Genomic DNA, 72089 nt, shown 5'->3' on the forward strand with positions numbered 1-72089 from the left:
ACAGTTAGCACAGTTCTCTATGAGTTTGACTCCCTGCTAACCTAAGTGTGGTTACTCTGTCTGACTGAACCAGGTCTTAGCCACGTGTTGGAGGTGTGATACTGTAAATACACCCTGACTCACTCTGTAGATGTTCATCAGTGGAAAGAGGCGGAGTGTGAGTGCCTCATGCCTTTTATAGTGAGATACCACCCTTGGGTGTCCTGCATGCTCATATCCTGTTCTCTGTGTTCATTAACTTCCTGTCTGTGCCTGTCTGTATATCATTATCTGCACGTCTGCATGTCATGACAGGTAGAATCACGTTTAAGATTTATTTTTGCAATGGCTACATGAGTTTAGCGATCAGCCATTTTAGAAGGGAAGAAGAAAGAGAGAGAAACATTTATCACACAATGACAAGTGCATCCACTTAGTTGTTATAGAGGTTTGGATCGATAGTATATACCAGACCACAATCTCAGTGGCGTAATAAAGCATTCTGCTGCATGCATAATCTTTTGTGAGGGAAAGAAAGCTTGTATTATATACATCTTCTGATTCACAGAGGATAGCTCAGAAAGTTTTATGAGAGACGAAAGGATACAGCAGACATCAAGGTTGGAATTTTACAGTTTTGTGGTGGATTTTGTGGCGGACGAGAGCAGAACATTTGGAAAGAGGCCAAAAATCAGATTCCAGCTGGTGGGAAATTAGTTTGGAGCTATCCCTTCACCGTTTCATGGTGAGCTGTTGTCAGGTTGGGTTTCCCACTGATGCATGTTGGGAATTCCATTTGCATTCATTACCATGTCAAGAATACTCATTAACTATGACACTTGCTGGAATTACGTTTCCACTCCCGTTCTTGCACTACATCAGCAGGAGGTTAGGCCGGTCCAAATCACACTTGGAAATAAGTGGCGGCCAGCTGTCAGCCCTCACTCTGCTCATGAGTTTGAGGTGGGTGCAATACTCAAAGCCTGCCTGCAGCAACACTGCTTCGGGTTCTCACCAATGCCAGTGAGACCCTACATTGGTGAGAGTGAGACATGGGAGGCAATGGGCTCTGGTGGAGTTATTGACGGGTGGAGGAAAGAGGCAAGGTGGACAATGGGCAATGGTGGGTTGGAGAGTGGGGGAGATGATGGCAGCCAGAGATGGGACAAGCTGGAGTCCCACAAGAAAGTCTAGAACACAGACATAGAAGGGAGTGGATGGAAATTGAACTGTATGAATTGGAGGGGATGCTTGCTGACTCCAGTCTTTGTCGCAGAAGGGCTATGGGTTACACAGAGACTCATGGATGTGGGTGAGGGGAAAGGCTTGCATATAAAGGGCAGGTTTCAGAGAGACCCGTGGAATGGGGGGGGGAGGGAAAAGTTGCACATGAGGGATTGCAGAGAGATTCATGGAAGGGAGACTGTGCTGTCATCCGTAAAGAAGGAATGGAAGAGCACATTGAAAGCCAGTCATTCTCCCTAGACTGGGGCCAGGAGGTCAGGGTGAGAGATTAATGAGAGTCTGGGGCTTTTCCGACCGTCACAGGGCTATGCATGGTAAGCACATTGTACCTCCATTCCAGGGCGGGGCAAGGGCTGTGTGCTCAGTGGGGATAAGGCACAGCTCGGTGTAAAGGTTGTGATCATGGTCTTCCAATGGGTGGCTATGGACTCGTCTGGCTTGGTACTTTGTTGCAGATAGTATGGGGGAGGCATTTCTGGCCTGTGGTGGGTTCAGATGGGAGGGTTGGAATGTCGATCGCAATGACAGTGTTATTGGGGGAGGCTGGAGAATAACTGGAGGGCGAAGTATTCGCACACGGCGAGATTCCAAAAGGATTAGAGGGAACTCAACACTGACTGTGGGAGCGTTAAAGCTGGTCTCAAAATAAAAATGCGTAGCCACCATTTTGAAAGCTCAAAGTTATTGCGCAGTTTGAAATTGTAACTGGAAAAGAATATTGTGGTGGAGCGGGTGGGGGGGTGGGGGGGTGGGGGGGGTGCTGAGTCAGTGTGGTAGCAGCCCAAGGCTGGGCTGAGGGACCCATTTCAGGGGGCACCCTCAAACTGCTTGGAGCCTCAACATTGAAATCGAGTCAGAGCTGCAAGAAAAGAGGAATACTTGCTTGAGTAGGTGCAATTGGAGCCATTGCCTCTTGTTTTGCTTTAACGAGAGACTGCAGGGGCTTATTGGCTTCCATTTGAGCTTTAGCAGAGAGATATGTGAGATGGAAAATGCAAGCGACTGTTAAGGAAACATAGCTTCTGCATATTTGCCAGATCATCAACAAAATCCCCTCATGTGCTTTCTCCAATTGGCATGGATCATGGCCCAAAAAGCATCCAGCCATTGCTGAAGTGCAAGTTGAGCTCGATCAGCAGAACAGATCATAGAGATCAGGAGTGCCTTTGGTAAAGTGGCACATTTTATGAATGTGTCTGAACCTCTTCCAGACTCGGTGGGATTGAGAGGTTTTGGCATCGTGGTCACCAAGGTTTGTTGAGTGTGTGCCTCAGCTGCAAGGCTGTATCAGTGAAAAGCTGTAGCTCAGATGCAGCTCTAGAGCATGACATTGACTTTCTGTCTGTGAGTTGAGGGTATACTATATTTGCCCAATGTTCATTAATCTCTTGCATTGATCTGTCCCCAGGGAGGGGGATGCTTGAATAACGGGGCCGGTGCTCAGTGACGGCAGTGATGCGATTGAAGATGAGGTGAAGTTCATGGCTTTGTCCATCTTTGAGGGGAGGTCCAGACTGAAGCCCATGGTCCCAGCAATGGAAGCAACTCACATGACCAAGGGACTACTGAAGAAGACTTTCCTATCTGGAGGTGAACAAAAAACAATGCCATGCACACCTGTACTTCTTGAGAGATGTGGGGGAGAATCTAACGCCCCACTGACTGTGAGTACATGCCCTGTGTGGCTCCGAAGGTCACCGTTCTGCTCAATTTATTTTATCTGGACACTGCTCCAGGGCCTACACTGCATTTCACAGTCCTCAAGGAGACCTGGCACATGTCAAGGAAGTGAAAAATTGCCTCTACATAAGGCTCATCATTATGTGAAGTTCCCACTCAAACTAGTCAGGCTGCTGGATTTCTGCGGTTATAATAATAATCCTTATTATCACAAGTAGGCTTACATTCACACTGCAATGAAGTTACTGTGAAAATCCCTCGTCGCCACATTCTGGCGCCTTTTCGGGTAGACGGAGGGAGAATTCAGACTGTCCAAATTATCAAATGGCACCTCTTTCGGGACTTGTGGGAGGAAACCGGAGCACCCGGAGGAAACCCACGGGGAGAACGTGCAGATTCTGCACAGACAGTAACTCAAGTCGGGAATCAAGCCTGGGACCCTGGCGCTGTGAAGCCATAGTGTTAACCACTTTGCGACCGCCACGTTTCCCTAGAGTATAGGGTGCAGTCGATTACACACATGCTGCTTTGGGAACTCCGTGGCAGCAGCCCTTGACGTTCATTAACAGGAAAAGGTTGCACTCCCTGAATGTTAAACTAGTGTACCATCATCAGAAATATGTCATACACATTTGTGGGAGGTACCCTGGGAGATCCCATGATGCACACATCCTGTCTCCCAGGCGCCTCATATATTTGAAGGTCCTCAACGATTATAGTGAGGGCTGCTTGGGGATAAGGTGTTCCCACTCAAATGGCTCATGACACACATGCATTGTCCTCTGAGTCACTCAGAGGAGAGATACTACCTGGCGAATGAAATGAAAATCGCTTATTGTCACGAGTAGACTTCAATGAAGTTACTGTGAAAAGCCCCTAGTCGCCACATTCCGGCGCCTGTCCGGGGAGGCTGGTACGGGAATCGAACCGTGCTGCTGGCCTGCTTGGTCTGCTTTAAAAGCCAGCGATTTAGCTCAGTGAGCTAAACCAGCACAGTAGGTGTGATACATCATTGAACAGACCATTGGCATCTTGAAGATGCACTTCTCATGCAGATGAATTTCTCAGGTAGGGTCTGCAAAGGGTGCCCCTGCATCATCAAGGTCTGTTATGCCCTTCACAACCCAACGGCAAACTGAGACATGGAAGAGGCTGAGAAGAGCAATGAAGGGCAAGAAGGGCAGGAATCTGAATTTGGAGTTGAGGGTCAGCTACCATTTGGAGATACCACCGAAGAAGCACAATGTGGAGGATGTGCCAATGCAACAATGATAGCCACAAGATTCCAGAAGGAGCAAGGTTCAGGCAACAGGAGATGGCCACATTCCTTCTATCTCTTAGTGCCATCCCAGTGCACAGAAAGGTTTTTACAACCAGTAACATTGAGAACAAGTTCAGCATTCGAACTTACACCTTCAACCCTCATAATTCACCAGGCCCCAATCATTGGAAAGGTCAGTGACAAACCCTGTATCTGTATGCTCTGGGAAGTGAAAATCAGCAGAACAGTGCAAATGCTGCATCAAAGGACTTGATAGAGTGGTGGCCACAATTATGAGAAACATTTAGTGGACACTGAGATGCGTGCATGGTTGGAGTAGCCGTCATGACTGCAAGCCTTGTGCTTTGGCACTACCAATGAAGACAGCCATCTCATTTGGAGAAACAATTACAGCTAACCACAGGGGCTGGTTTAGCACAGGGCTAAATCGCTGGCTTTGAAAACAGACCAAGGCAAGCCAGCAGGACGGTTCAATTCCCATACCTGCATCCCCGAACAGGCGCTGGAATGTGGCGACTAGGAGCTTTTCACAGTAACTTCATTTGAAACCTACTTGTGACATTGTAATAAGCAATTTTCATTTCATTTTTCATTTCATTTCATTAACCATCCAAGGCTTAGTGAGGACTCTAACTCCATGTCTTCTTTCAATGGCTCCTCAGCTTCCTTGTCTGAGGTGGTCTGGAGCTGGGGGTTATGTTGGGTCTGGAGGTCTGTCTGGACCTGCTGGTGCCTGTCAGAGAATAAAGATAGATTTTGTTCATTGCATGTCAATCATCATGAATTTTAGGATGTGATCAACTCATGGAAGGCTCACCCGTACTTGCATTCTGGGAGATGCCAATCTCCCCTTCTCCACAGGGGCGATCTGCATCCTCACCCGCCAATGCGGTGGCATTCTCCTCAAATGTGGTCAGGTCCAGGATGTCAGCCCTTCCTCCTTCTCTCTGTGATCTCTCCACCTTCTGTGGGCATACTTGGCCTGCAATGGAAGATGATGTAAAGAAGTGGGGAGAGATTGGGAAGCTTGCGTGCCTCCAGTGTGTGCTGAGCATTCCCAGACAGGATGAAGATGGACTTTATGCAGCATGATAGATGAGATGCTGGTGATGTTAAATACTGATGAGAGAATCACTTGTGATGCTTCCCTTGTTATGTTGTGTGAGATGCCTCAACAGTAAAACCCTTTGTGTGCGTGATGCCATTATGATAATATGATCCCGGAGTGAACTGAAGGTTGACTTACCCTGGCGGAGCAGATGAGATCATTCATCCTCTTCCCGCACCATATGGTGTTTCTCATGCCTGGTCCTCCAACCCCCTTTACAATCGACTCCTCGGCCAGCAGGGTAAGTTTGTAGGCCTCCTTGTGTCACCCTAGGCTAGAGGCCACCCTACTGTTGGTGGACTCCATTGATGAGGCTGGTTTAGGGGCTGGTTTAGCTCACTCGGCTAAACCGCTGGCTTTTAAAGCAGACCAAGCAGGCCAGCAGCACGGTTCGATTCCCGTACTAGCCTTCCCGGACAGGCGCCGGAATGTGGCGACTAGGGGCTTTTCACAGTAACTTAATTGAAGCCTACTCGTGATAATAAGCGATTTTCATTTCATTTCATTCATGAGGGCCTCCATCGAGTCATTACTAAACTTTGGCGCTGATTTTCTCTTTGAGGCAGCCATATGGCGATGTTTTCTTCACAAAGCTGGGCTAGAGAGAATGAATATATTTGTTCAGATGGCATTTAAATATGGCACCCGGACCTTCCACCCCAGTAGATGCTGGCAGTGGATGAATCAATTGCCGGCTTGTCACGTGATTCAGAGAGAAACTCACCTATGTATACTTATTCAGCTTCCAAGCATGAAATTGAACTGCCCAGCGGGAAATGCGACGCAAAACCCGCATATTGTTTCAAAACAGACAGTTCTGCACATTGTCTCATTTAATATTTTGTGACTCCACAATATCGTCCTGATCACTTGCCGAAAACTGATTTCATAACGAACAGAATTGGTTGACAATGTATTTTGGGGTTGTGCTAGCGCATTGAATTTCAATCTTGTAATAGATAAATTCAGTACTTTCTTGGAGATCAATAAAATAATCTAAAATCGCAAAGGAAGACTATTAATTTCCAAACTAAAAAGGAAAATCATGGTATAGAAATGATAAGAATCGTGTCTGTAATTAGTCTGCTGGCAATACACTTACTGGTTCAGTAGATCTGCTTCTCCATCAGGGTCGCTAACATTTGGATGGAGGAACCCAAGCATACACACATCTGAAATATTCCAGGACTCGTGCTCTGGATGGACACCTCCATTGTTGATGCATGGCTATGCACTTCCGCCAGATGTTTTCTTACCTCACATTGCAGATGTAGCAGTTGCCAAGTTGCTAAAAACTCCAGAGGGACATCATCAACCAAGGGTTCAGCATGGACCTGGACTCTTACAGTCCTCTATCAGCAACTTCAGTTACCACATCCTCCATCAGCGGCTCAGATTCACATGTGATGGGCTTACCAGCTTGCGATCCTGAATCTAATGACAAGCACTTACACGCTGATGTGAGAGTATTCGTGATAGTGGAAGGTTTGGAGGAATGATGTGGCACTGCATCGACTGAGAATCCTTGCTCCTCTTAAGAGGTGGCTGACTGCCCCCCTCGAGTGCTGACTCTGCATCCACTAGTCTTGCTTGTCCTTTTCCAGTTCCTTGTCCATTTTTCCTGCAAGCAGAAAGTGGAATACTGTTACTCCCCCAATGAAGACTAACATAACACTTAATCAAGTGGCAGCATTTTGGCCTGTGATGGGAGCTCACGAATATCTCCTCCATGCAGCTGCACTCGAGGTATCGTGTGGGTCAACAAAGAAAGACAAAGTCCTTTCACCAAGATGTAGCCCTATGCTGTTGATTTATGTCCTTTGCCACCGATTAGGTGCTCACTCCCTCCCCAGTAAGTGAACCCTTTTGCATTGTCACATCCAAGCCCCAAAGAGGAATATCACGGTATGCAAAGCATCCATTGGAAGGTCATGAGAGGCTTCTAACCCATTTCAGACACTGGACACATGTTCAGGAGAGTGACCCAATGACTAATACCCCTCGTGCATAATCTCCATCCAGGCTTGCTTGGCCTGATGGACTGGGCTGTTCTCTCCTTGCCATCCTTCAGGAGGACGGTGTGTGGGCTGTTTCCATGCAAGCTGCAGCAAAACCTTCACGGAGGCACTGTTAATAATAATCTTTATTGTCACAAATAAGTAGGTTTACATTAACACTGCAATGAAGTCTACACACTCTGGGCCTGTTCGGGTACACTGAGGGAGAACTCAGAATGTCCAATTCACCGAACAGCAAACTTAGAACCACCGTTGGGACCTGCGACCCAAGTACAAACTCCATAGTTTATTTTTATCTTGTGGATTATCTATAGATATTAATATATTGCCCTATTTTCAATGATCTCTGTTTGTACTATCCATTTGAAAATTATAATTCCTGCACTTTCATGTTGCCAAAGATGTTGCCACATCAAAATAATTGCTCCCGTGGTTATAATCATCATGGTTTTTAGAAAGCAAATTGCTGTTGTTAATTTGGTCACAACCCAAGCAAAAACAAATCAGAGAAGTGGCTGCTTGTACATGTTAAAGAGCACTTACTATCAAGGGCTCCCTTAGCCTCCAATGCTTTATTCCAAAAGAATAGCAACATATATTTTCTATCTATCATCATATTTCATTCTTGTATAGTTACAAGAATAGTTACACAATTCCTATAATTGCGACCTATAAGACTCGATCAGTTTTAGAGTAGTTTTTGGTGATCAGTGACGACTGAAAAAAATCAAAGGATTTCTGACTCTTAATTTGTTTACTTTGGGGCTGCAAAACCTACGATTACTGAATACTGAAGACAGACATGGAGGCTTAGATCTTTGTCTAATGAAAGACAAAACCTTACGTTAACAGCAATCAATGCAAAGGACAATGGCTTTGTTTGTTAAAGATATATATGTAGAGCAGAATTTTAATATTGAGGTGTGCTAAGAGCAGGGGGGGGGCAATGATAATGCATAAGAAACCTGGAAACGTATTCCGTGTAAAATCTGTCTGTGGTTTTATAAGGCAATCACTTTATTAAAATTGTATTTCTGGGTTTCCTGTCCAATCATAAGCAGCAGTAGGTGTAAACCTTAGGGTGCAATCTCAACACCAGCGTTTTAACATAAATCTAAAGCTGCCTGGCATAGTAGCACAGCGGTTAGCATTGTTGCTTCACAGCACCAGGGTCCCAGGTTCGATTCCCGCTTGGGTGACTGTCTGCATGGAGTCTGCACGTTCTCCCTGTGTCTGCATGGATTTCCTCCGGGTTCTCCGGTTTCCTCCCACAAGTCCGAAAGACGTGCTTGTTAGTTGAATTGGACATTCTGAATCCTCCCCCAATGTAGCCGAACAGGCGCCAGAATGTGGCGACTAGGGGCTTTCCACAGTAACTTCATTGCAGTGTTAATGTAAGCCTACTTGTGACAATAATAAAAGAGTAGTATTATGGTTATGATTATTAGGAGCAGCAAAGAGATACTCTCCCCCAGCAATTACAGGAACAAACCTTCGGAAACCAGAGCCGGGATTCTACCCTACCCGGCGGGGCGGGGGGTCCTGGCGTGTCGGAGTGGCATGAACCACTCCGGCGTCGGGCAGCCCCAAGGGTGCAGAAGTCTCCGCACCATTAGGGGCCTGGCCCTCACATTGAGGGGCTAGGCCCGCGCCGGAGTGGTTCTGGCGCACCGCCGGCTGGCATGAACAGCCTTTGGCGCCACGCCAGCCGGGGCCGAAAGGACTTCGCTGGCCAGCGTAGGTCCGCGCATGCGCCAGAGCGTCAGCGGCTACTGACGTCATCTCGCCGCATGTGCAGGGGAGGGGGTCTCTTCCGCCTCCACCATGGTGAAGCCCATGGCGAAGGCGGAAGAAAAAGAGTGCCCCCACGGCACAGCCCCGCCCGCCGATCGGTGGGCCCCGATCGCGGGCCAGGCCACCGTGGTGGCATCCCCCCCCCCCCCCCGCCCCCCCGGCGTCAGATTGCTCCACGCCCCCCCAGGACCCCAGCGCCTGCCCGCGCCGCCAATCCCGCCGGTCAGGTAGGTGTTTTGATTCCTGCCAGCGGGAGATGCTTGACAGCGGCGGGACTTTGGCCCATCGCGGCCCAGAGAATCGGCGGGGGGTGGGCCCGCTGACCAGCGCGGCGCGATTCCCGTCCCCGCCGCATCTCCGGTGGTGGAGAATTAGGGACACGGCGGGGGCGGGATTGACGCTGGCCCCCAGCGATTCTCCGACCCGGCGGGGGGTCGGAGAATCCCACCCCAGGTGTTAAGGACAGTGGAGAGAGAAACTGAACTTCTTTATCCTCTCCCCAGCTATGCATAAACAGGTGTTTTTGAATCATTTTTAAAATCGGCTCTGCGTGTTTCCCGATACCCTCAGTTTGTGTGATCTAATTTAATAATAACTCGCAGCAAACTTGTGTTACGATTAACTCAGAAAGTAAGTTTATTCTCATTCAAAGCAGGAGGGCGGGGATGTGCAGTGTTCGCAATCTCACACACACACGCATCCACATATAATGAGTGTGCAGAGGGGGAGGTAGAAAAATGGAAAATTTACAATCATGGGCAATAGTTTTTGGTTGGAGACAGCAAGACAAAAATCCTTGGGACAAGTTACGATATTGCATGATAGAGTGATGACTCTGACTAATAGGTATCTTTCACGTGAAAACAAACTTTATTTAACCACATTAACATCAAAGAAATAGCTTTACAGTTATCAGTTAAACAGTTCTTCAATAAAAAGCAAAACTTGAACTTACTATCTATACCTGAGACTAATTCCAATTAAGCAACCCAATACAGTTCGAATGCCACTTATAAATAAAATTAACAAAGCAGGTTACTTGCTTTGCTGTGTAAACACTTATAGAGAGAGGCACTTTCAAGAGCAAATCCAGTACACTGCTGTCTTGTCAGCCTCAAAGTGTGTGTCAAACTGCTGTTTGACTTGACCGGGCACGATTCTCCGCAAATGCGGCAAGTCGTAAAGGCTGCCGTGAAACTGGCCGTATTTCACGGCAGCCTCCGCACCCCCTCCCGGGACCCGATTCTCCCCCCCGGGCGGGGCTAGCAGCGGGGCCCTGTGAACCACGGCATCGCGGCCTTAGCGACCATCGCTAAGTCCGCGCGGCAAGCGTCACGCCGGCTGACGCGCACGATGATGTCAGCCTCGCATGCATGGATTGGGAGGCTCCAACCCGCGCATGCGCGGGGCCGTCATCTCCCTCGACCGCCCCGTGGTCTGATCCTGCGGGGCGGCGGAGGGAGAAAGAGTGCGTCCGTTACGGACTCACTGCCCGCGATCGGTGGGCACCGATCGCGGGCTCATGCCCCCCTTGGCACGGCCGTGGTACTGCCGTGCCAATCGGGGCCCTGGATGCCCAGAACGAGCATGTTGCGGCCGTTTTTACGACGGCAGCAAGCAGGTGTGTTTGCTGCCGTAAAAACGGCCATAAAGGCCTGGAAACGCGGCCCATCGGCCTGGATAGAATCGCTGTTCGCCGTAAAAAATGGCGAGCAGCGATTCGTGTTGTGGGGCGGCCGTGGGGGGGGGGGGAATTCTCCGACCCGTCGTGGGCAGCGGAGAATCGCGCCCGAGGTTTTAGAACAGACTGTAAAAGTACAGACAGACCTGGCTCCTCACATTAATTATATCATCTGTATCCCACTAAGTTCCATGACCTGCTTAGCTAGGATTAAATACAACCCCTCATAAACTATCTACACTGCTGGGAACCATCCAAAATATAAAGAATGTTCCATTAGCCCTTTATTTCTAACCAAGTATGTGGTTGGAATGAATAATTACCTCTTTTACGGCACCTTAATTACAGATTTAGCAGACTCAATCCCTTTTAAGTTGGGGTTTTCAATAACATTACTGCCACAAATATGAAATATATATCTATTTCTACATTCATCATAATGCTTAAAGACTTTTAAAATCAAATTGTCTTTGAAAAGGTGAAAGATGGTGGTTGGCTGCTTGGTCAGCCAAGGGATCTCCTGGAGTTCTTTCCGGTTGATATTAAATCAGCAGTCTGAGCTGTGAGGTTAGATATATTAAAATAATCCAAAAGGCTAGAAGCATGGATTTATATGATGTGGCCTATTAATGACTTAATTGAATCCTTGCAAGCAGTTTCTGTGTTTCGGGCCAAATGCCATTATTTCCCTGAGGAGTGAAATGATGGCTGTTAATACTTCTCCAGGTATAACAAATTTCAAGGTCTCTGTCTTTATTATTGCCCCGGCTGGGGGAAGTCAGTCTGTCTGTTTGTCTTGTTTCATGATTATAATGTGGCCTTAAAATGGTATAGAACAGAACAGTACAGCACAGAACAGGCCCTTCGGCCCTCGATGTTGTGCCGAGCAATGATCACCCTACTCAAACCCACGTATCCACCCTATACTTGTAACCCAACAACCCCCCCTTAACCTTACTTTTAAGGACACTACGGGCAATTTAGCATGGCCAATCCACCTAACCCGCACATCTTCGGACTGTGGGAGGAAACCGGAGCACCCGGAGGAAACCCACGCACACATGGGGAGGACGTGCAGACTCCGCACAGACAGTGACCCAGCCAGGAACCGAACCTGGGACCCTGGAGCTGTGAAGCATTTATGCTAACCACCATGCTACCGTGCTGCCCTGTGAGATTCCACAAGGATGAGAATGGAATTCTTTTGTTCTAGTAATTTCTGTTGCTAGCTCCACGAAGAGATGGCCAATCTTCTGAACCATGTGAATTTTTGCTGTTATGCTTTGGCTCAGCAGAAGCCCATTGTGAAAGAGCAAAAAAAAAAATGCAGTTCTGATGCACACAGTTTTGATTTATTTTCATGCCTTATTGACACAACAGTCCTTGCGCCCTCTGGGAAAAAATAATTCTATTTCATGATTCTTTTCATGTGGCCTTGTGAATGAAAACAAAGTAAAGAGGGAGACATACATTCTCTCATTCACTAAGGTAAATCAAACACATGGCTAGCAGATGCAATAGCAATTCCTTGCTGTATTTCTAACGTTTAAACTCCAGATAGGGAGTCAGCAATGGTATTCTCCTTTACTGTGACGCGGGTGAAGTTTAAGTTGGTTGCATTCAAAACCTATCCTTATTGGGGAAAGGCTATTTGGGGTATTAGAATTCTGAATCTTTCTTCGATTTAGGGTCAGACATAAGTGAAGATATTGATTTCAGAACTCAGTACCCCTTCAAAACCCGAATAGGGTTTAATGGTCTTGGCATTTTTGCATGGTGGTCAGGACACTGTTGTTAATAACAGTCAAGCTGCTCTTAGTTATCTTTAGGGGTATTCAGTGCTTCTTACTTTGTAAATTCTTTTGACTGGAGAGCTGAACTTCTCTTGCAAAGCTTAACTTTTTCTCTGTCCACCTTTGAAACTTGTGAAAGTACCTGCTCAAACCCAGGCACTTTTACCAAACTGATTGCCAGGAGATTGATGGGCTGTAATTTGATGTTTGCCTACTGCAGGAATTCTGGTATAGGGTCTGGCTTGGGCACAAGCACAACCGTCGGGGTTGGTGGTGGGGCGGTGGGTGTTGGGAGGATCTCCAGTTATTGCTCAAGGCTGTATTAATTGGTGCTGCAACATGTAGCTAATCTCCTCGCAAACCTGGGCCAATATTTTTGGACACAGATGATGGTGATGTTGCCTTATGGGAGGAGTCTCTCTGGGCGGGATTCATCGACCACCCAGTCGTGTGTTTTTCGGTGGCGGTGGCGGCCCATGGATTTCCAGTTGGCAGCCCCCTCGTCGCTGGCAAACCCATGCACCGGCGTGGGACCAAAATTTCCAGCCGGAGTGAACAGTCGGTAAATGCCATCCTCCATTTTATGTAGAGCTACAGTGGTGCAGCCTGGCTCGTCTTTACAACTGCTTTTAAATACAGTGACCAGCCCACTCATGTCTCCTTGCTTTTCTGTGTATAGGTATGTGATGCAGAGCCCAACGTTTGCTGAGATTTCTGTGTTTGTTTTCCGGATAGTGGGAGTTCACATCTTCCTGAAATTCATCCTTCCTATTCCTCTCGTTCTCTTTTGTTTTGGGAATGGCTTTTCCCCTGTGCAAATTCATGTCCTCTGTTCAGCTGGATGGAGGTGTGGTGGTATGATTTGCATAGCTGTCTGCCATTGGTGCAGAACACTGGCTTGCCATTGGCCCTGGTCGGTCATGTGCCTCTCGACCGATTGGTTGAGACCAGTCATGTGACGGCTCCCCGATTGGTCGAGAGGCTGAGTTAACCCCGCCTCCAGAGCGAGGTATAAATACCCAGAACGCCCGGCGGTCGTCCATTTACTGTAGTCGACCGCAGGGCTAACTTCTAGCTTATTAAAGACTAACTTTTGTACAGCAACTCGTCTGGCGTTCGATTGATGTTTCATGAATTTAATAAGCTAGAATTTTGAAGGTGGAGCTCCGGATCAAGCCCGAATGCCTCCGCATCAGCCCGCAAACTCAGAACGCTTCAGGAATCTTTCAACATTGGCTGGCATGTCTCGATGGATACCTGGCGTCCGCAAACAGCCCCCCCCCCCACCATGGCACAGAAGCTTCACATCCTCCACTCCAGCGTGGGCACGGCGGCCAACGCGATGATTGCGGCCATGCTTAAGCTGAATGGACAGTTTCTTAAACCGGTAAACAGAGTATTCGCCCGACATCTGCTGGCCACCAGACAACAGCTCCCCGGTGAGTTATTAGACGAATTTTACCAGGCCCTCGCTATCCTGGGGAGGAATTGCTCCTGCCTCCAAGTTTCAGCCATGGAGCACATGGAACTCCTGATTAGAGATGCTTATGTAGCTGGGATGCAGTCTGCCGCTGTCCGCCAGCGGATGCTGGAGACATATGACCTCAGCCTAACTGAGGCACGGACTCACTCCACCTCACTGGAGGTCGCCGATTTAAACGCCCGCGTCTATGTCCCCATCACCCTGGGCCACCGCTTAAGCACCCTGGGCCTCCTGGCACGCTTCCCCACCGCCATCCGCCGCTCCCGAACCCCCTCAGGCCTGCGCCGCGGGACGCCCCGACAAACCCGCGGGGCCCCGCTGCTATTTATGTGGGTTCGCTAAACACCCTCGTCCGCGTTGCCTGGCCTCCTCCGCCCTCTGTAAGAGCTGCGGGAAGAAGGGCCACTTTTCATCCGTCTGCCAGGCCAAATCGCTCGCTGCTGTACCACGCAACGACCAGGGATCCCCCCCTCCGGGCCCTTGCTGGCCCTTCCAGTACACCACGCCAATCTCTCCCCCCCCCCGCCCCCCTGCCCCCGTGCCCCTGCGCCTGGCCTGCGCGCCTCCCCCTCTCCTCCGGGCCCTTCCGGGCCCTTCCAGCGCACCACGCAACTCTCTCCTCGCTGCCCCCGGGACCCTGCGCCTCTCTGCCCCCGCTCTCAGCCGCTCCGGTTGGCCCGCCGGCACCGCTAACCCCACCCCCAGCAAACACGAGGGCCCCGTGGGTGCCATCTTGGACCCCGGACGCCACGTGCGGGTCCTGGGCACCGCCATCTTGGGGCCCCGTCTCCACGTGCGGGTCATGGGCGCCGCCATCTTGGGACCCCGACTCCACGTGCAGATCCTGGGCAACACCATCCTGGACTGGCACGCAAGGTTCTGCCAGCTACTACTCGGCCGACGACGACTACGATGATGGTTCTTCTCCACGGCTCGCGGCCATTCAACTCGACCAGTCACGGCCATGCACGCTCGCCAAAACAACGACGCTGATCCACCTCAACGGCCACGAGACGCTGCGCGCTCCCTGTCCATCCAGTAAAACACAAAATCGGGTTAGCGTCAGGTTCGCACTCCGTCCGCATCAACGGCTGCTGCATCGCGGACCTCACGGTCCAAGGGAAGGTTTTTAAAAATTACAAACTCCTTGTCCTCCCTGACCGGTACTCCTAGGACTGGACTTCCAGTGCAACCTGCAGAGCTTGACCTTCTAATTTGCGGCCCTATACCCCCCTCACTGTCTGCAGCCTCGCGTCCCTCAAAGTGGACCCCCCCCTCCTTGTTTGCTAATCTCACCCTCGATTGCAAACCCATCGCGACACGGAGCAGACGGTACAGCGCCCAGGACCGGTCCTTCATCAGGTCCGAGGTCCATAGGTTGCTGAAGGAAGGGGTCATCGAGGCCAGCAACAGTCCCTGGCGAGCCCAAGTGCTGGTGGTCCGGAATGGGGAGAAAAACCGGATGGTCATCGACTATAGCCAGACCATCAACCGGTATACGCAACTGGACACGTATCCTCTCCCCCATATTTCCACCATGGTAAACGATATCGCAAAATACAAAGTCTTCTCCACTGTGGACCAAAAGTCCGCTTATCACTAGCTCCCCCTCCGTGCGAGTGACCGCAAGTAACCGCGTTCGAGGCTGATGGGCGCCTCTACCACTTCCTTCGGGTTCCATTCGGTGTCACAAATGGGGTCTCGGTCTTCCAACGGGAGATGGACCAAATGGTCGACAAGTACGGATTACGGGCTACCTTCCCGTATCTCGATAATGTCACCATCTGCGGCCACGATCAGCAGGGCCATGACGCCAACCTCCGGAAATTTCTCCAAACCGCAAAACTCCTTAACATCACATACAATGAGGATAAATGCGTGTTTAGCGTCGACCGTCTAGCCATCCTCGGCTACGTAGTGCGTAACGGAGTGATAGGCCCCGACCCCGAACGCATGCGTCCCCTGATGGAACTCCCTCTCCCCAATACCCTCAAATCCCTCAAACGCTGCCTGGGTTTCTTCGCTTACTACGCCCAATGGGTTCCCAATTACACCGACAAGGCCCGTCCCCTCATTCAAACCACGACCTTCCTGCCGTCGACAGAGGCCTACCAGGCCTTTAGCCGCATCAAAGCGGACATCGCAAAGGCCACGATGCACGCCATCGACGAGTCCCTCCACTTCCAGGTCGAGAACGACGCATCAGAAGTAGCTCTGGCAGCCACCCTGAACCAAGCGGGCAGACCCGTGGCCTTCTTCTCCAGAACCCTCCAGGCTTCCGAACTCCGCCACTCCTCTGTGGAAAAGGAAGCCCAGGCCATAGTCGAAGCTGTGCGACATTGGACGCACTATTTGGCCGGCAGGAAGTTTACCCTCCTCACAGACCAACGGTCAGTGGCCTTCATGTTTGATAATGCACAAAGGGGCAAGATTAAGAATGACAAGATCTTACGGTGGCGGATCGAGTTGTCCACGTACAACTATGAGATCTTGTATCGTCCTGGGAAGCTCAATGAGCCTCCTGATGCCCTGTCCCACAGTACCTGCACCAGCGCGCAGGTAGACCGCCTCCACTCCCTCCACATGGACCTCTGCCATCCAGGGGTGACCCGTTTCTACCATTTCATAAAGGCCCGCAACCTGCCTTTCTCCATCGAGGAAGTCAGGACAGTAACCCGTGACTGCCACATCTGCGCAGAGTGCAAACCGCACTTCTACCGCCCCGAGCGCGCACATCTGATCAAAGCATCCCGCCCCTTCGAACGTCTCAGCATTGACTTCAAGGGGCCCCTTCCCTCTAGCAACCGCAACATTTACTTCCTGGCGGTAATCGATGAATACTCCCGCTTCCCCTTCGCCATTCCCTGCCCCGACATGACCACATCGACCGTCATTAAGGCCCTCCTCTCCATCTTCTCCCTGTTTGGCTACCCCGCATACATACACAGCGATCGGGGGTCCTCATTTATGAGCGACGAGCTGCGTCAATTCCTGCTCAACAGGGGCATTGCCTCTAGCAGGACGACCAGCTATAACCCTCGGGGTAACGGACAGGTCGAGCGGGAGAATGGTACCATCTGGAAGACCATTCTATTGGCCCTCCGTTCCAGAGATCTCCCTATTTCCCGGTGGCAAGAGGTTATCCCCGATGCCCTACATTCTATCCGCTCCCTCCTCTGTACCACAACAAATCAGACACCTCATGAATGTCTTATTGTTTTCCCCAGGAAGACGCCCTCCGGATCCCCTCTCCCGACGTGGCTGGCCGCCCCCGGACCCATCTTGCTCTGGAAGCATGTGCGGGTGCACATGTCTGACCCGTTGGTGGAACAATTCCAGTTACTCCACGCTAACCCGCAGTATGCGTACGTGGAGTACCCTGACGGTCGGCAGGACACGGTCTCCCTCCGGGACCTGGCACCCGCTGGCGTGCGACCTTCCCCCCCCTTCACCACAGACCTCCCCCTGTTTTTTTTCCCCCAGCACCCCACCCTGGCCACCCCTTCCCCATCCATGGCGTCTCCACCACCAGCCCGGGTGATGAAGACTTTTCAAGGATCATCGCTCCCGGACTCCAGGACATCAGCGGAACCACCACCATCGGCTGAACCAATGTCACCAACTCCACTGCGGCGGTCTGCCAGGATGTCACGGGCCACAAAAAAGCTGATCGAGTCTATTTAAGTTTCAACAACTCCATGGACCTTGTATGGACAATATGTACTATTGTTAATTGTCTGGGCCAGTGGGAAGCCAAATTTTTTTTTTCTCCCTTCTCTGGCTGCTACTCATACAACCAGTTCTCCCCCCCGGCTCTCGTTGATCCCCCCCCCCCCCCCAGCTTCTTTCTCCGCAAGGGGTGAATGTGGTGGTATGATTTGCATAGCTGTCTGCCATTGGTGCAGAACACTGGCTTACCATTGGCCCTAGTCGGTCATGTGCCTCTCGACCGATTGGTTGAGACGAGTCATGTGACGGCTCCCCGATTGGTCGAGAGGCTGAGTTAACCCCGCCTCCAGAGCGAGGTATAAATACCTAGAACGCCCGGCGGTCATCCATTTATTGTAGTCGACCGCAGGGCTAACTTCTAGCTTATTAAAGCCTAACTTTACAGCAACTCGTCTCGCGTTCGATTGATGGTTCATCAGGAGGTGCTGTATTTTGAGGGCCATCAATGACAAGATGGGCGGGATACAGCGCATGTGCGCAAATTAGTTATCTTTGATTTAATTTTTAACTAAATTAGCCGTGTGCAGAAAATCCCATAATGGCCACTAAATCTCTTGAGAGGCCGAAAACAGGATTTGCTCCAGCGGGATTTCAGAATGCGATCTTCCTGGGCTCAAGAAGGGCGTCAACTTGATTTGCATGAATTTGAAGCCATTATAAGGTAGCATGGTGGTTAGCATAAATGCTTCACAGCTCCAGGGTCCCAGGTTCGGTTCCCGGCTGGGTCACTGTCTGTGCGGAGTCTGCACGTCCTCCCCGTGTGTGCGTGGGTTTCCCCCGGGTGCTCTGGTTTCCTCCCACAGTCCAAAGAAAGATGTGCGGGTTAGGTGGATTGGCCATGCTAAATTGCCCGTAGTGTCCTTAAAAGTAAGGTGGGGGGGGGGGGGTTGTTGGTTTACGGGTATAGGGTGGATACGTGGGTTTGAGTAGGGTGATCATTGCTCGGCACAACATTCGGGGCCGAAGGGCCTGTTCTGTGCTGTACTGTTCTATGTTCTATGTTCTATAATATACAAAGCACATCCTCAGACCGAATTGAATCCTCCCAACCACGAGGCTTGATGTCACACCAGCACAGTTTGTCACTACTTTTTAAAAATCGAAACCAGCCCCATGAGGTCCAAGTGGGAGTAAGTAGGGACTTGGTCTCCACCAAGCACCAGGGACTCCAAGGGGACAGAGCCCCCTGGCCACCTCTGGAGGTGGGGGTGGGGCTCCGGGTGTCCGGGGAGGGTGTTGTGGAGGCAGTTAGGGGGTGCGTGGCTATCCAGGAGCTTTAAATGTAGAGGCATGACAGCAATAAGATCTTGGAATGATGTAGCCTGAGGAAGCAGAGTGCCGATTAGCTTTGCTTATCCGTGAAGCAGGACAGCACGGTAGCACACGTGGCTTGCACAGTTGCTTCACAGCACCAGGGCCCCAGGTTCGATTCCCTGCTGGGTCACTGTTGGTGCGGAGTCTGCACGTTCTGCCCATGTCTGCGTGGGTTTCCTCCGGGTGCTCTGGGTTCCTCCCACAGTCCAAAGACGTGCAGGTTAGGTGGATTGGCCATGCTAAATTGCCCTTAGTGTCCAAAAAAAGGTTAGAAGGGTTTTTTGGGTTATGGGGATAAGGTGGAAGTGAAGGCTTAAGTGGGTCGGTGCAGACTCGATGGGCCGAATGGCCTCCTTCTGCACTCTATGTTCTATGTTCTATGTTCAATTGTGTCCTCGAACATTCCTGAGACTCATTCTTATCAAACTAATTAGCCATCAAGAGTTAACCATTAACAATGACAGCTGCCTGGAGGCAGCCTCATGTAAGAAGCGTTTGGGAGCACTCTACTGTTCTCGCTGGCCAGGTACTCCATAAGCCTGGTCATGGTGGCGGCCCTAAGGTTGTGGGGATAGTGGTGACAACACATGGGGTTGGAGGGGGCTTCAGTTTGGACACCAATATGTGGCAATCACCGATTGGGGCTGGATGGGAGGTTTCGGGGTTGACAATGGGAGGGGATCGAGCGATTTGGGGATTTGTTTATTGATGGCGGCTTTCAGTGCTTGGAAGAGTTGGAGGAGGAATTTGTCCAGTGGAAATGGGTTCTGTTATTTGCAGGCGAGGGACTTCGTGCAGAGGCAGGTATCAACCTTTCCGCACCTACCGCCCCAGGTGCCACAGGATAAGGTCGGGCCGCGAACAGGTGTGGGGGAGGGGAAGGGATCAGAAATTTATAAGGAACTGAGAGGGCGCCCCAATAAGGGAGCTAAAGCAGAAGTAGGAGGAAGACCTGAGTAGGGAGCTGGTCTGGGTTGTGGGAGGGTGCCCTGAGGAGGGTTAATGCATCCTCGTCGTGTGCAAGGCTTAGCATCATACAATTTATGGTGGTCCACAGGGCACATATGACTGTGGCCAGGTTGAGCAGGTTTTTTGAAGGGGTAGAGGATAGGTATGGGCGGTGTGTGGGTGGGCCCGCAAACCATGTCCATATGTTTTGGGCTTGTCCGAAGCTTAGGGAATTCTGGCAGGATTTTGCCAACGTTAGATCAGTGGTTCTGAAAGTAAGAGTGGTCCCGAGGCCAGAGGTCAGAATTATTGGTGTGTCAGAGGACCCAGGAGTCCAGGGTGAGAGAAAGGTCAATATCTTGGCCTTTGCCTCCCTGGTAGCCCGGAGACGGATCTTGCTAGAATGGAGGGACTCGGACCCCCGAAGTTGGGGGTGTGGCTGAGTGACCTGGTGGGGTTTCTCAGGCTTCAGAAAATTAAGTTCGCCCGGTGGAAGGGTTTGCTCGGGGGTGGCAGCCGTTTATCGACTTCTTTGGGAAAAATTAAGCTGTCAGCAGGAGGAGGGGTTAAAAGGGGAGGCAACAAACAAAACAAAGAACAAAGAAAAGTGCAACACAGGAACAGGCCCTTCTTCCCTCCAAGCCTGCACCGCCCATACTGCACGTTTAAACTAAAATCTTCTACACTTCCGGAGTCCGTATCGTCTATTCCCATCATATTCATGTGCTTGTCAAGATTCCCTGCTTCCACCACCTCCTCCGGCAGCAAGTTCCAGGCACCCACAACCTTCTGTGTAAAAAACGTACCTCGTACATCTCCTCTAAATCTTACGCCTTGCACCTTAAACCTATGCCCCCTCATAATTGACCCCTCTTCCCTGGGAACACATCTCTGACTATCCATTCTGTCTATGCCCCTCATAATTTTGTAGACCTCTATCAGGTCGTCCCTCAACCTCCTTCGTTCCAGTGAGAACAAACCAAGTTTATTCAACCTCTCCTCATAGCTAATGCCCTCCATACCAGGCTGCATCCTACTAAATATCTTCTGCATCCTCTCGAAAGCCTCCACATTCTTCTGGTAGTGTGGCGACCAGAATTGAACACTATACTCCAAATGTGTCCTAACTAAGGTTCTATACAGCTGCAACATGACTTGCCAATTTTTGTACTCAATGCTCCGGCCAATGAAGGCAAGATGCCGTATGCCTTCTTGACTACCTTCTCCACTTGTGTTGCCCCTTTCAGTGACTTGTGGACCTGTACACCAAGATCTCTCTGACTGTCAATAATTTTGAGGGTTCTACCATTCACTGTATACTCCCTACCTGTATTAGGCCTTCCAAAATACATTACCTCGAATTAGTCCAGATTAAACTCCAACTGCCATCTCGCCGTCCAATTCTCCAAACAATCTAAATTGTTGCTGTATCCTCTGACAGTCCTCATCGTTATCCGCAATTCCACCAACCTTACTAATCAGACCAGTTACATTTTCCTCCAAATCATTTACTACGAGCAGCAAAGGTCCCAGCACTGACCCTTGCGGAACACACTGGTCACAGCCCCCCAATCGGAAAAGCACCCTTCCATTGCTACTCTCTGCCTTCTATGACCGAGCCAGTTCTGTATCCATCTTGCCAGCCCACCTCTGATCCCGTGTGACTTCACCTTTTGTACCAGTCTGCCACGAGGGACCTTGTCAAAGGCCTTACCGAAGTCCATGTGGACAACATCGACTGCCCTACCTGCATCAATCATCTTTGTGACCTCCTCGAAAAACTCTATCAAGTTAGTGAGACACGACCTCCCCTTCACAAAACCGGGGGAGGCAGTGGGAGTCGGGCAAGATGGGGTTGGGTTGGTGGGAAATCTTTGATGGGGTGTTGGTTATATAAAGCCATGTTAGCTGGTTTGGGGGTGTTTGTTGTCCATTGTGTAAAAATTTATAACATAAGCACCTCAATAAAATATTGTTCAAACAATGACAGCTGCTCAAATTTGAGGAATGGGATGACTACTCAGGGTTTGGGGTAACCTCTACAGTACACTGAATCGAGAAGCACTGGGCCTGCTAATGTGCCGAATCACAATGCCTGCCTGTGAGGATCCAATAGCCCAAAGGTGGACATTACCGTCCAGTTGACCCTGCCCACTAGGAATTAACATTATAACCCTCCTGTCAGAACTCCCAGTGATATAAAGCATAAGGGAGGGGAGAACCAGATGGGAGCTCAAAGGTGTTTCGAACTGGGAGAGGACAGAAGCAGGGTCCTGTCCTGGAATAGAGATGGGAGTGCACTTGAGCTGTGAGCGAGTGGTAGCTGCCAGATATGGTCTGGGACTGGCTACCTCCAAGTCTGGGAGGCTAATGGGTCAGGGGAGATACTCATGTTATCTGGCTGCAAAACCAACCTGACTCTCTCATCCCTCACGGGTATCCAATCAATGGTGGTGTGGGGCCAGTTGAGCTGGCTATTCCTCTTACAGCACTGGAGGAGTACAGACACCAACAGTAACATGAAGTGACACCTGGCAGCAGGAGGCCGAGGGCTGCAGGGCAGGCTCAGGGGCTGAAGGCCACACCAGCAATTCAGGGAGAACAGAGGTACAGAAGACCGAGGGTGTGGAGGACCCAAGTGTCCTAATGGAACTGTCGGACAATATTTGCTGTAGAAACTCTGCTTCACCAGAGAGACTGTGTGGTACCTTTGCCACATCCTTGTGACATGGTCCCATGTCTGCACGTGTTTCCCATGTCTGGGTGGGTTCCTCCGGGTGCTCTGGTTTCCTCCCAGAAGTCCCAAAAGACGTGCTTGTGAGGTGAATTGGACATTGTGAATTCTCAGTCCGTCTACCCGAACAGGTGCCGGAGTGTGGCGGCGAGGGGATTTTCACAGTAACTTCATTGCAGTGTTAATGTAAGCCTACTTGTGACACTAATAAAGATTATTATTATGTGGTAGCAGAGGACACCCGTTCCCTGTAGCCATGAAGGACACAGCAGCCCTTAATTTTTATGGAACGGGCTCATCCAGCGTGCCAGACGTGACCTGTGTAGCATTTCACAGGCGTCTGTCTATAAGTCCATCTGCGAGGTCACAGATGCACTCGATGCAAGAGCTTATGGACTTTATTCTTTTTGACCTGGACCAGGCCCAGCAAGGTGAGAGGGCTATGGGCTTCGGCAACATAGCTGGTCTGCCACAGGTGCACAGGGTGACCGACTGCACCCACGTCGCTCTGTGCACCCCATGGCATCAGAGAGTGCTTTCTTAAACCGTAAGGGATTCCATCCTCTCAGTAGCTGGTGTATGACAAATCTCAATGCAATGATATCTGTGCAGACCTGTACAGATCTGTCCAGATCGCAGGGCTAAAAAGCTAACGCTGTGACGACCTTGGCCACCGCTGATAAAGCATGGTCATCAGATTCAGCATCGTAACAGAGTTTTGTCCTGCCCACTCAAAATGGCTGCCAGCACCTGACATGATTCCTTGAGACACTGGAATTTTGACATTTTGACTCTGATTGTGGTGATATGCATCACTGTAAATACACAAGGGGTTAATGTAAATATACTGCAACTAAGTAAACACTAGAGAGATTGTACCAGTTATGTCCTCATGTGAGCTGCAGCTCTCTGCTGCTTCTATCCTTCATCTCTGTTGCTCCCATCTCTCCGATGGAGTCACAGATGTCTGACTGCTCCTGTTGTTGGTCCTGTTACTAGTGTTGCTGCCGGACAGATTCGTCCTCATCTGAGATCCAATTTAAGGCAAGACATGCCTCACCCATTCAAAACTGATTTAGCAGATCTCCAAGTTGCAAATCAGATCCTCAAACATCCAAATGCTGAAGAAATCACCAAAGTATTTAAAGTAGCCTCTCAGGTAATGTATTGTGAGCAAGTCCAGCCCCGTAAGCAAGTAAGAAACCTCTGTGAGTATTTATTGGCATAAACATGGCGGAGGTATACTCGTAACATGGCTACACAATGCCACATTTCTCATCTGAGAAGAGGGGAATATATCAGGGATCTCAGGGATAGTATAATTGTGACTATACAAGATGGGAGACATGCTCAATTCCAGTATTGACAGAGGAATCGCCCTTATGTCTGCCACAAGGAAGATCATTGGAAGGATCCCCCGCAAGCACTTCATCCTTCTGGCCAAGAAACTCCTTCCAGAATCACAGTGTGGTTTTCGCCCATTGAGAAGCACCACAGATATGATCGTCACTGCGTCACAACGACCAGAAAATGCAAGAAGCAGCATCATCCTCTGCGCATTACCTTACTCGACCTCATAAAGCCTTTGACTCTGTCGACTGTAAAGGTTTACGGCATGTTCTGCTTAATTTTAGACACCCTCAGAAATTTGTCACCATCCTCCACCCACTCCACAATGACATGTATCACCACAAACCCTAACTCAGTGAAAACTGTGATCAAACAAGGCCGTGTCATTGCACCAACTCTTTTCTGCGTTGTCCTCATTGCAATATCTCATCTCCCAAATATAGCCGCATACGTGAAGATAAACAACAGAACAGTTGGGAAAATGTCAACTTCTGCCAACTTCAGTCGACAACTAAAACCACTCCAATCTCAATCATAGTGATGCAAGTGTGCTCAATCAGAAAATGAGCTCCCTCCACGTCATTATCAACTCCTTCTCCAAAGCAAATGAGAAAATAGGCCTTTCACTGGAAAACAAAGGTCCTCTTCCATCCATCCAATAATCCCTCCAGCAACCAGTTTACCAGCCAAACACCTACTCCCATTGATTAATATCAATGGCGAGATCTTGGACCATTTTCCATTTTTCAATGAAGGCAGGCACAGGTACAAAATTCATCACCGCCTCCAATGTGCCAGTTCGGCCTTCTGCCAACCAGGATTTCAAACCCAAGACGAAGATAATAGTTTACCGTGAGACAGTGATCCCTCACTTCTGCATCCTTCAGGGACTAGGGCACTGAACAACTGACACCTCAAAGCATCGAGAAGTACCACCAGTGGTGCCTTCACATGATCCTCCAAATCTGGTGGCAAGAAACATGGTCAACAGCAGCATCCTCTCCCAACTTGCCCAGCATCGAGGCACTAATCATTCAAAATCAGCTCTGTTGGATGGGACATGTCATTTGTACACCTGACACCAGTTTCCTGAGGCAACTGCTCTACTTGGAGGCTTCCAAGGAGAGCGGCAATGTTTTATGGATGTCCTCTAATCCCTGAAGAGGTCAAACACACCCTCTGACCTGTGGGTAACTCAAGCTCATGATGCACCAAAATGGTGGATGCTTAATTGGGAAGAAACCGAAGACAGCGAGAAACTTCAAGAGGCAGTGGTGGAATCAAAGGGAACCCTCCAAACAACCCACGTACCTGAACCCTTCACACGCCATCAATGTGTAGATCTCCCATTTGGATTTATCAACCACCTCAGAACATACTGAACCCGAGTGCAATCAAGTCAGACTCGATACCCTAAGAAGAAGAATTGGCGTAACTCTCTGAGTTTGCTTCAACTGCAGCTTTGTGCTCATCTTGCATTAACTAGAGTTTTCTAGAAATCCCAGGGAATGTGTAGATAACAAGTCAAAGTGAAAAATCTGTGGCAACGTCATCTAAACCTCAAAATGAACACACTAATCAGCAATCCATCTCTCCCGAAGGGGTTGTATACATGCGGCCTAGTGCAACGGTGAAACCTGTGAATCCACGATTGGAACCTACTTTCCAGTGCTCCATAAATTTTTGCTATTTTATCTTCCAACCACTCCCAGACCTATGCACTCCTGCCTATTAAAATCCATCCCATAATCCCTCCAGCAGACACATCATCTTGCTACCTGTGACCAGAGGAGCACTTTGACTTACAATGGATAAATTGTTGCTTTAAACTGTGATTTCCTGTTCGTAGTTAGTTTGAAACCTTATCAGAGCTGAAGTTTAGTAAGATGTGCAGGCAAGTGACAAGTGGTTACTAATTACTTCGCTTTTAGAGGGTTTGATGTGAATAAGCTGCAAACAGGAGGGATGTTGATGGAAATCTTTACTTCAACGGGAACAATCAAATGTTGATTAGCGAATGGAGAGCCTGTGAGTGCTACAGCAATCTAACACCATTAGCATGATTGGAAACAGCTACTTCTGGATACTTTATCACATATTCTTGTCTCATGTGCTTTTGTGTGCACCTCTTTAACAGTAAAAAAAGACAAACAAATTTCTCCTTAAAAATCGAGGGTTCAAACATGTTTTGTTTACCATTCAAGATGCTAAACAGATCAAACATTTTGAGAGCAAGCTGTACACAGACTGCCTTGATAACTACCACACTTATTTACATGCTTTCTCTATTTTCCCTTCTACAAATGTTATCGGTATGGAGAATTTAAGAAGGTAGCAGTGATACAAAGATTAGCAACTGCCTTTTGATTGCAAAGTGGGAATTTCAGGTAAAGATATATATTTTGTCAAATCTTCCAATGATCCCTTTGATGGGTGGGCTTCATTGTGTCCCAAGAGCTACCTCAGAGAACCAGGAGGGTTGCACAGGAACTTGCCGTGGGAAGGGGCAGGGTCCAACTGTCACGGTCCATGTAGGTACTAGCGACATAGGTGGGACTAGGAAAGAGCTTCTGCACAGTGAGTATGAGAGGTTAGGCACTGAATTAAAAGGGGGAACTTCAAAATACTGAGCGACTTGCGAATTGGCATGCAGAGAGGTGAATACATGGCTCAACGGCAGGTTATGGAAGAAGTGGCTTCCAGTTTGTGGAGCACTGGCACCAGAACAGGGAAAAGTAGGGACCTGTACTGTTTGGACAGTCTGTTCCTGAACTATGCTGGGATCAGTTTTCTAGGAAGCCACATGTAATAATCCACAGGAGGCAGGAGTCCCGCCACCACACCAATATTTATTTCCAATAATTATATACAAGAACAGCTCCAAACAGTGCTGCTAGCATTCCAGTCAATTTAAGACTGGATCACAAAGCCCACACAGGTGCTTATATGGGCCCCCTCAATGAGCTATCATTGAGGGAGCTCATACTCCAATTGGCCAACCAATGATGCCAATTGGAGGTCATTACTCCCCTCCCCCCCAAGGTCCGAGGAATTCCTGCCAGCTGGCATTCCTCTGAGCTTCTTCCTGCTCCTCATGTCCGGGTCTGTCACCTCTGTGTTGTTCGACAGGTCGTTCCCCGATGTGGGCGGGCTGTACCTTATAGGTGCCCGTCTTTTTCTTGACAACCTCCTTGGAAGTTGTTCTATCTCTTCCTCGGGAGGGGTGTCGCGGCAGCCTCGTCGACCGTGTCCATCTCCGACTCTGATGACTGGATGACGGGGTCTGGAGAAATTGCTTGGGGTTGGGGTGTGGGTATCTTACTGTCTGGGCTATCCCAGCTTGAGGCGGTCCTGCTTCCCCTGCCTCCAGGTGTGGATCTGCTGCCCTTATTTGTTCTAGGTGTTTCTTCAGCACCTTACCTCCTATTGAAACCTCATAGGATATGGGCCCTGTTTAGGACTCTACCGTGCCTTTGACACACGTTGGTTCATTCCCATAATTCTTGACCTAAACCGGTGCCCCCACCTGGAAATGTCTCTGCTGCCGACTATTATCATGCCCCCTGCGTTGGGCCTCCTGTTGTTTCTCCACTTTCCCCGTTAAATTTGGGAAAAGGAGACTCAACCTCATTCGCAGCCGACTTCCCATTAAGAGTTCAGCTGGCGGTATGCCCGTTGTGGAATGCGGTGTGGTCCTGTAATCAAACAGCCAGTGGGAGAGCTTTGTGTCCATTGACGCTGCCGGCTGCTTCTTGAGTCCAGATTTTAGTGTCTGGACCGCGCTCTCTGCCAGGCCGTTGGTCGCTGGATGTTAAGGGGCCGTTTTGATGGACTCCGTTTTCTTTTAGGAATTTTCTAAATTCCCCACTTGTGAATGCCGTTCCATTGTCTGACACCAATACCTCCGGAAGTCCATGTGTTGCAAACGAGGCCCTGAGCTTTTCGATTGTCGATGCTGTGCTTGCCGTGTATACTCGGTGGACACCATTTGAAGTCGGCGTCCATGATCACCAAAAACATTGAGCCCATGAAAGGGCCGGTGTGGTCAATATGCAGGCGGGTCCACGGTCTGCCTGGCCATTCCCACGGGTGCAATGGCGCAGCTGGTGGCACTCTTTGCCCCTGTTGGAACTCCTGGCACCGACGTACCAAGGCTGCTATGTCTGTGTCCAATCCTGGCCACCAAACGTAGCTTTGAGCTAGCATCTTCATTTTAGACACCCCTGGGTGTCCGTGATGTAACTCGGTTAAGATTGCCCGATGGCCCTGAGCTCGGACTATTACCCGGGCTCCCCATAATAGGATACTGTCTTCAATGGTTATTTGGTCCCTTCTGCTCCAGTATGGATGCATCTGGGGCTCCACTGGTCTTTCCAGTTCTCCTGTTAGCAGTTAATGCTTCATTTTGGCTAAAACATTTTGCGTCCACAACCGAATATGTTGTGCGTCCACTGGATCACAAAGCCTACACAGGTGCTTATATGGGCCCCCTCAATGAGGGGAGCTCATACTCCAATTGGCCAACCAATAATGCCAATTGGAGGTCATTACACCACATTACCAGGAAAGTAGAGAGGGTTTTAAACTAAATAGTGGGGCAAGGGATCAAATTTGGGAAGATCTGATAAATCAAAGAGAGAGAAAAGACAAGAGAGAAAGGTACTGGTGTGCAAAATGATGAACACACCGAGACAGGAAGGAACAGAAAGTACTCACCAGAAAATGGTAGAAAATCACAAATAATAGAAGGACCAAACTAAAAGCTCAGTATCAAGAAGCATTCAAAACAAACGCAAAGCATTCAAAACAAAACTGATGAACTGAGAATGAAAATAGAAATAACTAACTATGATCTGATAGCCAATTCAGAGATGCTGTTGCAGGGTGACATAGGCTGGGACATGAATATTGGAGGGTAGCTGACAGTTAGGACGAAAAGGAACCTTGGAAAAGGTGGAGAGGTCGTTCTGTTAACTCATGATGGTATCAGCACAATTGGGAGGGATGACCTAAGTTCAGGAAACCAGGATGTAGCAGTGGTTTGGGTAGAGATTGTTGCACGTTTTACTATGGGCGTAAAACGCGTTTATTGGAGTGTATTAACACGCCTCCGAGTTCGACGTGTGCTTAACACTGCTAGGCTCTGTTCTATGTAATTATTTAGCTCTGGAGTCGCCAGTTGCCGTATAGGCAACGTCACAAGTATTCCAAGGTCAAGTTCAAAGTAATAAAGACGATACACCGATTAGTAAAGTTCAAACGATCAATATTTATTATACAGTTATAATAAATACTCATGCACACACTAAGAGACTAAGCTATAACTAAACTTAAGCAAACAGAATACTTATCTAACAGGAACAGGCAAGGTCAGAGAACGAGGCCTTCGTCCTGGTTTTGTCTGCAGCCTTCAGCAAGCGTTCTGGTACTTGGGAGTCTAGTGGGCTTGGATCGCGTAGCGAGCGTTGAACTTACGGTTTCGGCGGCTGGTGCTCAACGGCTGGAGTCAGGATGCGAGATGTCAGTCAGAGCCGGAGCACGGGTTTAACAGACCGGACAACACGAGGTCCCTATCTTTTATAGGGGTTCCATTGTCCTTCCCTCTTCTCGGGCGGGCTCTACCTATTGGATCAATTCCTTATCGATACTGGATTAATTCCCCAATGCGAGGGGGTCTCCGTGATGGAGGGGGCGTTTCTTATGTCCTTTTGTTTGGAGGTTTCTGGTGCCTCGATGTCTGGGTCTTGATTAGAATGTGTCCATTCAGAACCAAATGTATCTATTGTGTGGGTGTTCAAGTCTGATGGCCTCATTAGCATGCAAAGCGTTTTGCCATTTGCACCTAGCTAAGGTCTTTTCACCTGAGCCCAAACTGGTTTCTGCTGCTGCAGAATGCAAACTGCTCTTTGCAGACTGCTGTTCTGGCTAAACTGTCTGTTTCCCAGCAGTCTTCCATTTTAGTTTGGCTCAGTGTCCATTTTGCGTGGCCAGCATGGCTACATTCCCTCCTTGTGATCCTCACAATCATACTATTGTGAAGGATCACCTATGTACTTTGCCTTCCTTGTGTTCTGACCTCTTGCCAGTTCCTGTTCTACTCTGTTCTAAACTATGGGAAGAAGAGAAAAAAAATTTTTTAACTAACATTTCTACTTGGCCCTATGTCAAAAGGGACATGCATTACTACAATTGGGAACCTCTACCTATCACTATTAACCTTAACTTAAACATTTAATCACTCTAAAATCTGAACCATTCACACCACAACATCACACTTCCCAACTCGGCAGTCGAGTATGGAACAATATAATACATGGCTGAATTTTATTTACAGAGTGTTGTAATCAGTGAGGGGTTGAGGGGTTTGGTGGAATCCGAAGATGGGGGATTGCACTCTATAGATGGGTGAGGTGCTGGAACGAGAGGCTCTCCTCTTCCATTTCCTCAACCTGAGGGTCTGCACTAGGATGATGAGGATCGCGATCACCAACAGTGATTCGATTATGTAGGACATGGAGTACCACGTCATGAATTTAGTACACCAGGTCTGAACCTCGCTGATCAGAGCTGAGCACTGGGGGTTTGTTGTACTAACATTTACGGTGGGGGTTGTGGGGGAAACGTGTCTTGTTTCCACACATATACATATGACATTAAACAGTAATAAGTGGGCTTCCATCATTTTGCTGTTCTTCTTCTTTCTCTTCCTTCTTCCTCCGGTATTGACAATCCTGGCTTCGACCTCTGTCTCGTCCTTTGAAACCTTTGGGATCAAGCACAGTATCTGTCAATACACAGTTTAAGACCTTTACTTGTTAGTGCATCTGTCTTTCAAAACCCAATTGACCCTTTAAAATGACTGGCTAAGTCACACCCTGTGACTCCCCTCATTTTTTTTTTCAAAAAGCGAATTTAAAGACCAGCATACACCTAACAATCCTTCCTTCTGCGAGCCGTCTCGCAGGCTTTGCTGATTTACCATCCGAATGTTTCCGGATGTAAATAGCATGTGGGATGGCGGCCGAAGGGCTACCTAACCTAAAATGAAAACAAACTTGGAAATAAACATCCGAATGAGTTGCGTATGGGCCGCGACGGGTACGAGTTGGATGGGATCCCCGGGTAGGGCGTGCTGTGCCATACCCGAGCTTGGCTGACCAAGGGTTGGTTCTCAGACAGGGCGGGTCCTCAGTGCCGTTTGTCCACTGCCTGAGTAACCTGGAAAAAACGGGTACGAATGTGTTTACCATGACTTGCAGCCTCTATTTCGCCGAATAGAGGGGCACCTAAAAACCAAGGGAGCCAAGATGCTCCAACTGAGGACATCACTGAAGTTCTCAGAGATATCTGCAGATAAACTATTTGGCGTGTGGCCTTACAGCTTTGGAAAAGATCTCCAATCAAACCGAAGTTCTCAAAAGTTTCGGCAGACAAGCTAACGTGTATGTGAGGTGGTCACAATCTTTTCAGCTGAAAAGAAGATGTCCATCCTCCAACTGAAACATTTACATTCCTGAAAACAAAACAAACATAAAACGAAGACAAACATACGTGCAGGTTCCATCAGAAAGGACATCGTTTCCCTCAAACGATTCCTATTTTACATCATCTGGACACCTCACTTTGATTCTGCCTCTGTGAACAGGGTCACAAAGGGGTTGCCGTGTCGGGAGTCAGACACCGTGTCGTCCTGCTCTCCCGGATCCCACACCCTTGTGTGGATCAGGCATGCAACTTTGGAATTGTGTGACCGGGGGTCACTCTCGTCATTGCGGACAAGTCTGTAGAAATTGTCCCTGTGCCATTGTGTAGCGTCGAGTGTGTTGTCGGGGTAGTCGGGGTCGGGTGGTGGTTCTGGATATTTGAGGTAGGTGACTTCCATGGGGTCACTGGAGTCGGGGTCGTAGTTGGTGCAGTGTGGGCTGTATGGCTGTGTGGTGTCGCTGTCTTCAGAGGCAGTGTCTGTCCTACTGTCTCTGCTGTGGCAGCTTGTGGGCGTGTCGGGGCGTGGTCTGTTGTGGTCTGTGGGCGGAGTCGTGGGCGAGTCCGTTGATGAACTGGTCTGTGAGGGGGATGGTGGAAAAGTGTCTCTGGTGGGCGGGGTGAAGTGTTCTGCTGCATCCAGCAGGACATGGTGAGCATGGTTGGCCTGTGTTCCATAAGCCTTTAACTGGTTTATATGGAACCACGCGGTCTTTCCATTAGGATACTTTATCCTGTAAACGGAGGGGCTAATTTTGTCCGAAATTGAGTAGGGACCGGAATATTTTGGAGCCAAAAAACTGCTGGGGTTATAAACAGATAACATTACCTGTTGCCCAACCTGGAATTCTGTGGTGTGTACGGTCTTATTGAAACAGGCAGTCCGTTGCTGACGGCGTTTTCCTAGCTGGACTGCGGCTGCGAGCTGTGCAGACCTCACAGTCTCAACTAGATCTTTAACTGCCTTTTCATGTGTGAGGGCCGTCACTTCGGGGCTTGTCATGTCCAGTCCTAAAAGGAATTCTGTACCTTTCATAGGGCGTCCGGTCATGAGTGTGTGTGGTGTGTATCCTGTCGATGTGGAGACAGTGTTCCTTATGAACATAAGTGCAAATGGGAGCACTGAATCCCATGTGGAATTGTTCTGTTGAACCAATTTCCTAAGGGTAGTTTTTAGGGTCCGATTCATGCGCTCCACAATCCCGCTGGACTGTGGATGATACGCAATATGGAAGTTCTGTTTGATTCCGAATATTGTCAGGACGTTCCTCATGACCCGTCCTGTAAAGTGAGATCCCTGGTCCGAATCGATACTTCGGGGTAAACCCCATCTCGTGAAGATGTGGTGGGTCAGGATCTTTGCAGCTGTCTTTGCTGTGTTTGTTCGTGAGGGAAATGCCTCTACCCATTTGGTAAAGGTATCTATCACCACCAGAACGTATTTATAGCCATTCCGACAAGGGGGCAATGGACCTATAAAGTCGATCTGGAGGTTTGTCCAAGGGCCGTTAACTGGGCGAGTATGCCGAAGTTGTGCCTTCTTAGAATACCTCTCCGGGTTATTCTGAGCACAAATCAGGCAATTCTCAATGTAGTGCGTTACATCAGTCCTGAGATTAGGCCACCAACAGAGTTGCCTGAGGTGCCTCGTTGTTGCATCAATTCCCTGATGCCCGTGTCCGTCATGGAACAAGGCAATCATCTGATTCCTGTCCTGCTGTGGGACCACATAAAGTTGGTCCTTAATGATCACACCCTCATGTGTGGTCAGTGCGTGTTTAAAGTGCTCGTAAGCAGGCACAAAGTTTCCCTTGAAAACCTCCCTGAGGTCTCCGTCCTGTTTCTGTGCTGCCACGAGATCTTTAATATCAGTCTGTGAGACTTGGACTGCGCTCACAGGGGCGCTAGCTGGTGCGCTAGCTGGGGGGGTCCATAAGTGTCCTCTCCTGGAACCTGCCTTAGCCAATGCGTCGGCTTTTACATTCCCAGGGGGTGATGACCTATGGTGGCTGCGAACTTTTATGATGCCGAAGGTCCTGTCCTTCGCTTTCTCTAGGATATGCTGGAGTAAAGGGGCTGATGGAAGGGGTTTTCCGTCTGCGGAGACAAAACCTCGTGTCCTCCACAGGGGCAGAAAATCGGTTAGGCTATTGCATACATATAAGCTGTCTGAATATATGTCTGCTGGGCTGGGGAAAGAATCGGGGTGGTCCACTATGTACGCTATGGCTGCTAGCTCTGCTGCCTGCGCGCCTAAGTGACCTGGTAACTTAAGAGCTATCTCTTCGAGAGCGCGCCCCTGCGCGTCCTCTACGTAGATGCCGCATCCTGTGATACGCTCACCATTTAAAACTGTGGAGGAACCGTCTACATAAATCCTCAAGGGTCCACACGTGTCTGTGGGCTGGGGGCTTTGTTTCGGGTTCCCTATCTTCCTGGGGGGTGTTTTTGCGATAAAGGGTCCTGTGTTATGCAGGGGAGCTACAATTTCACAGTCATGGGGCTGTCCGGGGTATTGGAGGTTGTCTGCTAAGTATGTGTGTGTGCGTGTCCGTTTCACTGTAATGTCCCGTCCTTGTAAAAGTAGGGTCCACCTAGCTGCCCTAATCTGGCTAACTGAACCGTCCTTCAGTCGACCGTCTAGTAGTAGCTGTGTGGGTGTATGTTCGGTTAGAATGGTGATGGGGTTGAGTCCGGTGATGTATGAGAAATACTGCACTGCCCAGAAGACAGCAAGGAGGTGCCTCTCACAGGCTGAAAATCCTTGTTCTACCGGGTCTAACAGTCGGGAGGCATAAGCCACTGGTCTTAGCTGCTCGTGCCGTTCCTGAAGCAACACGGCCGAGAGGGTCAGATCGGTGCTCGCTACCTCTATTGCGTATGGTGAAAGTTGGTCGGGGACTAGCAGCGCGGGTGCTGCACCAAGGGCTCGTTTCAACTCTTCCACAGCGCCTGTATGCTGCGGAAGCCATTCCCAGGGGGCTCCTTTCTTAAGGAGGTCTGAAAGTGGGGCGGCTTTTGTCGCGAATCCGTCGATGTGGTTCCGACGATAGCCAACCAGTCCTAAAAACGACCGGAGGGCTGATACATTTTGGGGAAGGGGCAATTTGACAATCGAATCAATTCTTTTGAATTCGATCTCGCGTTTGCCGTGCGTGATGACTGATCCCAAATACATCACTTTACTTTCCAATATTTGGGCCTTTTTCGGGTTAACTTTACAGCCAATTTCAGTTAAGAGTTCCAGGAGTTCGGCCAGAAGCGAAATGTGCTCTGCCTTTGTGTCTGTCTGCAGTAGTAGGTCGTCTACATACTGTACCAGACATTCGGGTCGGGAAAATTTTTCTAATCCACTTGCCAGCTGTCGGTGGAAAATGGAGGGTGAATTGTGGAATCCTTGTGGGAGGCATGTCCACGTGTACTGCTGAGTTTTGAAAGTGAATGCGAATTTGTATTGGCACGCTTTTGCCAATGGTATTGACCAGAATCCATTACTGATGTCCAATACCGTGAAGTACTTGGCGTTGAGACCCTGCTTGAGCATGGTCTCGGGACTAGTAGCTACCGTTGGGGCTACTGCGGGGGTTACTTTGTTGAGTTCCCGATAATCGATGGTCAGACGCCATGATCCATCGGGCTTCCTCACTGGCCAAATAGGGGCATTGTTGGTGGAGGCTACCGTTCTCAGTACACCTTGGTCCAACAAGCTGCCTATAACTTTTTCTATTTCCACCTCTGCTTCAAGGGGAAATCTATACTGCTTTTGCGGTCGGGGGTCCTGTCCGGTAACATGAACTTGTCCAGTCATTCTGCCACAGTCATGACGGTGACTTGCAAATGCTGTCCTGTGTTTGTTTAGTAGGGCCTTAATTTGTCGGTCGGTGTGGAGTGTAGTCAGGTCGAATGAGTACTCTCCCACTGCGCTAATCCGATTAGCGTAGTCTCCTACTGTGAGGGTGGCTGGGGCTCTGTCTGATCTCGCCATTCGCCAGACACACTGGTTCACTGGGTCGAACGACAAGCTATGAGCGTTCATAAAATCTATCCCCAGGATGTGCTCTGCTGTCCGGGGAAGATTTACTAGAACTACGGGGTGCCTTGTGCTAATGTTCCCTAGCTGGATCGCTACGGGTGCTGTGATATGTCCCTGCTGCGAGTGTCCGGTGAACCCGCTAAGTGTAATGGTGGAGGTGGTCGGCCACGTGTCTGAGTGTGCCGTGGTTGTGGAGTTAATGGTGGTGCGGGATCCTCCTGTGTCCCACAGTAACTCTATGGGCTTCCCTTTGACTTTCGCCGTGACTACGGGCCTCCCTGATGAGTCCCATAGTGTGTCACAGACCCAAGTGGGGGAGCCCGAACACCGTCAGTTCGTCTCGTCCACATTGGTGGGTCCTGACTGTACTACTACATTGTGGATGGGTTTTGCTTTGTTGCGGTTCAGAGTGCCTGTCTGCTGGCCTCTCTGAGATCGCTGGGGTGCATTACACTCTTTTGCCCAATGCCCTAACTGTCCACAGTTATAGCATTCCTGTCCTTTCTGTTGAGGGCTGTTCTTGCCTTCATTTACCCATACGGGCTTCTGGTGCTCTCTGACTGCTTGGATATCTGCAGCAGCCTGAGCCTCTTCTGGGGATCTAACCTTTCCTTTTGCCTGAAGCGATTGCTCCCAAGCGCGGGACAATCTTTTCAGGACCCATTTTTCGTTATGGGCCTCTTCTGAGGGGTCGTAACTATTGCAAGCGCTCTGTCCTGCTTCTGTTGCGTGTGAGATAATTGTGCGCGTCCACTTAACCATGTTTTCGCGGGTTAAATGCGCTCTATCTAACTGTCCGAAAACTGCGCTGAAATGAATCCACAGCCTTCCTGCGAATGCTGTGGGGTGTTCGGATCTCTTCTGCCTGCACTTATTCAATCCTTCTACGGGGTCACCTCTATTGTACCCGATGGCATCTAAAATGGCAGTGTGCATCTCCTCTAGGCTGCCTCCTGCCACGTTCTGTGGGTCGGGGAGGGCTGCTACTACGCTCTGGTCTAAGCTCAGCACGGTGAGCTTAACCTGCTCTCTCTCATCCAGGCCGTACATGGTAGCCTGCTGTTTTACTTTGGCGAAAAACTGGTGGGGGTCTGCGGTGGGGAGGAACGGAGTGATCTTTTCACAAGCGTCCCTTAGCTGGGTTACTGTTAAAGGGGTGGTGTAAGTTATGTCTGGGGCGCCTTCTGATTCGGCTTTCCTCTGTGTGGTTACGGGATTCATGGGTGCGGTTATGATCTGAGCTGTGGGGGGTTGGGGTGCCTGTCGTTTCTGCTGAGCTGCGGGCGCACATGTTCCCTGAACATAACGCTGCGCTGTCTCGCTTAATTCCTGCCAATCTGGGGCGTTTTCCCCATCTAACTGAGCTCCAAAGGTGCTTTGGAAGCCATTCTGCACCGAAAGCAGAGATTGCAGTTCCGCAATCTGTTTCCTGCATTTCGCGTGGTCAACTGTGCTTTGTCTTTGTTCGGTCGTTGCAGCGTGGAGTGCTCTCAAAGCTGCTTTGAGATCGGAACATTGCCTCTGCAATGCCTCCACCTGCTTTTCCGATTCCTGTCTTATCAGAACGGCACGTTGCACGTCCTGATAGGCTTTCTCATACTGGGTCTGGGAACTGCTCAGATGAGCTAGACAAGACTGGTGAGCCCTCTTGGCATCATCCACCTCTCTATCCTTCTCTGCCAACTTCCCTTTTAATTCCAGGTTTTCTTTCTCGATGTCCCTGACATCGACCTTACTCATTCGGTTCCTTTCCTCTAAATCTGTCCGGAGCGTCCTGATGACCTCCTCTGCGCCTCGCAACTGTGCCAAGCAGGACACAATCGCCATCGGCTTGCGTGCTTTACCTAAACTCTTTGTGTGTATTTGAGAGAGGTTCTCCCACCAAGTATGACCTATACTTCCGGGACCTGTCTCCTCATTTGCACAAAACTCTTTCCAAAGGGGCCATCCCTTTCCCTGCAGATATTTGCGGAGTTCCAGCTCCCACGTGGGACACTGGCCTACTCTGCTACTGCTGCTGGTCGCTGCGACCACAAACTTTGCTGGATCCATCAGACGTTCCATTGCCTGCATGGCCATTTCCTCTGACTCTCTTTTTATAATTTGGAACAGGGGGTTGCTGGGGTGGTGTTTCGAAAAAAGGGTACGGCTTACGCTATTTTCCGTTAACAAAACTACCGAAAGTTTGTCGCAACAAAAAGCTTTCAGTTTTACCTTACAGCCCTGTTAGTACGCATGCACTAAACACACTTCCGAATTACGCTTATTATTTTGAACACCTTGAATACTTGTGATCTCTTTCTTTCTCTGCAATTTGGAGTTCTAATTCAAATTTCAGGGTCCTGGACACTGTGGTGTTTCCACTTACAACAGGGTCCCGGCGGATGTCGCCACTAAATGTTGCACGTTTTACTATGGGCGTAAAACGCGTTTATTGGAGTGTATTAACACGCCTCCGAGTTCGACGTGTGCTTAACACTGCTAGGCTCTGTTCTATGTAATTATTTAGCTCTGGAGTCGCCAGTTGCCGTATAGGCAACGTCACAAGTATTCCAAGGTCAAGTTCAAAGTAATAAAGACGATACACCGATTAGTAAAGTTCAAACGATCAATATTTATTATACAGTTATAATAAATACTCATGCACACACTAAGAGACTAAGCTATAACTAAACTTAAGCAAACAGAATACTTATCTAACAGGAACAGGCAAGGTCAGAGAACGAGGCCTTCGTCCTGGTTTTGTCTGCAGCCTTCAGCAAGCGTTCTGGTACTTGGGAGTCTAGTGGGCTTGGATCGCGTAGCGAGCGTTGAACTTACGGTTTCGGCGGCTGGTGCTCAACGGCTGGAGTCAGGATGCGAGATGTCAGTCAGAGCCGGAGCACGGGTTTAACAGACCGGACAACACGAGGTCCCTATCTTTTATAGGGGTTCCATTGTCCTTCCCTCTTCTCGGGCGGGCTCTACCTATTGGATCAATTCCTTATCGATACTGGATTAATTCCCCAATGCGAGGGGGTCTCCGTGATGGAGGGGGCGTTTCTTATGTCCTTTTGTTGGAGGTTTCTGGTGCCTCGATGTCTGGGTCTTGATTAGAATGTGTCCATTCAGAACCAAATGTATCTATTGTGTGGGTGTTCAAGTCTGATGGCCTCATTAGCATGCAAAGCGTTTTGCCATTTGCACCTAGCTAAGGTCTTTTCACCTGAGCCCAAACTGGTTTCTGCTGCTGCAGAATGCAAACTGCTCTTTGCAGACTGCTGTTCTGGCTAAACTGTCTGTTTCCCAGCAGTCTTCCATTTTAGTTTGGCTCAGTGTCCATTTTGCGTGGCCAGCATGGCTACAAGATGGACAAAAATAATAAAGGCAAGGAGTCTGTTATTAGAGCTGTGTACAGGTCTCCAAAAGCAACCATACAGTAGGACGGGGTTTCGAGGAAGAAGTCATGAAAGATTGTCTGAAAGGTACAGCGATCATGGGGAATTTTAGTCTACATATAGACTGGGAAAATCAGAAGGGCAAAGGTAGCTGAGATGAGATGGGCAGCACGGTGGGACAGAGGTGAGCACTGCTCCCTCACAGCGCCAGAGACCAGGTTCAATCCCGGCCTTGGATCAATGTCTGTGTGGAATTTGTACGTTCCCCCCGTGTCTGTGTAGATTTCCTCCGACTACTCCGGTTTCCTCCCACAGTCCAAAGATGTGCAGGTTAGGTGGATTGGCCATGCTAAATTGCCCCTTGGTGTCTAGGGATGTGCAGGTCAGGTTATGGGGTTAGGATGGGATGGGCAAGGCTAGTGTTCAGTTGAAAGGTCAATACAGGCTGGATGGGCTAATTGGCCTCCATCCTGCGTGATAGGGAACCTATGATTTTATGAGAAGTTCACAGAATGTTTTGGGGATAGTTTCCTAGAACAGCATGTTCTGACACCACCCACAGAACAGGCTATATTAGACCTCATATTGTACAACAAGATAGGATTAATTGATTCCATCATAGGCGAGGCAGTGGAACAGTGATATTGTCACTGGGCTGGTGATCTAGAAACCCAGAGCAATGCTCTGGGGACCCAGGCTCAAATCCTACCGCAGAAAATGGTGAAACTTGAATTTAATGAAAATCTGGAATTAAAAGTCTAATAATGACCATGAAATGGTTGTTGTTTGTTGTAAAAACTCATCTGGTTCACGAATGCCCTTTAGGGAAGGAAATCATCCACCTGTACCTGGTCTGGCCTACATGTGACTCCAGAACCACAGGAATGTGGTTGACCCTTGAATGCTCTCTGAAATAGTCATTCAGTTCAAAGGCAATTAGGGACGGGCAATAAATGCTGACCCAGCCAGCGATGCCCACATCCCTGAACGAATTAAAAAACAAACTGAAGGCACTCAATGGGTAGCAGCAATGCATGTTACATTCAGTTTGAGGGAGGGAAGAGTGGGTTCAAGACTAGTAATTTAAAATTAGATCCGGGCAATTATGAAGGCATTAAACCACAGTTATCTAAAGTGAACCTGCAAATAAGGTGAAGGGATATGTAAACAGAGATGCAGCTTCAATTTAATCAAAATAGCCATATAAACTGAATAGATTCATTACAACAAGAAGAAAATTTCAAGAAGAGGACTCATTATCTGTCGTGAAGTAAAAAAATGAAAAAAATGTATTAAACTTAAAGAAAATCATATGATTGTGCAAATCGCCAGGTCAGACGATTGGGCAGAATGTAAAAATAGCAAAGAATAACCAACAGATTGATAAGAAAGGAAAAAGTAGAGTACGAAAGAAAACAAGCTGGAAACAAAATAATAGCTTGTACGAATTTCTACAGATAATTGAAAACGAGTTAACAACATAAGCATTGGTTCAATAAAAAAATTGAGCCTGTGGAATCAATACTGGAAAAATATGAGTGGGCAAAGGAATTGAGTCAGGGAGATATCGTCCGGCTGTTCATGCCGGCAGGATCTTCCTTGATTTCTCGTGCTTGGGGTGGATTCATTGGGTAATCCCATTGGCAGTGGCGGAACCAGAAGTTCCCACCAATGGCGAGCTGTCTCTAGCCACTGAGAAACACGCTGTGGTGTTGCCAAGGAATCTCAGCCCTGGTCGTATCGGTCAGGGGCTGGTTTAGCTCACCAGGCTAAATCGCTGGCTTTTAAAGCAGACCAAGCAGGCCAGCAGGACGGTTCGATTCCCATACCAGCCTCCCCGGACAGGCGCCGGAATGTGGCAACTAGGGGCTTTTCACAGTAACTTCATTGAAGCCTACTCGTGACAATAAGCGATTTTCATTTTTCATTTCAAAATGATGCAAGTAGCATTACAGGAAGGGCTATAGATCAGGAAATGAAAGGGAACAAGAAACTCAGGAAAATTACAATCACCAGGAAAGTGGTTCTGAGAAATTTGTTAGAGCTGAAGGTTGACAAGTCTCCTGGTCCAGATGAACTTCATCTAGGGTCTCAAAAGAAGTGGTTAGCGAGATAGTTGATGTGTTAGTTAAAATTTTCTAAATTTCCTTAGATTCAAGGAAGGTTCCATTCAAAAAGGAAGGAGGCAGAAAGCAGGAAACCATAGGTCAATTAGCTGAATGCCTGTCATAGGGTTGGAAGCCATTATTAAAGATCTTAGAATGATATAATAATAATCTTTGTTCTCACAAGTAGGCTTCCATTAACATGGCCATGAAGTTATTGTGAAAAGCCCCTAGTCGCCACATCCCGGCGTCTGTTCGGGTACACAAATGCAAAGATGCAAGACAATCAGGCAGAGTCAACATGGTTTTGTGAATTGGAAATTCATGCTTAATTAATTTATTGGAGTTTGTTAAAGGAACACAAGTGCTGTGGATAACGGGGTAATGATGGATGCACTGTACTTAGATTCACAGAAGGCATTTGAATAAGATGCCACATAAAATATTATTGTGGAAAATAAAAACCCATGATGTAGAGGCTAACACATTGGCATGAATAGAAGATTGGCTAGCCGACAGCAAACAGAGGGTAGGCATCAGTATATTTTTTCTAGTTGGCAAGATGTAACAAGTAGTCTGCCAAAGGAATCAGCGCTGGGCCTCAACTTTTTAGAATTTATAGATATAGCTGAGATGAAGGGATTGAAGGTATGATTGCTAAATCTGCTGTTGACACAAAGGTAGAATCAATAGAATCCTGACAGGAGGAGGCCATTCTGCCCATCGAGTCTGTACTGACCCTCCAAAAGAAGCCCACATCTAGGCCCACACTCCCACCCGATCTCCATCAACCAGCGCATTGATCGTACCAATCCACCTAACCTGCACATCTTTAGACACTAAGGGGCAATTTAGCATGTTCCACCTAACCTCCACATCATTGGACTGTGTGAAGAAAGTAGAGCAGCTGGACAAAGCCACGCAGGCACGGGAGAATGTGATGCAAGACCAGAATTGAACCCGGGTCCCTCGCACTCTAAGGCAGGAGTGCTAACCGCTGCTTCGCTGTCTTAGACAGAATAGTAAGATATTTGTTTTTTTTTATAAATTTAGATTACCCAATTATTTTTTCCAATTAAGGGGCAATTTAGCGTGGCCAATCCACCTATCATGCACATCTTTGGGTTGTGGGGGCGAAACCCACGCAAACACGGGGAGAATGTGCAAACTCCACACGGACAGTGACCCAGAGCCGGGATCGAACCTGGGACCTCAGCGCCGTGAGGCAGCAGTGCTAACCACTAGGCCACCGTACTGCCCCAGAATAGTAAGATATGAATAGGATTCAAGGGGGCTTCAAGTAATTAGGAAAGTTAATAGAATTTTTTTGTTGTGAGGGGAATTTCATGCAAAAGTAGATACATTATTCTTCAATTATATAGAGCATTGGTGAGAGTACATCTGGAGTTCTGCTATTAGTCTCCATATTGATGGAAGGATTTAAATGTGTTGGAAGCAATTCAGACGTTTGCTGAATTAATACCTGGACTCGGTGGGCTGTCTTATGAGGAAAGGTTGGACATGCGAGAATTGTAACGACTGGTGTTTTGAAGAATAAGAAGTGAACTGATTAAAGGATATAATATCTTGAGGGGTCATCATTGGGTTGATGTGGAGAAGATGTTTTCCCTAGTTGGAGAATCTGCTACTTGGGGCCACTTTTTAAACATAAGTGGCTTCCCATTGAAGACAGGGATGAGGAGAACTTTTTTCTCTCATAGGTCTTTAGACCTCTTGTTCTCAAAAGGCCTTGGAAGCAGGGTTTTAGAATACGCTTAAGGCAGAACAACAGAGATTGCTGACAAAAAAGGGAGTGAAAGGTTATCAGGAATAGATGGAAGTTTGAAGCTGAGATTACAATCAGGTTAATCATGATCTCATTGAATGACAAAGCCGTCTCATGGGGCGGAGTTGCCTACTCCTGCTCCTGATTCTAATGTTCGTATATATAAAAAATGGGCGGGGATTTTCCGCGTTCCCACCCCCCGCAGTATATTTTGCAGTGATGGAGGTGGCCTGTCATTGGATAGCGATGGGATCATCCAGTCCTTTGCACCCTTTGCCACCAGGAATGCGCTACATGGGGTCATCATCAACAGGACCAGAAGATCCCATCAGTGAAACGGCTAGAACATCCTGTCCAATAGCTTACCAGGTAGTAAACCACTGTATGACGCATAGCCAAATCATTTTGTATAACATACGCATGAGTGAATTGTAGACCTTTAGTTTGAGGTTGTAATAATAGTAAAACAGTCAGCTATCACCGTCATTACCCTGTTCAACTGAGAACAACTTCTGTTGTTTGTATATGCTCCGCTAAAGTCATAGCAGATGAAAATCAATTAGAAATCAGTGATTTGATGTGAACTTTAACCTTGCATAGTAAAAGCTCCTAAAATTATTAGATTGACGTGTAATTGGGATTTTTACCATGCACTAAATGATAACTATTATTAAGCAAGCTCTCTGCCAATTAAAAAAAAACTCCTTTTATCTTGGTAGACTCTCAAATTTCTGTATTCCATGATAAAACATTTCCATGTATTTTTAAAACAATAGTGTTATATTTTAAAGTGTATTTTGATGTTTCAGCTTCTATCATATTCCCAAAGCTATGCTCCAATCTTTATTTTGATTTCTGCACAATTATGAAAAGTGAACGATAAAGCCAGCTTGTCAGTTTCTGGCTCAACCTCCAATGAGAATCCTTCATTGTGATTGGCTGTTTAATCTGCTTGATCACATTCCTGATGCTGGACATCAATCCCCTCTGGCTGGCAGTGAAATTAACATTGGAAAAGATGAAATCCACGCCACAGAAATTGTCAAAGCCAGTGGCAGGTGCCATCACTTTGCATCACTACAAAATCTGTGCAAAAATCTCAAGTCATGAAAAGGTTTATTTTCATAAACCACTGCTCGGCATTATATGCTTTGAATTCTATTTAAACCAGGTACAGAGGTAAAACAGACATGCATTATAAATGTAACAAATAGAGATCTGTGCGTATAGATTCACCATTATTCCTGACAGCTGTTGGACATCATGATAGGTTTGGGCTCTTACTTGATGTGCTTCAGTGACATGCATTGGAACTGTTGAGTGTAATTTGGGGAGAGCTGATATTTTCATTGTGTTCACTTCTGGTGACAGCTGATGAGTGAATCCATTAGAAAAGAGGGCAATGGTTTGTGTGTCTTTTTGTCAGTGGAAAGAACAAAGCTCTGCCTCTTTGTGGTGTTTAAGTGTATTTCTCTGTGTGTTGGTTCAATCAAGGAGGGGGTAATTGTGTGATGGGGCACATGTTTTGTGATGTGTTTTAAGAAACTGTGGTGGGGTTTTAAGTGTTTTCAGTTTTAAATTTTCATCAAAGGATCTAGTGAAAAATCATTGCATGTCACTCAAGTTTACTCAATACAGTAAAGAAAAATTCCTTAAGATAATACATACGTTATTCTGTTTTTTATGTTGCATTTGTATGTAAGTCTTTATTGACTTTTTTCTATGAATAATACAAAGTATCATTAATATTCCATAACTTAAAGTATGTATAAAGGATAAATGTTTGGTCAAGCTTTGTCATTAATAATGGAATATGTATTTATAAATCAAATCTCTTAAAGTCCATTATACAAGTGAGGACTGAGAAAGGGCAACTGCATCATCAGTCCCCTGACTAGATATTCGCTTATTTCACTGGAATCAGGCAAAGCCAACTCTTCTAAATAATTCAGTTATGTTCCCTGTACAGTTTTTGCATGGCTAGTGAGGAAAGGAGAGAGGTCCGCTCTTAAAAATCTGCTTCTCATACACTGTCCAACTGTTAGAGAAATGGTAGAATCCAGCTAGATCCAGGTTGCTAGAACTATGACAAAATAGATACGTTTCTCAAGTTCTGATGTGGCAACTGTGCCTTTAATTCCAGCCACAATTGCAAAGATCTTTACACGTAGACTAGCTAGACACTAGAGGCAGTACCAGAGACATGACACAGACAGTCAACCAATAGGTCAGTAAGATAGGACATGACCAATGGGCATTCACGACACACACAGAGGTGACACTACCACAGGAGGGCATTACACCAACCCATATAAAAGGACACAGCACACGACGACGAGTTCTTCGGATTGGGGAATCTTCAGCCCAACATATATGACATCCCGACTCGTGAGTGCAGGATTATGCTGCGGCTTGATGCCAAGATAAAGAGCGCGGTACAAGCCCACAGAGAACAGCCTGCTGCCACACAGAGAGTGGTCCATGCACTGTGAAGAGTCCCCAACTCCACACACAGAGTGGTCCACTCACCACAAAGGGTCCCAGCCTCCACACAGAAAGCGATGAAAGACTCCACAGCGAGACAACTGCACGTCTCCACACAGGAAGTGACTCGAGAGAAACCAGCCTCCACAGCGAGCTCATAGACAGCCTCCACGATAAAAGCAACGCAAGACTCCAAAGCGCAGTCCTTGCATGAACAAGACCATGAGTGTCTAGCAACCTCCTCTGAGCAACCAGCTGCAGACAATGCAAGTCTGCCACGCTCAAGTGAACAACAGAAAGACTATGACAGTCTGCCACACTCCAGTGAACACGAAGAAGACTTTGACAGTCTACCCAGCTCAAGTGAACGACAAGAACACACTGAGTCTCTACCCACTGTATGTGCGACAAGTGACGACGGCATCCCACTTCCCATACAAGATATGCAACATGACAGACCTCAGCTCGTGTGTACGGAGGCACAGTGAGACTACTGGTGATTCCGGTGACACCACGTTACTGCAAACCTCATTCGCCCGAGCCTCTCCACAAGCAAATGTATTCCTGAATGTTTTGACTCCAGACGTGGAGCATCAAGAAACCTCAGCTGACTCATGTGAACCTGCAATGGTTCCAGACGGGTAGCGGCAAGAAACCAATGCTGATTCAGGTGAACCAGAAAGGGCTTCAGACGAGGAGCATCGACAAGCCAAAACTGACTCAGGTGAAACAGACCAGACTTCCGACGGGGAGCATCCACAAGCCAAAGCTGATACCAGTAAGCCGGACATGACTCCAGACGGGGAGCGCCGCAAACTCAGTGACGGCACGCTCAAGGAAACAGAAGATGCCACAAAGCATGCTGACACGAGTGTGAAGGACTCGTATTAGCCACAGTGTGGTCCTTGAGCGCAGCAAACACGGCAACAAAACCAACCGACACAACACAACCTATGAAAACCATATCAAAGACAATGACACGACGCGTACCAAAGGCATAATCGACAGCAAGCACGACAAAGACTACACCAATGGAACTACGACTGGTACGACATGGTACAACTCTGCCCATGAGGGACACTGTTACTGCTCAGCTCAGCACAATGACATACCATGGCAGGACGATGCATCTTACCAATTCGTGTTTGCTGCACTACCAACAGGCAACATGGCTTTCAGGACAGATTGCATACATCGCTACCACAAGCATCAGAAGAAATAAAAACTCCAAATCAGACAACAAAGTGATTTGACCACTTTTTGGTTCCTTACAAACAGGGACACGGATGGCGTTCACAAGGATATGCCACCATCAAAATCACCAACTCACCAACAAAACAAGAAAGAAAGACACTCGACCATAATAATTAATGAATTTTGGACTCATACATGTGATTTGGACTTATTGTTTAATGATCACTGTTATCATAACTTGTACATAGCATCACTTATCTACCTGTTTTTGTTCAATTTTCTTTGACAGTGTACAGAAAATATGTAACACGAAAAAAGGGGGGGATGTGGTGATATCCATCACTGTATATGCACAAGGGGTTAATGTAAATACACGTAGACTAGCTAGACACTAGAGGGAGCACCAGAGACATGTCTCTGTGACAGTCAACCAATAGGTCAGTAATATAGGACATGACCAATGGGCATTCACGACACACACAAGAGGTGACACTACCACAGGAGGGCATCACATCAACCCATGTAAAAGGACACAGCACACATGCTCATCCTGTTTCCAGTGGAGACACTCAGTCAGTACACAAGGTTGATTTGAAACACATCACACCCACCACGTGGATTGGAGCAGACTGGTTCGTCAGCCTGAGTAGCTGTAGCAGGATTAACGGGAGAGTTGAATCCAAGTAGGAGAATTGTTAACAGTTTAATAAACATGTTAAAGCTATCTCAAAGTCTGAACCTTCCTTTGTCAGAGTGCACATCAAGGAAGCAGCTTATGCAACGTCAAGAGCATAACAAAACAGATATTTTTTAACATGTTGAAGTTCTCATTTCTTTTTGCTCATGGCCAGAGTAACTTACATTTAAGGATCTAGCTCAACACCTAACTATATAGTAGTACTCTGTACACTACTTTGTAGAATACAGGTGGCACAACTCTCTTGTTCCATCAGAATGCAACAATATCTCCTTGTGATCTGAACTAACGAGAGCCGTCATGTGGCTGGATAAAGTCTGACATGAAAGATAATGATTTATTCCTTAACGATGTAAACACAAGGAACAATGGTTAGATACAACTCGCTTAGTCAAATCAGTCCAACTTTGTTTAACAATAGAAAATAATGAACAAACTATTCTTCCACTTTAAACTAGTGGTTGTCTTGCTTGCAAAACCTTTCAACATGTCTCATTAAAATTGGATGGTCGGGACAGCATGGTGGCGCAGTGGGTTATCCCTGTTGCCTCACGGCGTCAAGATCCCAGGTTCGATCCCGGCTCTGGGTCACTTTCTGTGTGGAGTTTGCACATTCTCCCCGTGTTTGCGTGGGCTTCGCCCCCACAACCCAAAGATGTGCAGGCTCGTTGGATTGGCCACGCTAAATTGCCCCATAATTGGTAAAATTGAATTGGGTGCACTAAATATATTTTTAAAAAATGGATGGCCAATCTGAAACAGGCAGAGAGCGCGAGGCGGAGGTAGGCTGGACAGACTCTGGTCAGTCAGCAAAAACACTGCCACATAAATTTCTCTATTGCATGCCAGCGTAGGCATTTAGATATTACGTAAAATACATTCCTTTTAAAATGGACCCTGATGTGCATGGCTGCTCAGGAGATTTGGACAGTGGTGGGGAGGGGGTGCCTTCCTCTTCCGTCAAATTTCATACTTACTGGGCGGGATTCTCTGGGAATAGGTGGGGCAGGCAGAAATGGCGCAGTGGAGTGGCGGGAACCACTCCGGCGTCGGGCCGCCCCAAAGGTGCAGAATCCTCCACACCTTCAGGGGCTAGCCGGCACCGGAGCGCTTTGCACCCTGCAGCCCGGCGTGGAAGACCTTTGGCACCGCGCTAGCTGGGGCCGAAGGGACTCCACCGGCCGGCGCGGGTCTGCGCATGCGCAGGAGCATCAGCGGCTGCTGACATCATCCCCGTGCATGCGTGGGGGTGTTCACCTTCGTACCGGCCATTGCGGAGGCTTACATGGCCGGCGCGGAGGAATAGAGTGCTCCCACGCACAGGCCCACCCGCGGATCGGTGGACCCTGATCGCTGGCCAGGCCACCATAGGGGCACCTCCCGGGGCCAGATTGCGCCGGTAAGGGACCTACTCCAATCTACGCCGGCAGGACCTGCATAGAATGGGCAGGACTTCGGGCCATCGTGGGCCAGAGAATCGTCAGGGGGGGCTGCCGGCCAGCGTGGCACGATTCCCACCCCTGCCAAATCTCTGGCGCCGGATAATTCGACAGCCAGCGGGGGCGGAATTCATGCTGCCCTCCGGCGATTCTCCCACCCAGTGATGGGTCAGAGAATCCAGCCCACTATTTTTAATAACAATAATAATTTTTATTAGTGTCACAAGTAGGCTCACCATTCGCACTGCAATGTAGTTACGATGAAAATCCCCGCGTCGCCAAACTCTGGCAGCTGTTCAGGTACACTGAGGGAGAATTTAGAATGTCCAAATTACCTCTTTCGGGACTTGTGCGAAGGAACTAGAGCACCCGGAGGAAACCCGCGCAGACACCGGGGGGGGGGGGGGGGGGGGGGGGGGGGGGGTGCAGACTCCGCACAGACAGTGACCCAAGCCGGGAATCGAACCCGGGCCCCTGGCGACTTATTTCAAAACACAGGGACAATACACTCGCAGACTCAAAAGAGGCTGTGTAACGAAGGAGGGCTATTGAAATGAACGGGGCAATTTTGTGTCTGCATTTGGTGCGAGTGTAAACAGTGACACGGGTGCAAAATCATACGAGAGTTGGGAAATGAGATTCTCACCAGTGGCCCTTTGGTGCATGCACAGACTCGCACAGTCCCTTTGGCACTGACTGTCACAGAGCCAACCCCTCCATCATCCACCTAGCCCCCAGAAGTGCGGAGAATTCCGCTACTTCCGGTCGGCCCGACGCCGGAGTGGTTCGCATGTTTTTGGCGCCGGCCATTGCGCCGATTGCGGAGAATCCGGCTGATTATATTTTATATTTGTGGCAGTAATTTTATTAAAGAACCCAGGTTAAGGTATCCGGATGGTGTGTCTGTTAAAGCTGTAATTAAGGAGTCATAAATGGAGAGGTTATAATTGATTCAAACCACTTGATTACAGGTAAAGGACTAATGGGATATGTTTATGATCGCTGGAGATTCCCTGGCGAATTGATAATTCATGAAGGATGTTATTTAATTCTAGCTAAGTGGGTATTTTGACATCTTAGTGGGATACAGATTATGTAATTAATAGGAGGGGCCAGGTCTATTTGTAGTTTTGCAGTCTGCCATAGGATTTTAGCCTGTCAAGACAGAATTATATTATGTTTTGCCAAATGCTACTAGGTTGAGAAGAAGTGTACTGGTTTTGCTCTTGAAAATGCCTCTCCCCCCAAATTATATGCACAAAAAAGCACATTAAGTTTGATTTTTTATATATGGCATTTGTGCTGTATTGGGTTGCTTAATTGGAGTTAGTAGGCAGTTTAGATAGTAAGTTTAAGTTTTTCCTTGTGTTTGATTTGATTTGATTTATTATTGTCACATGTATTGTACACAGTGAAAAGTATTGTTTCTTGCATAATGTACACAGGGAAGGAAGGAGAGACGGCAGAATATAATGTTACAGTTATAGCAAGGTGGAGAGAAAAGATCAACTTAACACAAGGTAGGTCCATTCAAAAGTCTGATGGCAGTAGGGAAGAAGCTGTTCTTGAGTCGTTTGGTACGTGACCTCAAACTTTGGTATCTTTTTCCTGATGGAAGAATGTGGAAGAGAGTATGCCCGGGGTGTGTGGGGTCCTTAATTATGCTGGCTGCCTTTCCGAGACAGCGGGAATTGTAGACAGAGTCAATGGATGGGAGGCTGGTTTGCGTGATGGATTGGGCTACATTCACGACCTTTTGTAGTTTCCTGCGGTCTTGGGCAGAGCAGGATCTATACCAAGCTGTGATACAATCAGAAAGAATGCCTTCTATGGTGCATCTGTAGAAGTTGTTGAGAGTCGTAGATGGCATGCCAAATGTCCTTAGTCTTCTGAGAAAGTAGAGTCATTGGTGGGTTTTCTTAACTATAGTGTCAGCATGAGGGGACCAGAACAGGTTTTTGGTGATCTGGACACCTAAAAACTTGAAGCTCTCAACCCTTTCTACTTTGTTCCCATTGATGTAGACAGGGGCATGTTCTCCACTATGCTTCCTGAAGTCGATGACAATCTCCTTCATTTTGTTGACATTCAGGGAGAAATTATTGTCGTCGCACCAGTTCACCAGATTCTCTATCTCATTCCTGTACTCTGTCTCGTCATTGTTTGAAATCCAACCCACTACTGTGGTGTCATCAGCAAATTTGAAAAACGAATTGGAGGGGAATTTGGCCACAAAGTCATAGGTGTATAAGGAGTATAGTAGAGGGCTGAGGACACAGCCTTGTGGGGCACTGGTGTTGACGATGGTCATGGAGGAGGTGTTGTTGCCTATCCTTACTGATTGTGGCCTGTGGGTTAGAAAGTTCAGTATCCAGTCGCAGAGGGAGGAGCCGAGGCCAAGGCCACAGAGTTTGGAGATGAATTTCGTAGGAATAATGGTGTTGAAGGCTGAGCTGTAGCCGATAAATAGGAGTCTGACATAGGTGTCTTTGTTATCTGGGTCTTCCATGGAGATGGCGTCTGCTGTGGACCTGTTGCAGTGGTAGGCGACCTGTAGTGTATCAAGGCAATCCGGGAGGCTGGAGTTGATTTGTGCCATGACTAACCTTTCGTGCCATGACTAACTTCATGATGATGGATGTCAGAGCCACTGGGCGATAGTCATTAAGGCACGCTGCTTGGCTTTTTTTTGGTAAGAGATGATGGTCGTCTTCTTGAAGCAGATAGGGACCTCAGATTTTTGTAAAGAGAGTTTGAAGATGTCTGCAAATACCCCCGCCAGCTGATCTGCACAAGACCTGAGTGCCCGTCTGGGTGCCCCATCCGGGCCAGTGGAGTTCCGAAGGTTGACCTTTGAGAAGGCTGCTCTGGCGTCTGCAATGGTGATCTCAGATACAAGTTCATCCAAGGCTTCTGGGGTGGAGGGCTTGCTCTCGCTGACCTCTTGTTCAAAGCGTGCATAGAATGCATTGAGCTCATCAGGGAGGGGTGCATTGGAACCGTGGATTTTACATGCCTTCATTTTGTAGCCCGTTATGTCTTGCAGACCTTGCCATAGTCGGTGGGGGTCCATGTGGCCAGCCTGGGACTCGAGCTTGGTCCGGTACTGTCTTTTGGCATCTTTGATGGATTTCCTTAGATCATATCAGGCTTTCTTGTATAGGTCAGGATCACCTGACTTGAACGCCTCAGACTTAGACTTCAGCAAGCAGCGGATATCCCTTTTCATCCAGCGTTTCCTGTTGGGAAACATGCGGATTTGTTTCTTTGGCACACAGTCTTCTACACACTTACTAATGAAGTCAGTTACTGTCGTGGGGTACTCGTTCAGGCTGGTCGCAGAGTTTTTAAATATTGACCAGTCCACTGACTCGAAGCAGTCCCGTAGGAGATCATCCGAATCCTCAGACCAATAATTTCAGACCAACAGTTTAAGAACTGTTTAACTGATAATCATCAAGCTATTTTTTTTGGTGTTAATTCTGTGTTCAAATAAATTTTGTTTCAACATAAAAAAATCTATTCGTCAGAATTATCACTCCTTTTACACAAAAGTAAAGAAACCGGGCAGCATGCTGAACACCAGCAACAACATTACAGCGGTCAACGATGCCTTGGCACCGTAACAGGGGCTGTTTAGCACACTGGGCTAAATCGCTGGCTTTGAAAGCAGACCAAGCAGGCCAGCAGCACGGTTCGATTCCCGTAACAGCCTCCCCGAACAGGCGCCGGAATGTGGCGACTAGGGGCTTTTCACAGTAACTTAATTGAAGCCTACTTGTGACAATAAGCGATTTTCATTTCATTTCTTGCCTTTTCACCATAACCCATGAGGCTTAAAGCCTTTTAAAAGCCTCCTTCAATCTGTTTCAAACATCTCCAAGATCACCTTTAAGAAATTGAACTTATAACAGCCATCAGCGCTGAATAGTGTTTATTTCAAAAGAATCCAGCAGTTAAACTGCTTTTGACCTCAGCCCCCTGAATTTGCCTGAACTTCAATTCCAGAGTGGAAAAATAGTCTCTCTGAGAAAATGTTGGGTCTTAATCTTTAATTGTATCTTTCTTGGGCGTGTGTTGTGTGATTGATGCCGCAGACATTTTCTGGGTGTATGGTTTAATGAATAATACACTCTGTTTAAACCCATGCAAGTTTACTGCTGGTGACATTTTCCCACTTTCAGGAGATTTGGAACGCCCATCAATCTTATCAAGATTAAGCTACACTGATTACAAACAAAAGGGAAAGGGAATTGGGGCCACTCTCTCTCCCCTGTCTGTAACAATGCAAAAATCCTCTGCCTGGTCAATTTTGCTTTCCAATTTAGCGTAGCTGATATAACTGTTGCTAATTTGTTTTATTTTTGGATAGTTAACTTCTGAAATGCAACAGCGAGCTTTTGTTTCTGTTCACTGATCCATTAACTATTCCATAAATCTGCTGAGACGCTTTCATGCTCAGTGCAGTAACATTATTATTCTACCAAACCCATAGCGTGGTAGCACAGCAGTTAGCACTGTTGCTTCACAGCGCCAGGGTCCCAGGTTTGATTCCCGGCTTGGGTCACTGTCTGTGCGGAGTCTGCATATTCTCACTGTGCCTGCGCGGGTTTCCTCCGGGTGCTCCAGTTTCCTCCCACAAGTCCTGAAAGACGTGCTGTTCGGTAATTTGGACATTCTGAATTCTTCCTCTGTGTACCCGAACAGGCGCCGAAATGTGGCGACCCGGGGCTTTTCACAGTAACTTCATTGCAGTGTTAATGTAAGCCTACTTATGGCAATAAAGATTATTATTATTATAAGCTGAAGAAAATCATGAACTAATATATTCAGCAGACAGAATATGGTGAGAAGGTCTGTCTGCGTGATCTCTGTACTTGTTACAAATTACCGAGATATTGGGCAAGTAAAGGCAAACTCTGATTCAGAATGTGCAGATGCCGACGTTGGACTGAGTCACCTGAGGAATGAGCAGTGCTCCGAAAGCTCGGGCGAGATTCTCCCAAAATGGGAGAAATCGTAAAGCTGCCGTAAAACCCGGGTGGGTTTTACGGCAGCGCGCCCCTTCCCGACGGGGGACCGAAAATCGTTAAGCCCGCTTGCCGGAGTTAGCGCCGGCTGACGCGTCATATGACATCAGCCGCGCATGCGCAGTTTGGACGACTCAAACACGCGCATGCGCGGGTGACGTCATCGCGTTTTTGCGCGAAACCCGCGCAAGCGCGGGCCGGGTTGCCCCTCAGCCGCCCCGCGAATGGATACTGCGGGGCGGCGGAAGGACAAGTAGTGCGCGGGCAGCGGGCCCGCTGCCCGCGATCGGTGCTCACCGATCGCGGGCCCATGGTTATTAATAGCGAGATTGTGACGCCGTTTTTACGAATGGCAAGACCAGGTGTGTTTGCCGTTCGTAAAAACGGCGGAAAGGGCTGGGACTTCGGCCCATCTAACAGCTGAGAATCGCTGCCGGCCGTAAAAAAACGGCGGCAGCGATTCGGGTCGGGACTTCGGCGGGGGGGCGGGAGAATAGCGGGAGGGCGGCAAAAATGTCGGGAAGGCCCTCCCGCTATTCTCCCACCCGTCGTGGGGGGCGGAGAATTTCGCCCCTCGTGTTTGAAACAAACCTGTTGGACTTTAACCTGGTGTTGTAAGACTTTTTCCTGATTCAGAAGGGGAGAGGACTCATCCACTTGAAAGATTGGCGATCTAGAAGGTAAGAAAAATAACAAGAGAAAATGCAAAAAACCCTCTGGTCCCCTGTGATTAAATATACAACTGACGTTAATGATTGCGTTTATTCCATGGATATTGGGAACTTGGATAAGGTTCAAAAAAGCAAGTATAAATCCACTTCCTGGCAAAAAGCCATGGGTGGAGAGGAAGTCAACAAAGTCTTAACATATGCGGCTGTGCCAACAAATGCAGTCGATATTCCAAAAGCAAAATTATTCATAAAAAGGGAAAGGTGAGTTGACCTTTTTTCAAATGTAAATGCTGTCACAATGGATCATAATTAGAGCTTTACATGAATTCAAAGTTTTCAATGAATAAGCAGTGATGTTACCTAAATTTTTGGATATCCACCATAGAACAGATATATCTTTATCAGGGGAACATTGCTTTGATATGAAATTACTTCGACATGGCTGTGATAAATACCACCTGCCTCCCTTCAGCCCATCTGTATAATTGGTCCAGGTATTTCTGAAGCTATCCAGCTACTTTCTGTTTGCCACTTGAGAGTACATTTTGCAAATTTGCTTGGTATAATCCACTCATTTTGGAACCAAAAAGACCCTCCTTAAAAATTGCTTTTGAATGATCTGAACAGTGAATAGTTGCAAATAAATCCAACACCATGTCTGTGTTGGAGGCAGAGCGTTTCAATAATTGGGGGGAAATTATTAAAAAAAAGGTGATTAGTGAGCAAACGAGTAAAATAAAATGTGCAATTTTCATTTAACCTAACTCCAGCAAATCAATGACAAATGGATAGTCGGTGAAAAGGAAATATGGCAGAAGTGCAATTATCTTCTCATCCCAGTGAAACTAACTGCCACTCAGTCATGACCATTGAGGAAGGAGATTTTTATTTGCTTGTTAAATCGCTCTTACTTAGAATATTATGCATTGCAATAGAGCCTCTTCCTCTGCTCTCCACGTAGTTTACAATTGAGGCAGTGGGCCTCGTAGATCCATTGGCCTTTGCTTATGCCACATTTCCTTGCAGTTGCTCCCGAATTGGTTGCATAACCACTGGAAATACAACATTTTATTTTTTTCATTCACAGTATGTGGACGTCACTGACAAGGCCAATATTTATTTATTTATTTTAATTTAGATTACCCAATTCATTTATTCCAATTAAGGGGCAATTTAGGCATCGCCAATCCACTTAGCTTGCACATCTTTGGGTTGTGGGGGGCGAAAACCACGCAAACACAGGGAGAATGTGCAAACTCCACACGGACACTGACCCAAGGCCGGGATGGAACCTGGGACCTCAGCACCATGAGACCGCAGTGCTAACCCACTGTGCCACCGTGCTGCCCCAAGACCAATATTTATTACCACCCTTAACTGCCATAATGGCGGTGAGCCAGATTCTTGAATCATTACACTCCCTGTGGAATCATCAGTGAACATCTCCCACTTCTGCTCTTATGATGGAAAGAAGGTCATTGATGATGCAGCTGAAGAAGGTTGAGCCTGGGGTATTACTCTGACAAAATCCTGTAGTGATGCCCGGGCATTGAGGTGAGTGGCCTCCAATGACCACAGCCCCCTTTCCTTGGGCAAGTTATGACTCAAAACAGTAGTGAGTGTTCCCCTGATTCCCATTGGCGCCAATTTTGTTGAGGTTCTTCTATGCTGCCATGATGTCAAGGGCAGTCACTCTCATCTCATCTCTGGAATTCAACTCTTTAGTTATGTTGGTATGAAATCTCATTTACACTAAACCAAGGGTTGAATTTTACAGAGACCCACTAATATGCTTGAAGGTGGAGGTGCATGTAAAATAAAGCAGATGGCCTGCTTGCCAGCTTTCTGCCGCAAAACCCGAAAGGGTCCCCATATTACTAGGGGTGGATAAGGCATAAGCAACTTGTGGTGAATGTATAATATAAATTCACACTGTGTATCACTGTGTCCCTGTGGGCTCCATCTGTGAGCCGTTGTGCGGCTCTGCCCACAGGGGGAGATGAGGAGCATGTACAGGGCTCCACCCTTGGCTCCGCCCATGGCTCCTCCCACAACCAGAAGTATAAAGTGCTGCGGTCTTGCGAGCCTGCCTTCAGTTCAGCTAGTTGCAGGCAGGCTCAGTTGTAAGTCGATTAAAGCCACAGTTTACTTCTACTCGTGTCCTTGAGTGAATTGATGGTCACATCAATTTAATCGACTTTAAAAAACTACCATGGAATCAGCCCTCAAACCTGATCGACTGGAACTCGATCCCCAGGCCACAGAAGCAAAGGAAACATTTCTGCATTAGCTACGGTGCTTCAAGGCCTACCTGGCGGCGTCGACTACCTCTGCTGTTACTGAAGAACAGAAACTCAGTCTTCTACACGCACGGGTGAGCCATCATCATAGAATTTACAGTACAGAAGGAGGCCATTCGGCCCATTGAGTCTGCACCGACTCTTGGAGAGAGCACCCTACCCAAGATCCACACCACCACCCTATCCCCATAACCCAGTAACCCCACCCGGGAATCGTATTTCAACTCTACTTGATAGTACCGACTCGTACACCGAGGCCCTCGCGATACTCGACCGCCTGAACGTGCGGCCCGTAAATGAAGTTTATGCGCGGCATATTTTTACTACCCGCCAGCGTGCTGCAGAGTCGCTAGAAGACTACCTGCGTGACCTAAAAGCTCTAGCACGGAAATGTAACTTCCAGGCTGTGACAGCCTCCCAGCACATGGAACTCACCGTCCGAGATGTGTATGTTGCAGGGGTCCGGTCCAATTATGTGCGCCAGCGCCTCCTCGAAAAAGGGGCCCAGAACCTAGAGGACACAGTAACACTAGCGACTTCGTTAGAAGTCGATTTTCAAAGCTTAAACTCATTCCCAGCCAACCACGCGACCCCATCGTGGACCCCCGACCAGAGACTACCCCAGGCCTGCGCCGTGCGGCCACCCCCGACCACGGAGGGCTATCGTGCCACTTTTTCAGACAGCCCCAACACCCACAGCAGCACTGCCCGGCCCGCAATGCGACCTGCAGCAGCTGCGGGCAGAAAGGACACTTTGTGAAGGGATGCCTGGCTAAAACCAAACCTCAAACTCAAACGCTACCCAAAACAATCACCCCTCCAACTCACAGGCCCGCAGACCCCGGAACATAGCAGCGTCTCTGCCGACTCCGCCTCCGCACGACATGTGCGACTCATGGGGGCTGCCATCTTGGCAATCCTCCCCCACGCGGCCGGCCATGTGCGATTCATGGGGGCCGCCATCTTCCTCGCCGCCCGCCACATGCGATCAACGGGGGTGGCCATCTTGGACGCCATCTTCCTCGCCGCCCACCATGTGCAATCAATAGGGGCCGCCATCTTGGCCATCACCTGATATGCAAATCGACGACTACGACCTCCACGGACAGTCATCACGGGGCCGCTCCTGCACCGCTGACCACGCCACCGACTACCCGCAGCTCAACGCAGTCACTTTGGACCAGTCACGGCCAAAGCACCTCAGAAGCTCCATGATGTCCGTTCAAGTCAACGGATACAAGACACCGTGCCTCTTCGAATCCGGGAGCACCGAGAGCTTTATTCACCCAGGCCTGGTAAGATGCTGCTCGCTCCTGATATTTCCAGCATGACAAACTATCTCCCTCGTCTCGGGGTCGCACTCTGTCCAGATACAAAGGCACACGATTGCAACACTAATGATACAGGGTGCCAACTACTCCAACTTCCAATTGTATGCACTCCCAGACCTCTGCGTCCCTCTCCTACTCGGGCTTGATTTCCAGTGTAACCTCAGGAGCCGAACACGGCGGACCCCTTCCCCCTCTCACTATATGCAGATTAGCAACACTAAAAATCGACCCCCCTCCACTCTTCGCTAACCTCACCGCTAACTGCAAACCTGTGGCCACACGCAGCAGGAGGTATAGCCTGCAGGACAGGGCATTTATCAGAGCCGAAGTCCAGCGGCTCTTACGTGAGAGAGTCATAGAGTCCAGTAATAGCCCCTGGAGAGCTCAGATGGTGGTCGTCAAGACCGGGGAGAAGTTCCGGATGGTGGTTGATTACAGCCAGACCATTAATTGGTTCACGCACCTCGATGTGTACTCCCTCCCTCGGATTGCAGACATGGTCAATCAAATCGGCCAGTACCGCATCTTCTCCACGGTGGATTTGAAGTTTGCATACCACCAGCTCCCAATCTGCCTGGAGGACCGCCACTACACGGCGTTCAGGGCAGACGGCCGCCTCTTCCATTTCCTCCGGATCCCCATTGGCGTCACTAATGGGGTCTCGGTGTTCCAACGAGCAATGGACCGAATGGTGGACCAGTACGGGCTGCGGGCCACGTTTCCATACTTGGATAATGTCACCATCTGCGGCCACGACCAGCAGGACCACGATGCCAACCTCCACCGATTTCTCCAAACTGCCCAAAAACTCAACCTCACATACAATAAGGATAAATGCGTTTTCCGCACAACCAGACAAGCCATCCTCGGCTACGTCGTGGAAAACGGGGTCCTAGGGCCTGACCCTGACCGTATGCACTCCTCTTACAACTCCCTCTCCCTCACTGTTCCAGGGCCCTCAAGAGGTGCCTGGGATTTTTCTCCTACTACGCCCAGTGGGTCCCCCAGTATGCGGACAAGGCCCGCCCACTATTTAAGGTCACACTCTTCCCGCTGTCAGCCGAGGCCCGCCAGGCCTTCAACTGCATCAAGGAGGACATCGCCAAAGCCGCCATGCGGGCGGTAGATGAATCCGTGCCATTCCAGGTGGAGAGCGACGCCTCAGAGGTCGCTCTCGCTGCCACTCTGAACCAGGCAGGTAGGCCAGTAGCGTTCTTCTCCCAAACCCTTTCCGCTTCGGAACTTCGACACTCCTCAGTCGAAAAGGAAGCTCAAGCCATTGTGCAAGCCATATGGCACTGGAGGAACTACCTCACTGGTAGGAGGTTTACCCTCATCACCAACCAGAGATCGGTTGCCTTTATGTTCGATAACTCGCAGCAGGGCAAAGTTAAAAATGACAAAATCTTGAGGTGGAGGATCGAACTCTCCACCTATAATTATGATATCGTATATCGTCCGGGGAAGCTCAACGGACCCCCAGATGCCCTGTCCCGTGGCACATGCGCCAGCGCACAAGACGACTGATTACAGGCTATCCACAATGACCTCTGCCACCCGGGGGTCACCCGGCTCGCCCACTACATCAAGGCCCGCAATCTGCCTTTCTCCACCGAGGAGGTTAAAGCTGTCACCAGGAATTGCCCGATCTGCGCGGAGTGTAAACCGCACTTCTGTAGACCAGATAAGGCCCACCAGGTAAAGGCATCCGGCCCTTTGAACGGCTGAGTATCGATTTCAAAGGGCCCTTCCCTCGACCAACCATAATGTGTACTTCCTTAACATCACAGATGAATTCTCTCGCTTCCCGTTTGCCATCCCGTGCCCCGATATGACCTCCCATACAGTCATCAGAGCCCTGCACAGTCTTCACCCTGTTCGGTTTCCCTAACTATGTCCACAGCGACAGGGGTTCGTCCTTCATGAGCGACGAGCTGCGTCAGTACCTGCTCTACAAGGGCATCACCTCAAGCAGGACTACCAGCTATAACCCCTTGGTGTACAGGCAGGTGGAGAGGGAGACCGCGACGGTCTGGAAGACTGTCCTACTGACCCTCCCACTGGCAGGAGGTCCTCCCCGATGCGCTCCATGCAATTAGGTCCCTGCTGTGTACGGCCACTAATCAGACGCCTCACGAGCGATTATTTGTTTTCCCTAGGGACAGTACCCTAGGGGGCCTCGCTTCCACCCTGGTTGAGGACACCCGGCCCTGTCCTCCTTCGGAAGCACGTCCGGACACATAAAACAGACCCGCTGGTTGAGAGGATCCTACTACTACATTCAAACCCCCACTACGCATTTATCGAGCACCCCGACGGCCGGCAGGACACCATTTTCCTCTGGGACCTGGCGCCTGAAGGATCTACCACTACTACCGCCGAGGTGCCCCTCACACCACACCCCACCCAACCCCCCACACCCTGCGCCCCTGCGCCTATAGGTTCCGCTCGGATCGAACCACCACCGGAGTCCACCCTCGGATTCACACCGGACATCAGCACACAGCCATCCGAAGCGGCCGCAACTCTGGTGCTCCGCCGGTCCCAGCGAACGATTCGAGCACCGGCCCGTCACCCCCGCCAGACTTGATTTTTTTGACAGGGGTGAATGCGGTGAATGTATAATATAAATTCACACTGTGTATCACTGTGTCCCTGTGGACTCCATCTGTGAGCTGTTGCGCAGCTCTGCCCACAGGAGGAGGAGGAGCATGTACAGGGCTCCACCCTTGGCTCCGCCCATGGCTCCTCCCACAACCGGAAGTATAAAGTGCTGCGGCCTTGCGAGCCTGTCTTCAGTTCAGCTAGTCGCAGGCAGGCCCAGTTGTTTGTTGGTATAAGGGCCCTTCCTGTTGATTCCCTTATTTCCTACATCTTTCACTTTGTCGTTAGCATTTTTTAATCCATGGATATTTAATGGAAGTGAGAAACTCAGTAGTTGCAAAATAGTGCACTGTGCTATGAAGGTGTTGATTTTTAACAGAAGAACACAGGCTTTCTGGCCCTTATGAGGGATTTAGTTTGATTGGTTGGCTGGGGGCCAATGGATTGGCCAAAGGCCATATTCTGCCTGGCAACAGACAGTGATTGGCTTCAGTCAGGTGGGAGTCTTTCAGAAGACCCGGGAAGGAAACAGAACTCTCTGAGACACCAAGAAAAGAAGCTGTGAGTTGGTCTCTTTCTTTCTCCAAAAAGGTTTCTTGCCTGCTGTTTCTGAATCTGCAGAGAAACCTTTTAGATCGTGATGAATCCACAGTGAAAACCATTACCAACGGAAAGCAATAACCTTAAACTAAAGGCCGCGATTAAAAATGTTCTGGCGGATGTCCATCTGAAACAGAGACTTTTATCCTTTTTACTTTGTGTATTATTTTCCTTTACACCTCTTTCCCCTCTGTGTCAATCTGTCTTGTGTGTGGGTAAAGGAATGGGCAAGTTAAACAGGGGTGTTAGGAATTAGGTAATGGTTAACCAGTTGTATTTGCTGCCCATTATATTATCGTTACTATTAATAAAAATTTAATTGTGTTTAAATTTACAAATATGATGACTGTAGTTATTGGGCAGACAAAGACCAAAGACGTTGGGTGTTTTCTGAGAATTAATAGATAATTTCAATTGTGTTGTGGCTCCGGTTCAAGTGGGGCTGGAATTGACCACACACTAGCCCAGGGTGTCACAACACTGGGCAGGAAGGGGGGATCGTCTTTGAGGGGATTTCAGCGCCTATCAGAGGCACCCGTCGAAGATGAGGTCCCCTTTAATGCCTCTCACCCTCACAGCCTCTCTCACATGACCCCTGCCCCACTTCACTGAGATCCCACAGTTGCGCCCACCTAAAATCCCCAGACTCATCTCATTCCTTCCTTGCAACTGATTGTCGTTCCACCGGTGGTCACTAATCTCTTGGGACTCTGCTGGTACTACAGAAATTCAAGCCAATCAGGTTAGTCAGCAGCTCTCTTGGGTGAGATTTCCCACTCTTCAGAGGTGGAATTCCCAATCTGCACTAATTAAGACCACTCCCACAATTATGTCAATGCGGATCAGCCAGATTTCACATTGGTCAGGTACCAACTGACCTTTATTAATAATAATCTTTATTGTCACAAGTCGGCTTACATTAACACTGCAAATAAGTTAATGTGTAAAGCCCCAAGTCGCCACATTCCAGCACCTGTTCGGGTACAGTTAGAGAGAATTCAGAATGTCCAATTCACCTAACAGCTTGTCTTTCAGGACTTGTGGGAGGAAACTGGAGCGCCCGGAGGAAACCCACGCAGGCATGGGGAGAACGTGCAGACTCCGCACAGACAGTGACCCAAGCCGGGAATCGAACCTGGGGCCCTGATGCTGTGAAGCCACAGTGCTACCCACTGTAATACTGTGCTGCCCATGAGGTGGGGGTGAGAGGTGAGTAATGCATCCCGCAATAAAATTCAACCCCACCCTCCAGTTGCTGCTGCATTTCTAGTAACAGTGGCAGATCAGAGCAGATTGGAGGCACTTTCAAAACCTGCTTGTTCTTGCATTATAACTCACCGTCATACTTTTCTATCCCAAAAAGCTACAGTTGGTTATTTAAGCAAAATCTTCCTGACCTCTTGGGGGCACTATGAACTTAGAATAGATGACCATGGGAGATGCAGGTCACCTCTGCCTTCTGAGCATTCTGTTGCTAAATGTAAGCTGCTAATCATCTGTTACTCATATACTTGATCAGAGATATTCACTGTGAACCCCAAACTCCTCTTGATAATGTGATTACTTCTGCGAGTGGTCACACAATAGAGCAGGGTTGTTCAAACTCAGGATTGCAACCCACGGGTGGGTCACGGGCTGGTGTCGGGAGGGTCGCGGAGCAATCGGTTCAGGCGTTCTCGTTCACGGAAAGAAGTCCCCAATTGCTGCAACCTGCTTTTAAAATGCCGGCCGTGGGCAGTCCCCGATTGGTTGCGGCGTTTGCAACGGTGGCGCGTATACGGGTCACCGCGCATGAGCAGGGGGGGTGGGGACTGGGGCTGACGGACATCCATCCAGGCCCGTGATGCTATCAGGTGTGACCCCAGCTTGGAGCTCCGCTCTGGTGCTCGTCCTTTGCGCGCTTCTCGGCTTTTACCCCGCCACCGATCGGCGGTATGCGACATGCGTCTCCGTGGTCGAGCTGCTCAACGGTCGACACAACGTCCGCTTGCACTCCCATGACATGAACTACTGTTCGGGAAGTGGTCTGTGGCTGTGGATGCAGCAAATGGAGAGGGAAGCCAGGCCGAGTTTGTTGGCGAGGAATACTGATCAAATGAGGCCAGTCAATACGGCTGACACATGTGAACTTTGCAAGAAAACCATACAGTCGTCACTTTGTGTTGCCACTCTCTGGAAACCAGAAACTAAGTGATTTTGGTGAGAATGTAGCAGGAGATGACTTGGAGGTTTGGATAGTGCAATGCAGTCGAACCAGAAAGAAATATTGCGACATAGTATGTGTTTCACAAGTTACTCCATCTCACCTAAAGTCATAGCTTGTAAAGTAAAAACAAGATTGTACTTTTTTGTGTACTTGTTCAAATTTCTAAAGAAATGTAATATATTTAAAGCAAATGTTTGTGTGTAAATGTAAAGATGCGCATGTTCAACTGAATTGTTTTAATTATCAGCAGTAAAAGTCATAAACTTGGAAAAATCATGATGTGGAGATGCCGGCGTTGGACTGGGGTGAGCACAGTAAGAAGTCTTACAACACCAGGTTAAAGTCCAACAGGTTTGTTTCAAACACGAGCTTTCGGAGCACGGCTCCTTCTTCAGGTGAATGGAAAGCTTTTCCTCTCCACTTTGAGCCGGCAGTTTGCGGTGTCAATGGTAGCCATGATGTGGAGATGCCGGCGTTGGACTGGGGTGAGCACAGTAAGAAGTCTTACAACACCAGGTTAAAGTCCAACAGGTTTGTTTCAAACACGAGCTTTCGGAGCACGGCTCCTTCTTCAGGTGAATGGATTCCATTCACCTGAAGAAGGAGCCGTGCTCCGAAAGCTCGTGTTTGAAACAAACCTGTTGGACTTTAACCTGGTGTTGTAAGACTTCTTACTTGGAAAAATCAGGCATTGGTAATACAATTTCAAAGTAGAAAAAAAGAATGCCGGCCGTGACCGGCCTTTAAATATGAACCATGGAGTCTTTCTACCAGAGGCAGTGACAGAGAGATCACATGACCAGCATGCACACTGATGCCAGGTGCCCTGTATGTCCATGCTATGACCACAAAATCATCGAGGAAAGATTCCTCCATTTTGTAGCTGCCAGCAAGTAACAGGACTGTGTGAAGAACAGGAGATGGATTATTTTGTAGCAAGGAAAAGAGGGCCAGGATCTCACAATTGAATCTGCTGGAGACTCCACGGCAGGACAAAACAGTGCTGGAGTGAGCTGCACCCAGAGCTCCAGGGCCTCTGGTAAGCAAACAATTAAGAAGAAACTGAAATCTGGAACATAGCAGTACAAAGATGATTTATTGAGGTATGGCTTTAATTGTGCCAATGTAAATCAGGATTCAAAGCCAATGTGTGTTATATGCAGGGAAGTACTGGTAAGTGAAAGTTTTAAACCCTCTAGAAGACCAAGCATGGCGAGTTCGAGGACAAACCTCTTGATTATTTTTCAAAGCATCCAGCGATAACTTAATCATCAGCTGATGTCCTTAGCAGAAATATAACATTGAATAGCAAAGCTAGAGGTATTGTGAGAACCAAGCAGGCTCACCTGCCACATTAAAGGTAAGCAATAATAGTGTGTCGTGAAGGTCGGCCAGCGTGGGTCCCGAAGGTCTGCCAGTTGGTAAAAGTGGGTCCCTGGGAAAAAAGTTTGAAAAACACTGCAGTAGAGCGCTTCCAATAAGTGAGTTCAATATGCTACAATTCATAATCAAATCTATGATACACAGGGGCCATGATTTTCTGCCCCCATTGGGGTCAGGTGAGTTCGTCAATGGGAGCAGAAAATATTACGTGCAAGCCAAAGTTGCTTTATACGCTGGTGTGAAAGTTTGCAACAATCGTTCTTTCCCTCATCAGTAGCAGGCTGCATTTCCCACCGTTCAATGTCAGGAGCATCATTATAACACATTTGAATTTCATTATCAGTCTTATACATTGAAAAAAATCCATCCACGGCGGTATGATGACAAAATGGAAAAATCATGACTGGCTTCAAAAGGTGTGCACCTGGTGATTATCCCTCTGAGGGGAGCTTGGTTAGTGCAGCAATCACAGAGTGGCTCCCTGTATTCAGGGGGCTGACTTGGCGCATCAGCTTAAACTGGGGTTGACTAGGCTCTGACTGGGCTGTACTCTCTCTGACTCAAGATTAATCAGCCTTTGGCTTGGGGGTACTCTCTGACTCGGGGGTGACTGGGATAACGCTGAAGGGAGACTGGGGCAACACTGGAAGAGTAGCAGGGGGATGGCTCAAGGGTACCAGGGTGGAATACTCCAAGGCACTTGGGGCCTAGTCAGGGGAGACCACATGTAACTCTCCAGTGCTCCAGGAGCCTGGGTGGGTTTGACTTAGAGGGGACCAGAATTTGACTCGTGACAGACCCGGGGGAGGGGGGAGGGCTGATTTGGGGGAGGCGGGGGAAGGAGTGGACTCTGGGGAGTCCGGGGAGGGGGGTTGACTTCACTGAGAACCTTAACTGAGAATGTCTTCTGCTGCTGGGCCATGGGCTTCAGGGAATGGCATCACAGTAGAAAGATGCCTGGGGCATGGGTTTCTTGGAACGGCCTCGCAGAGGGCAGGGCAGCCTGGAGCGCAGGCCTCTTGGAAGTGCCTCAGAGAGGGAAGGGAAGTCTGGGGCAGTACGTTGGCTGGGAAGGGAGTCGTCACAGACTGGTACTACTCAAATTGGGGGGAGATGGGGAAATGACAATATTGATAAGAACAAGGCTAATAGAAAGACATGTCAGTGATCAGTCCCTGTTGCAGCTGAGACCATTCATCTGTAAGTCAATTGACATGCCTAGAGTCAAACTAGTCACGTAATTATACCCACTCATGCATCACTTATGTGTGTGAGTGCTACTGATTGCTGCTCAGCATTTAACACTTGGCGCACTGACTTCTAAAATTGCTGACTGTCACGGTATTTTTATACCAATGGCCAACTGGGCAAGCAACTACATTTCTTTAGAGATTTGATAATGGCACACTGCGCAAGGGGAGTACCCCTAATCCTTGGCTGTGTGTTGAGAACTCGGGATGCAGAGGAAGGAGTAGAAAGCAGAGGATAAACACTTTCCCTCTGTGAAGCCTTTCCAAGAAACCCTTACCCAGGCTTCCCTTCCTTCAGAATGTCAAATTACCTAACAGCACGTCATTCGGGACTTGTGGGAGGAAACCGGAGCACCTGGAGGAAACCAACGCAGACACAGGGAGAACGTACAGACTCCACACAGACAGTAACCCAAGCCGGGAATGAACCTGGGACCATGGAAGCAACAGGTCCACACACTGTGCTACTGTGCTGCCCAGTATATGGTGGGAAAGGCCGCCATTGCCTTCGATGGGCCGTTATTCCCGCCTGCCATCAGCCTTTGCCGAATTCCAGGTAAATCTCACCCAGTGGATTTTCAAACTCTTTTAAACAAGTCCACACTGAACATATTCAGCTCAAGAACAAGTAGAATCTGCTCTGGTAGAGAACATATATGAGATTGGAGTAGAAAGGAACACTAAAGTTAAACAGAAAATGTTAGCAGTAAAACTGCAGGCTCTTTTACCTGTATGCAGGAAAGATAGATGACTACTTTAAGTCATTCCCTTAATTTGGAACTGAAAATTGGAACTTAAGCAAATCCTTTAATGAGACTGAGCAGAGTTGACATACTGGGACCAATATGAGTCACTAATAAACGTCATTGGAAATGATTGTAGATAGACCAAGTTATGAGAAGATAGGAGTCCAAATAAAATTTTTCGAAGAATATACAAATCAGTCCTTGACTTGTGTATGAGACATGGATTACTTGCAGTCATTAAGTTGGATGTTTCTAGTCGATTTTGGAACTGTCTTTATTGGTTTCGCAGTTTGTTTGAAACACGTTGGCTTGACCCCAGGGAGGGAGATGACCTGGCTCTCTCTGCAGGGTTAACTGTTTATTTCTGCTTGTGCCAACCAGACAACTTTCCTCTGGCAAGAGAGCAAGAGACCCTTCTTGCTTCTTTATTCTTCCCCGTCTTGCTTGTCGTCAGCCAGTTTTTAACACATTTTCCCTGTGTATTATTCCCAAAGGGGGAATAGTCATGTTTTGCATTCATCTCAGAACATTTTACACAATGTGAAAGATAAATCAACAGTAGGTGGGTATTTTTGGATGTCTGCTGAGATGTGTGAAAAAGGCCTCAATTGGCCTCTAAAATCCAGGAGGTTAATCCAACCTTTCTTTCAAGTGTCTCTATTTATAGTGGACCTTGGCACTTCTTCAGCTGTGAAATTTCATGTCCTGGCAGGAAGGTCTGTCAATATAATTCACAAAAAGATTTTCAAGAAAGTTGTCACTTTGCAGTATTTATAATCTTTTCACCAGTGTCTTTACTTATTTCTTCAAAACACAAGGTCTTCCTTAAAACATTTAATATGCCCTGAGGTAGATGGGGGTGAATACAGCATGAGTTCATACCACAGCTGACACTGTCTGAGAATAGCAGTTGTTCTGTGGCAAGTATACTGCTTCACCTCTTTGCAGAGAGAAAGCAGAGCTGATCAGTGGGATTAGCCTCACAGGGTCGCAATAAAAAGCTTATCCTTTGCAACCATTTCAATTAGCACCACTTCTGTTTCAGCTGGTATCAGTGTTATACGGACTCAAGCCAGGTGGTGACTTCAAAACTAAGATAATAATCTTTATTGTCGCAAGTAGGCTTACATTAACACTGCAATGAAGTTACTGTGAAAAGCCCCGAGTCGCCACACTACGGCGCCTGTTTGGGTACACAGAGGGAGAAATTCAGAATGTCAAAATTACCTAAAAGCAGGTCTTTCGGGACTTGTGGGAGGAAACCAGACCACCCAGAGGAAACCCACATAGACACAGGAGAAAATGCAGTCTCCGCACAGACAGTGACCCAAGCCAGGATTTGAACCTGGAATCCTGGAGCTGTGAAACAACAATACTACCCACTGTGCTACCGCGCTGCCCAGGCAAGTCTTTCCTTGCAGAGAGAGTTTATTGACTTAGTACAGAAGACCATAAGACATAGGAGCAGAATTAGGATACTTAGCCCTCAAGTCTGCTCCGCCATTCAATCATGGCTGATGTTTTTCCCATCCCCATTCTCCTGCCTTCTCTCCATAACCCCTGATCCCCTTAGTAATCAAGAACCTATCTATCTCTGTCTTAAAGACACTTAATGATTTGGCCTCCATAGATTTCTGCGGCAAATAGTTCCACAGATTCACCACCCTCTGGCTGAAGAAATTTCTCCTCATCTCTGTTTTAAAGGATTGTCCCTTTAGTTTGAGATTTTGTCCTCTGGTTCTAGTTTTTCCTACAAGTGGAAACATCCTCTCCACGTCCACTCTCTCCTGGCCTCGCAGTATCCTGTAAGGTTCAATAAAATCCCCCCTCATCCTTCTAAACTCCAACGAGTCAACTGTCCTCCCCCCACCAGTGTCCCAGATATCCCCATGTATGGGGGTGTAAATAGCTGTTTAACAGTGAAATTGCCATTAAACCTTAACAATGTAATGCTAATAATATTGACAATCAGATCCCGGGCAGCTCTATCACTTTCCCGGAGTCTGCTGCCTGGACATTTGGTTTCCTTCCTTTTCATTTTTATCTATTTCTACATTACCAGTTCTCATTTTAATCGGCTGTTTTCAGCCTTGGTAAAAGCTACCGATGGGTTATAATAGCTTTTATCCTTTTCCAAAAGCTTTCAAAACTTATCTTTCCCTACACAGTCATTTCTTTTTAATCATGGCACTTTAGATTTCACCTTCAACCAATTTTCCACTCCCAACATCAATTTAAATCTGCACTTGGAGCTATGACTAATTCTGCAAATGTCTCGAGAACGGATTCTTATTCTCACATTAGAATTGGGTGAGGTTTGCAACACTTCTCAATGATTTATGGCTGACTTACACTAAAACATGACTTTTTGAATGCTCCGCACACTACTTTTGTAAAAAGCTGGTGTGATCATAAAGGTCATCTCAATAAGACAATTGAAAACTATTAAAAGAAAAGAAAGGTTTGAAAATAGCTGAATGAAGGGAAGAAAGGAACAGATAAACATTCATGGACCATCCATATTGTTGCCAGAGAAACATCAGTGCCTGAAGTAGCCTGTAGTCTTGAGTATGTGGGCCAGTGACAGTTCCAAAGTTGGACACATGCAGTCTAACTGCCATCATAACTGAGCCGGAATTCCCTGGTCATCAGGATTCACTTTTCCCGCTGGCAGAGCACCCCCACCAGCCGGTTTCACAACAGCGTTGGGGTGGTTTCGATGGGAAATCAATTGACTAGCAGCGAGAAGAGAAACACATGGCTGAGGTATCAGAGAATCCCGTTCCTGCCAGTCTCTATGAATCCAACAGGTACAAGTTAGACCTTTTACCCAGTGATGCTGTTTCTTGTAACTCTAGCAATAATACAAAATCTGTCACTTTTCTCCGCTTTCCAGCTGCATATTTACTCTGTACTTCCTGTGGATGATGGGCGCGATTCTCTGTCTGTTGCAGCCGTGTTTAGCGAGGTGATTCCTGGCACTAAGGCACTCTGCAATGCCACTTTGCTGGGCTATTTTGGCCTTGGTGAGGAATGCCCCGAGAAAGCCGCACTTGAGTCATTCCCTGTGCTGACGAGCTCAGCTTGCCAGTGCAGGAAGACTACTCATGGATCGGGGTGCCATTTTAAAATTTTCGACCCCTCCCTCAGCGACACAACCGGGCACTCTGGACACCCCCACTTCACCCAACTTACCTCTTTTGGGGTCCTCGAGCCCCCACCCCCTAACCCCAACCTCATAGGTGCCATTACGACTGGTCCATGTCTGTGGAAACCAGTAATAAACAGCGACTTTGAGAGGTCTCCCAGGTGCAGCCAGTAGATCCTGGTTGCTGGGAGAATCTGGCAAACGCATATTTAAATGAACCTGTGTTCGGGGCCTTGCACATGGACAGAATGGAGGTGTTCCGTAAAGTGGTCAGCCAATCTGCCTTTGGTCTCCCCAGTGTGGTGGAGGCTATATTGTGAGCAGGGAATACAATATACTAACTTGAAAGAATTATACATAAATCACTGTTTCATTTGGAATGAATGTTTGCAATCTTGGATGGACAATGTGGAGAGAGGTGTAAATGGGAAGGTGCTACATTTCCTGTGTTTACATGAGAATGGAGAGGGTTGGGTGACGGCAGTGATAGAGGATTAGGGCAGGGTATCATCGAGGGAACAGGCCCTTTGAAATTCTGAAAGGGGAGGGTAGAGGAAGAGTTTTTCGTGGTGACATCTGGTGGAGGTGGGGGAAGTCGCAGAGGATGATCCTTTTATACGACGGCTGGTGGGGTGGAAAGTGAGGACAAGAGGAATCCTATCACGTTTCTTCGAGGGTGGCGAAGGGGTGAGGGTTGAATTTTGGGAAATGTGGGAAACAGTAGTCTGCCTGATAGTCAGAAAGATAATTGATGTGAATTAGCCTTTATTTAAATACAATGATGATATTGTAGTGGTTCAAACTATTTTAGATTTGAAATCCAACCAGAATTCATGTATCCACATGGTGTCAGGCTGATTTCCGGGTCCTGAACCCAAATGTATATGTGGTGGGACATTGGGAGTGATTTTCCTGGAGGCGACAAATCAAGAAGCTACCTCAGGGAACAGGGTCTAATTAGGGATGATGGATGGCTTGAGAACCTGCAAGCGCCAATCAGAATGCCTGAAGGGAAGCTGGCAGGCATACCCACTGTGAATGCTTGTGTTTAAGTGATAGGAAAAGTAGAGAGTGGCATAAGATGGGAACGTTATACTGCTCATGGAACTGGCAGCCACTTTCTCATGCCCTGCACTATCGACAGGTATGTCTAAAGGTGACAAGTAAACAAACACAAACAATTGCCTGAAAATGCCATGTGGAATGTCAGATTTGGCCTTTAAAATGACAATTGCATATGAATCTGTGTGTTTCGACCTCCCACCCTGCTTTTGCTTCTTTTCAGTAGACAAGCTGTCCCGGTCTCATGCGCCATCGGCAAAACGCTGTAGCCATGTACAAATGCCACTGCTGATAGCAAGCACGCCTCCTTGAAAAGCATGCTGAGATAGTAAAATGTCCAAATGTCCAGCTGACAGTTTGGCCAGGATTCCCCATCCCGGGAGGCCGGAATGTGTTCCTGACCGGACGGAGAATTAGGCATCTGGGCAAAATCGATATCAGCGCCGGATGCCGATCCGAGCGTGATGCTCTGACTCCCCTGCTGGCGGTGTCAATGAGGTCCATGATGCGTGTCGGTGGGAGGATGTAAATACATGCAAATGGTTCCTAATTACCCATTTGTAGCTATTTAGCGGGCCCAGCGCCCTATGTTCTGGTCTTCCATGAGTCTCCGATCCCTGTGGCCTGGAATCACGTGGGTGCAGATCATTTGTGGTCTCAGTAACTATGAATCTGACATGGTGGACTTCGCAGTGAGTCAAGGGGCTCTCTCCTTGGCCCACTGGGAAGTCCACCACGCCTGGGCCATGTTGGTAGAGACCACCTCAGCCCACCTGAGGGCCACCACCCACACATACCCCCCCCCCCCCCAAACAATGCACTGCCTGCCCACACCTCCTTTAGCAGACCCCCACCCCTCCCCCACCTCCACAGGGTCCCCTGTGAGAATGGCACCCCCAGGGACCCCAGTAATAGGGGGGACCTCCCAGGAACCTCTGTAATAGGTGGACCCCCCTCCAGGGACTCCTGCCTCTCTCAATCCCCTTCACAGATCTCCACCAACGCAAACCACCGTCCCTTCAC

The sequence above is a fragment of the Scyliorhinus canicula genome, chromosome 17, assembly GCF_902713615.1.
Source record: "Scyliorhinus canicula chromosome 17, sScyCan1.1, whole genome shotgun sequence".
In the NCBI taxonomy this organism is placed as follows: Eukaryota; Metazoa; Chordata; class Chondrichthyes; order Carcharhiniformes; family Scyliorhinidae; genus Scyliorhinus; species Scyliorhinus canicula.